General features: G+C 38.3%; 4 protein-coding genes across 4 annotated transcripts in view; 3 read left to right on the forward strand and 1 right to left on the reverse strand.

Moving 5' to 3' along the window:
- The first annotated feature begins 24,438 nt into the window (after positions 1-24,438).
- LOC132606520 (leucine-rich repeat extensin-like protein 3) lies at positions 24,439-28,999 on the forward strand. The gene has a single exon (XM_060320070.1). The coding sequence runs from the start codon at positions 26,397-26,399 to the stop codon at positions 28,767-28,769; it is 2,373 nt and encodes a 790-aa protein (XP_060176053.1). The 5' UTR covers positions 24,439-26,396; the 3' UTR covers positions 28,770-28,999.
- A 6,103-nt stretch (positions 29,000-35,102) lies between these two features.
- Positions 35,103-40,630, forward strand: LOC132608073 (uncharacterized). Its single transcript, XM_060322146.1, has 5 exons — positions 35,103-35,266; positions 38,067-38,124; positions 38,822-38,902; positions 39,005-39,177; positions 39,877-40,630. Exons 1-5 carry the CDS (start codon positions 35,103-35,105, stop codon positions 40,628-40,630), a joined length of 1,230 nt encoding a protein of 409 aa, XP_060178129.1.
- Positions 40,631-49,417: 8,787 nt separating this feature from the next.
- On the reverse strand, positions 49,418-51,924 carry LOC132608075 (uncharacterized). The gene is made up of 4 exons (XM_060322147.1): positions 51,742-51,924; positions 51,039-51,130; positions 50,498-50,903; positions 49,418-49,891 (listed from the first exon to the last, which is right to left on the reverse strand). The coding sequence occupies exons 1-4, from the start codon at positions 51,922-51,924 to the stop codon at positions 49,418-49,420; spliced, it is 1,155 nt and encodes a 384-aa protein (XP_060178130.1).
- Positions 51,925-61,824: 9,900 nt separating this feature from the next.
- The window catches only part of LOC132608076 (uncharacterized), a 14,323-nt gene continuing 4,058 nt past the window's right edge, over positions 61,825-72,089 (forward strand). The window contains exons 1-8 of the mRNA XM_060322148.1: positions 61,825-61,863; positions 64,241-64,390; positions 64,586-64,683; positions 65,201-65,291; positions 65,363-65,566; positions 65,661-65,917; positions 71,872-71,962; positions 72,067-72,089. The exon at positions 72,067-72,089 is cut by the window's right edge and continues 194 nt beyond it. Coding sequence (XP_060178131.1) covers positions 61,825-61,863; positions 64,241-64,390; positions 64,586-64,683; positions 65,201-65,291; positions 65,363-65,566; positions 65,661-65,917; positions 71,872-71,962; positions 72,067-72,089 — 953 coding nt within the window. The remainder of the gene's footprint in view (positions 61,864-64,240; positions 64,391-64,585; positions 64,684-65,200; positions 65,292-65,362; positions 65,567-65,660; positions 65,918-71,871; positions 71,963-72,066) is intronic.

Genomic DNA, 72,089 nt, shown 5'->3' on the forward strand with positions numbered 1-72,089 from the left:
AATCCTTTCTCATAGTAAAGGGGAAAATTTGACCCTTTTCCCAATTAGAAATCCAACATAAAATGGAAAGGAAGGAACAACACTGTCAATTTAAAAGAAAAAGCGGAAAGCCTGTTAGAAATTGAAGTTCAGGAATTTGGAATGGCTCGTTATTTAAATGTTGAAGTCACGAATAATAGAGGCTTACCTTAAGTGCATTTGTTAAAATCCCATTGCTCCGACAGACTGCTCTCCATTTTAAATTATCAAAAGAATTCTTGTTCCGCAGGGCAAGTTCTCCTAAAGCCCTAATTGATTCTGTGGTGTTTACCCTAAATTTGGATAATTAATTAAATTTATGAGTGAGGTATAGGATATGTGGTTGAACTTTAATCTATTTTTTATTGAGAGAAAATGGAATAGGATCAACTATGAATAATCTAAATAGTAATCGATGACCTACACTAAACGTATGTGCCAATATATTGAATATCGTTTGATTGAACAAATCTAAAGATGAACACAATAAATCCGGACCAAAATCAGATATTGAGAGGGAGAGATTTATATATTTTTGCTATTAAAATGTTCTAGAACTCAAGAAGCCAACCCTTGAAAGTAAAATAATACCTCCTATTTAAAGCTTTGCCTTATGGGCTTCTTACAACATAAGCCCTTTTGAATAAAGAAAAACCCTAAAAAGGATAAGGTTGGGTCGTACGGTCTGACACCCGTACGATTGGTAGTACAATGTAGAAGAACGGTATTGACGCGTGACAATTGTGTAACGGATCACCCGGACCAACGGCCACGATCAACCGAACCAACGGCCACGATCAGCTCGACTATGGAGAAACCGGACCAAACGATGTCCTTCGCTTTCTTCGGATCAAGCACTCCTCCGGTCCCAAAAGAAAGTCTTCATGCTCGTGCTTGTTTCTTTCTTCCCTCGGTCTCCGGTCTAGCATATATCCGATTTTTACCGTATACAGATAGTCCCCACACTTTCCGGACCGTAGTTTTATCGGAGTAACGGGAAGTGGATGAATCAAAAAGCTGGTGGCTCCATTTGTCCGTTGTTATCTTTTCATTTTGGCGGGAACAGTTGCATCACGTCCCTCTGTCATCGACCACGTGTCTCATCCCGGATGGTCAGCTCTAACAACCGCCGTAATGCACGTCGTTTCAAGTCATTTCTCATTAATTATGGGACACGTGGCATCCCCCGGTTGGCTAGGGTTTGAAACCGCCTCGATCCCATATCTATATAACGCCATTCTCCTCTTCATTTTTACATTTTACCTCTTTCATTTCACTTATTCTCTGCTTCATTTCTTCATCTCATCACTTCTAATCATCCTCCATATCAAGTTTGTTGCTGATTCAACCATTTATCCCCTCTGATTCATCGCTTATATTACGTGAAAGGAAATAACTCTGCCAACTTCTTCACTAGCTGTTCTTGTTTTAGAGTGTGTTGCTACTGCTTTTTCTCATTCTTTACCATTTCGAATTCTTTCTTGACTGTTCCCTTACTCCATTTTTTAACTTCTTTTTCGAATTCACCCAATCTTCTTTTCCATATTTTCAAATGTCTGCCAACACCGAAACCACCTCCCATGATGTTCCTTCGGTTTCTTCTGAAGGAACCGAGCCAACTTCTCAACCCAAGGGGAAGGTCACATTCGAACCGACTGCTTTGGACATTGTACCGTCCAAACCTAACTACAACAAATATTTCGAGGTCGAGAAACCTTCTCTGGTTTCCGATAGAGGATTTGATGTAAGGCGGTATCCCTCGTCCATTACTGAGGACAAACTCGATTTAGTCCGGACCGATTGCGGATGGGATAACCCTCCGGTTCAAGTTTTCACCCCCGGACCAGATGAGTCAGTCACCGACCATCGAGAGGGCTTCTTGTACGTCTATACTTATCCTTTCACCCTCAAGCTCGACCCCCCGATCGATCCGGTCATTTTAGATATGTGCCGGACCTACAACGTTACCCTGGCCCAGATTGGTCCGATTGTTTGGAGGACCGTGGCCTGCCTCCGGCTGTTGGCCAATAATACGAAAAAGGAACGCTGGCCCATTTCATACGGTTATACTCCCCGAGGTTGTTCCGGGGCGGTGTAATAAAACTCGCTAAGCGTAGCCGGAATCCGATTTTTTCAAAAATGGACGAAGACAGAGACCGGGGTTGGTTGGAGCGTTATGTCCGGGTGAGGATCGAGGACATTATTCTGGCCAGTTACATGCCCTTTCCGGAGCGGTGGAATAACAATCGTAAGTCTCAGTTTTTCTAATAATTGCTTTTGAATTTGTCAAACTCCAGTTCTTCCATATTCTCACTACTTGTCCTCTTATTTATACTAGCCGTGGTTTGGATACCTCCGGTTGTCCGGAACCTCAACGAATGGGTTACTGCTCTCCTCAGCCAACATACCCACGAAGCTCGGACATGGGGACACCTTTATCGTGGCCGATGGGTCGCTCAAAACCACAGTAATACTTTGCTTCTATTGGTATTCATAACATTTTTCTACCTCTCCTTTGTGTAACATCTTCGGCTTTCAGGTTTGCCCAAGGTCTCGGTGGACCCGAGACCGGAATCAATAGCTAAACTCGCTACGTTGGCACCCGAGTTCGACTCAGCGGGTACATCCCGTATCCTTGCTTCCGCCAACAAGAGAAAAAATCCCTCGGACAAAGGGCAGAAACCGAAGAAGAGGGCGAGGAGCGTCGTCAGGACTTTAAGAGATGAAACAGAGCCCGAGCTCTTCGTTCGGAGGATCAGTGTGGCCCCTTCCGTGGCTTCCATTCCGGAGAAGGGTATCATCATTTTATCACTTCCTTCAGCCGAAGAAGGACCTTCAGCTCCGACATTATACACAGGTGGGGAAGAAATTCATTACTCGACTCCTCTAAGGTCGATTGAATTCGTTGATATTTCAGGTGATGCTTCTTCCGAAGAAACCCCTCTGCAAAGGACAAGAAGATCCGGGAAGGCACCTGCTGCCGAAGCCGGTCAAAGGACTGAGCCGGTCTCCGAGATCGAATTCCCCACGGATGTTGGTCCGCTGCCCGACTATGAGACTGCCGCAACTTCGGAGATCCGTGCCTTTGCCGAAGTTGCTGAGGCCGCTCCGAGTTCTCCAACTCCGGCTTCAAGGTCGGATGAGTTTGATGACATGTTCTCGGACACTCCTCCTGCTACCAGCGAAGCTGCTGGTTTCGGACATCTCCCGATCCCTCGATCCACAAGGGCGGCTAGCCGGACCACCGAGATTGGAGCTAGGGATAGCCTGGTGCGTGTCTTCCCGACCCCAAGCGTGGAACCCAGGAGGACCAGATCGGCCATAATCACCATTCCCGAGGATTGTAGCTTTTTGTCTCGCCCGGTGGGAGTAGCAAGCTACCTGAGGCCGCTCGTCTCGGACTCGGATAAACGGAAGATGAATGGAGTCCCCTGGCAGTGTCTCATTAACGAGGGCATGCACGCGGGCAATGGAGTAAGTTTATCAGCCATCCTTTGCATAATTCATTGAGAATTTTAGCCTCTCGCTTATCCGAGTTTTAACTTCTTTGTAGAGTGTGGTGCTTGTTAACGAAGCCTTCGGTCATGCTCAGCAAGAGGTCAACGATCTCAAGGGCCAACTCGATGCCCAAGGTCGAGAAACAAAGAAGTTTCAGCACCTTTTACAGGTGAAGGAGGATGAGCTGAACCGAGCAGTTACTTTTTCCAACCTCCAACCCGAGCTCGATATGACGAAGGCCGAAAACCTTCGATTAAAGGATGAGCTGACCGAGATGGTCGAAAAGAACCGGCTTCTAGAAGCGGACAAAGTCGGCCTTAGCCAGGACAATGCTCGTTTTTCCTTAAGACTTGGTGAGCTCGAAACCACCATCTCTCAACTCCAGGAGGAGCTGGATTCGGTCAAGTCCGATGCTACGAGCATGGCCGAGAGGCATCGGCTGCTCGAATCTGAGAGTGCCAGGTACAAAGAGCGGATGAGGGTGTTTGAGGAGAAGGCAGAGCACAGGGCCCGGATATGTGATGAGCTTAAAACCGAGCTCGAGGAGACGGTTGATGCTAATGACCTTCTCAAGGCCGAGCTCGAGTCGGCCACTCAAATCCAAAAGGTCCTCGAAGAAGATCGGGACGTACTGGTGGCAAAGTTAGCCCAGGCCGAGGCTGATTTGGCAGAAGCCCTTAAGAGTGTGGAGGCTACCAAGGCTCATACTACTATTGCTGTGGAGTATGAAAAGTGGAAGTCTAAGAGGATCACCCTTGAGAAAGTCGGGCATGGCTTTGCGGATCTTCCGACCCTGATACTCGAAGCTAAAAGGGTCGAGGAAGAGGCTAAGGGAGCCCTCGGGGCTGACTCTAACGACTCCGAGCGAACAGTGTCCGAACACTCCGGATCCAGCCATACCGGATAGACCAGGGCCTGTACTTAGCCTTTTGTTTTTTGCCTTTGTAGGGGTTTCCGATGTAAAAACCTTTGTACAAATGGAACATGCATTTTTATTGATTTTCTTTATTCTTTTGTTTGAATGTTAGTTATGAATTTTGCCTGAATTGTCGGTCCGTTTTAAGGACAAGCAGACTCGGAGTCATTATTCCGCACTGTGCCTGAATTTTGGCTTTTTCTCTTCGTCCGGTACGTTTTGTCCGGGAATTTGATCCAGTTTTTGCCCGTGGGACTTATCTTATGCTTTGTGAATTCAGACGTCTCCGAATCACGATAGGAATTTTTAGGGCCGGTATTTTTCGGCTATTTTTTAGGGCCGGTGTTTTTCGGACACCTGGATCCCAGCCTTAGCAAAATATGATATAGCAGTCCCCACTCGAGGGAGTTTAAAGACTTTGACTCGGTTCATTGTGACCTTGTTGCCTTTGTCAAATTTTGGTCGTAGTGCCCGGAATAGGGTATATGAATGAAGTAATGCCAAAATACGGCGATAATCACCAGGGTAGGGTGTTTTAGCAAGAAGACATTCGAAATACCGTAATCTGAACTTTCGATAATTTTTGTATTGCAAGTATTTGTACATACATGATATGAGAATTTTGTTGCCTTCTGCTTTTGCCGCAGCAAGTACTAAATGGACACGATTCATTCTGATCGTTTGGTCTTTACATCAAAACCTAATGCAGAAGGTCCGGTCTTGGTTTTGCCGTATCAAATACTGAGTAGACACGAGTCATTCTGATCGTTTGGTCCTTACATCGAAACCTAATATAGAAGGTCCGGTTTTGATTTGTTGAGCTCCTCCGTTTTCCACTAACTGGGGTAAACCTCGATGTGGGTATAATAGTCCCCTAGTGCTTGTCCGAGCTGCAAGGTCGGACAAGCGCTATTAAGCCCCTACACGTAGGCCGTGACCCCGAGTTGCCAGGCGTTTGTCCTTGTCTTTGTCAAGTAACACGTTGTACTTGTTGCCTCATTAAAAACCTTATCGGAAAACCCATTTTTGGACAAAACCGTACTAAGGAAAAGAGTGCAACACGTGTTTTCAGGCCTAGATTCTAACTTTATCTGACACTCGATTTTCTACAAAAAAAGAAAAGGGTTAATAGTAAAACACGAGGTGTACATACCTTAGCAGTAGTATCTCTTCAAATGAGCCAAATTCCAGTTATTGCGCAACCGTTGTCCGTCCGTGGATTCCAGCTGATACGATCCTTTGCCCGTTACCTCGATTATCTTGTACGGTCCTTCCCAGTTCGGACTCAATTTTCCTTCGTTCGAATTCTTGGTGTTTAAGGTATCTTTCCGAAGCACCAAGTCCCCAACTTGGAAATATCAAAAATTGGCTCTCCGATTATAGTATCTTTCCATTCTCTGCTTCTGGGCTGCAATACGGACCAACGCGTTTTCGCGAAGTTCATCCGTGAGATCGAGTTTTATGGTCATGGCCTTCTCGTTTGACTCATCGGTGGTATACCTGAACCGGAGACTCGGTTCACCAACCTCTACGAGAATGAAGGCTTCGACCTCGTAGACCAACGAGAAAGGTGTTTCCCCCGTGCTTGATTTCGATGTGGTTCTGTAAGCCCATAATACCTCTGGTAGTATTTCCCTCCAGTGATGCTTCGACGCTTCAAGTCTTTTCCTCAAATTTTGAATTATTATTTTATTCGTGGATTCAGCCTGTCCGTTTGCACACGGGTGGTATGGAGTTGATGTGATTTTCTTGATCTTCAACCCTTCGAGAAAATCATTGACTTTGCCGCCCACGAACTGAGGTCCATTATCACAAGTTATCTCGGCCGGGATGCCGAAACGAAAAATAATGTGGTCCCATATGAAGTCAATGACTTCCTTCTCTCTAATTTTTTCGAAGGCCTGTGATTCAACCCATTTGGAGAAGTAGTCAGTCATAAACAGAATAAAACAGGCTTTACCTGGTGCCCATGGCAGTGGACCAACAATGTCTATTCCCCACTTCATGAAAGGCCAAGGTGACACCACCGAATGCAGCAAATCCTCGGGCTGATGAATCATCGGGGCATGTCTTTGACACCCATCGCATTTCCGGACAAAATTCTTCAAATCTTCCTCCATCCGGTTCCAGTAATAACCGGCTCTGATAATCTTTCAGACCAGGGCTTCAGCACCGGAGCGGTTGCCGCAAGTTCCCTCGTGCACCTCCCTCATCACATACTCTGTTTCTCCGGGACCCAAACACTTGACCAGGGGTCCGAAGAAAGACCGTCGATACAATTGGCCGTCTACCAAGCAAAAACGCGCAGCTTTTGTCCTTAGTGACCGTGATTCTTTTGGGTCACTCGGGAGCTTTCCATCTCCCAAGTAGTCGAAGTATTTATTGCGCCAATCCCAAGTTAAACCCATTGAGTTTATTTCGGCATGTCCGTTTTCTATTGCTGAATTCATCAAATGCACCGTAGTCCCGGGTTTGATTTCTTCCCCTTCGACCGAAGATCTCAAATTGGCCAACGCATCGGCTTCGCTGTTCTGCTCCCTCGGTACATGCTGCATGGTCCATTCTTTAAACTGGTGTAGTATCACTTGGATTTTTTCTAGATACCTTTGCATCCGTTCGTCCTTGACCTCGAAGACGCCATTCACCTAGTTAACGACCAAAAGAGAATCGCACTTCGCTTCGATTATTTCCGCCCCCATACTCCGGGATAATTCCAAACCTGCAATCATAACCTCATACTTGGCTTCATTGTTAGTCAATTTAACAGTTAAAATGGATTGTCGAACGGCATCCCCGGCCGGGGTTCTAAGGACGATTCCTAGCCTGGAATCTTTGAGGTTCGAGGCTTCGTCCGTGTGTAGCGACCAAATACCCGAAGCTTTCCCCAAGGTTAGCAGAAGTTCTTTCTCAACCTCGGGGACCATAGCCGGGGTGAAGTCCGCCACAAAATCGGCCAAGATCTGGGACTTGATGGCCGTCCGAGGTTTTTATTCGATATCATATCCGCTAATTTCTACGACTCATTTAGTTAGTCTACCCGATAATTCCGGTTTGTGCATGATGTTTTTTAGGGGGTAAGTAGTCACTACACATATCGGATGGCATTGAAAGTAGGGCTGAGTTTTCTAGAAGCACTTACCAATACCAATACCAATATTTCCAAGTGAGGATAACGGGTCTCCGCATCCCCCAAAGTTCTACTCACATAATAAATAGGGAATTGCGTACATGATTCTTCTTGGACCAAAACGCCACTTACCGCTACCTCGGAGACAGTAAGGTAGAGAAAAAGTTGCTCGTTCACTTTTGGTGTGTGCAACAGCGGTGGGCTGGACAAGTATCTTTTTAATTCTTATAAGGCTCTTTGACACTCCGGGGTTCAAACGAAGTCGTTCTTCTTCCTCAGTAAGAGGAAGAAGCGGTGACACTTGTTCGAGGACCTCGATATGAAACGACTCAGCGTCGCTATCCTTCCGGTGAGCCTCTGCACTCCTTTGACGTTATTCACCACCTCAATATCCTCGTTGGCTGTGATCTTGTCCGGGTTGATTTCAATCCCCCGGTTTGACACCATGAAACCCAAAATTTACCAGACCGGACACCGAAGGCACATTTTTCCGGGCTGAGCTTCATGTTATACTTGCGAAGTACATCGAAGGTTTCCTGCAAATGCTTTAAATGGTCCTCTGTTTCCAGGGACTTGACCACCATGTCGTCAATATAAACTTCTATTGTTTTCCCTATTTGTTCTTCGAACATCCCATTAACTAGGCGTTGGTAAGTTGCACCGGCCTTTTTTAATCCAAAAGGCATGACATTGTAACATTAAGTCCCATATCGGGTAATAAAGGATATTTTCTCTTGATCCTCCGGGTGCATCCGGATTTGGTTATACCCGGAGTAAGCATCGAGAAAACTTAACATCTCATGCCCGGCCGTCGCATCGATCATTCTATCGATGTGAGGTAACGGAAATGAATCCTTCGGGCATGCTTTGTTTAGATCCTTATAATCAACGCATATTCGAAATTTATTACCTTTTTTCGGCACCACTACTACGTTAGCTATCCAGTTTAGGTATTTTACCTCCCCGATAGAGCGTATTTTTAAAAGTTTCGTTACCTCGTCCTTTACGAATGCGTGTTTTGCCTCTGCCATGGGCCTTCTCTTCTGCTTAACCGGTGGAAACCTCCCGTCTAAGCTGAGCTTGTGAGTTGTTACTTCCGGTGGCACACCTGTCATATCTATATGGGACCATGCGAAGCAATCGGCATTAGCTCGAAGAAATTCAATTAACTTGTTCCTGAGCTCTGAGGTTAACCCCGTGCCCAGGTATACCTTTCTGTCCGGTAGATATTCGAACAAGATGATCTGCTCCAGCTCCTCTACTATTGACTTGGTTGCATCCGAGTCATCCGGCATGACGAATGATCTCGGTACACTGAAATCATCCTCTTCATACCCCGGATCCAACCCCGTGTGCTTTGATTGCTATTTGGTGTCCTTTTCCCCGGTTTAATCTTTTTCCTGAGATGTCGCTTCCTCGACCGCGAACATTTCCCTTGCAGCGGGTTGTTCACCTCGGATGGTTTTTATCCCCTCCGGGGTCGGGAATTTCAGCAGCTGATGTAATGTCAACAGCACGGCCCTCATGCTATGTATCCAAGGTCTACCCAGCAATGCATTATACTTCATATCTCCTTCGATTACATAGAACACCGTTTGCTAGATAGTGCCATCAATGTTTACCGGCAATGAGATCTCCCCCTTTGTGGTTTCGCTCGCCATGTTGAAACCACTGAGTCCCGGGCTACCGGCACGATCTAATCGAGTAGCCTTAGCTGTTCGATCACTCTCCACCAGATGATGTTGGCCGAGCTACCTGGGCCAATCAAAATACGTTTAATTTGAGTTTTTAAAATTAGAATAGAGATTACCAATGCATCATTATGCGGTTGAATGATGCGTTCTGCGTCCTCGTTACTGAAAGAGATGGAACCCTCGGGTATATAATCCCGGCTGCGCTTCTCACGCACAATAGAAACCTTGGTTTGTTTCATCACCGGCCCTCGGGAGGTGTCGGTACCCCCGATTATCATGTTGATTATATGCTGAGGCTCTACTGGCTCGGCCCTTTTATGAGTCTCCCTTTCCTTGTAGTGACCTTTGGCTCGTTCACTTAGCAATTCTCGGAGATGGCCATTCTTCAGTAACCGAGCTACCTCCTCTCTTAGCTGGAGACAATCCTCAGTTCTGTATCTATGGGTTCCATGATATTCACACATCACGTTCGGGTTCCATTGACCCGGGTCTAACCTTAGTGGTCTCGGCCATCTTACATCCGCGATATGGCCAATAGCCGAGACGAGGTCCGAAGTGTTGACGTTGAAGTTGTACTCCGATATCCTCGACAAGTCTTTGTTGCCGGGCGAGCTTCCAGCATTGCTCCTAAATGAGAGACCTCGACTGTTCGATGGGCGCTCGACCCCTCTATCACCCCGACCAGAGAAATGACTCAGGCCAACCCTTGATTTTTCCGACCTGAAGCTTGGTTTTTCCGAATGAGAATATGGCCGATACCTTTCCCTTGATGACCTGGCCTCCGGTTCGTAATTCTTCCTTGGTCTCTCCAAACTTTTGTTTATATTTATGGGCCCCGGGGAAGCTCGGGTTGGTCATCCTCCACCCGAATCTTTGACTCATATCGGTTATGGACATCCTCCCAGGTCACAGCCTCGTATTCCAGCAAGTTTTCCTTCAATTTGAACGAAGTCGTCGAGCTCCGAGGATTGAGCCCCTTTGTGAAAGCTTGTGCAGCCCATTCCTCCGGAACCGGAGGGAGCTCCATTCGTTCCCTTTGGAATCGGTTGACAAATTCACGCAGTAACTCATCGTCTCTTTGGGCTATACGAAAAATATCTGCCTTACGGGCCTGCACCTTTTTGGCACCGACGTGAGCTTTTATGAAAGAAGTGATCAAATGTTCGGGCAGATGGTCGTACCAAGTTAACGCTCCCTTTGACAGAGTTTCCCCGAACCTTTTTAGCAACACGGGCTCAATTTCATCCTCTTCCACATCATTGCCTTTTGTAGCGCAGGTGTATGAAGTCACGTGTTCCTGAGGGTCCGTTGTGCCGTCATATTTCTGGATATCTGGCATTTTGAATCTCTTCGGGATCAATTTCGGAGCCGTGCTCGGAGGAAAAGGTCTTTGAATGTACCTCTTCGAATTCGGTCCTTTCAGAATAGGCGGAGCACCCGGTATTTGATCCACCCAAGAGTTATATGTTTCCACCCTCTTTTCGGTCGAGTCTACCCGCTTCGCCAATGTTTCGAGCATTCTCAGTACCTCGGTGGATGAACCAGCTCCGAACCCATTGCTCTCAACCATCCGTGCCTCATCCCTTATGGGTTCAGCAACACTCTTCGCCTTCTCCGGGGTCGTTTTATCTCTTTTGTTTTGCAACTGGGCTATTGCGATTCCTTGTTCGGCAATCGCTGCTCTCTGTTCCAGCAACATTTCAAAAATTAAACGTAGGTCAATATTATCATCCGGGGTATCCGGTTCTTTCTGGCCCAGTGTCCGGGACAAAGTAATTGAATTGTGAGTATTTAAAGGATCGGTGGCCGGCTGGGCGGCAATCTCCTGGTTCACGGTGTTTTGCCGGTTGAGGCCCTCCCTCGAATTAACGGGGTTCGGGTCAGCGGGGTTTGCTGGTAATCCTCGTGGCCCGCTGTCTTCATTTTCGGCCACAATCTCGTTGTTGTTGACGTGACCAGATTGTCCACTGTTAACCATTTGGGCCGTTTTTACAGAGACGAACAAAAGATATTTTTGATTCTGACGGGTAAGATAGAGATCAAGATCAAAGACTACTATTATCCTAGCCCCACGGTAGGCGCCAAACTGTTTACCCCAAATTTGGATAATCAATTAAATTTATGAGTGAGGTATAGGATATGTGGTTGAACTTTAATCTATTTTTGATTGAGAGAAAATGGAATAGGATCAACTATGAATAATCTAAATAGTAATCGATGATCTACACTAAACGTATGTGCCAATATATTGAATATCATTTGATTAAACAAATCTAAAGATGAACACAATAAATCCGGACCAAAATCAGATATTGAGAGGGAGAGATTTATATATTTTTGCTATTACAAATGTTCTAGAACTCAAGAAGCCAACCCTTGAAAGTAAAATAAATGCCTTCTATTTATAACTTTGCCTTATAGGCCTCTTACAACATAAGTCCTTTTGAATAAAGAAAAACCTTAAAAAGGATAAGGTTGGGTTATACGGTCTGACACCCGTACGATTGGTAGTACAATGTGGCAGAACGGTATTGACGCGTGGCAATTGTGTAACGAATCACCCGGACCAACGGCCACGATCAGCTCGGCTATGGAGAAACCGGACCAAACGATGTCCTTCGCTTTCTTCGGATCAAGCACTCCTCCGGTCCCAAAAGAAAGTTTTCATGCTCGTGCTTGTTTCTTTCGTCCCTCGGTCTCCGGTCTAGCATATATCCGATTTTTACCGTATACATGTGGCTGCTTCAACCAGCAGCTTATCATGGGAGATTGATGTCTTTCTCCCCTTCTCACACTACTGTTCGACAACAGTCTGACCATGTGCTAACCAGTCAAAGGGAGCAAAATTTACTGCTTCACAACAATTAAATCCACTATCGAAATCCGCATGGTATGCTCCGGGGAGAATGAGAACAAACTCCTTTGGTTTTTGCACACAACGATAAACAAGTATACCCTCTGAAGCCAATATAGAAGGCGAGAATTGAGTGGCCTGCATCGGATATGAAGGTTAATTGATCAATTGGGAGGGAATAGACAAACTTTTCATCTTCGGCAAGTAAAATATAACAAATCAAGTATATTAGAGAAATCATGTCTCCAGATTGCATCATTAGGGATAGCAGTGAAGAGGTTGAAGAGTAATAGACGAAGACTATATTGAGTAATGGGTGAGAAGTTAGTTGGATAGAGACTGTATAACATAGTTGGCTAAGCTTTGGGAAGCCAAAAGTGCTTATTTTTTTCTTCAAAAAGTGCTTATGTTAGAAAATTGAGGTGTTTGGCCAAGCTTTAAAGCGGAAAATAAGCGCTTTTGAGTAGTAGTAGAGGTTTATATTTCAAAAGCTAAAGAAGTAGTTTTTCCCCAAAAGCACTTGGAACATTGGTCAAGCACAAAGTACTGCTCTAATATTGGCGAAAGTGCTTTCCAAATTAATCAGCCAAACACAAACTGTCACTCTAAGAGTACCTTTTCGAAAAGCAAATTTTTAAAATAAACAAATTTTGAAAGCTTGGCCAAATAGTTCAATGAAATTTATTCTTGAAAGCTGTGAAAGTTATTCCAAACTGGGGACTAACCAACCTTCTAAAATGCCAAACTAGTTACACCAAGTCATATACCTATCTAAAATACTATATCGTTCTTTTCTATTAGAGTAGTGGTTTTTGAACCCCATTTACCGAAGGCTACTCCCTCAACCTCAACAACCCCCCCCCCCCCCCCCCCCCCCAAAAAAAAAAAAAAAAAACTCCGCTAAAACCACCAAAAAAGAAAAAAATTAATAATAAAGCAAGACAAAGTCATCACACTTGCAATATAAATTACCAAAAGAACTATTATTCCATTACCGCACGAAATACTTCCTTTGTTTTTTTGTACAGCAAAACAAATAGTTCCTCATTCGTTTTAGGTGGTCCACACTTTTGATTAATTTATTTTCTTTTTTTTTGAAATAGAGAGGTCAATTTATAAGTAAAATTGAAATTTCTTAGTAAAATTGAAAAAGGAACCAGCTAAATATTCATCCCAATCTTTCCAGTAACAGGCAGTTCCTTGTCGAAATAATGAAAAATAACTTCAAGGATTTGAAACTGACAAGGTTGTGAAGCAAACAAGGATGTACTGACAACTGTGGCAGATGCTTCTTGATAGCTTCCTCAAACTTGCAACGATAACTCCCCGGAACCCCATAAAATATTTTCGGGGCACCAATTCTCTAATGGGCGATGGAAAAAGCAGAATATAAAGGAAATTAATCAATATAATAAAAAAGGTAATGCTAATATATGGACTTATGCTCATTACTCATTGGTACTTTCTCCTCCCAGGAGATACAACCCCAAGAATGACTATGCCCAACAAAACAACAACAATAACATGTCCAGCGAAATCCCACAAAGTGGGGTCTGGGGAGGGTAGAGTGTACGCAAACCTTACCCCAACCTGGGGAGGTAGAGAGACTGTTTCCAGTAGACCCTCGGCACAAGTACAAGTAACCCAAAACAGTATAAAATAATACTATAAAAGTCATGGAAAAATACTATAAAAGCATGATAAAACAGTATAAAAGGAGCAGTACCTACCACAACGTAATACGATAATCGAAGTACAAGAAACAACATAGCATAAAATCGAGGGACAAGCAAGTATAATAGTAATATTACGACTACTAGTATGATCGGATAAGTAGGACACCACACAAATACCCATTAACCTTCTACCCTAATCCGTGCCCTCCATAACCCTCTATCTAAAGTCATGCCCTCGGTAAGCTGGACCTGCACCATGTCCTGTCTAATCACCTCACCCCAATACTTCTTCGGCCAACCTTTACCTATCTTGAAACTGTCCATAGCCAACCTCTCACACCCCCGAACTAGGGCATCCGTGCATCTCCTTTGCACATGTCTGAACCATATCAACCTCGCTTCCCGCATCTTATCATCCATCGAGGCCACTCCCACCTTATCCCGGATATCTTTATTTCTTATCCTATCTCTCCTAATATGCCCACACACCCATCACAACATCCTCATTTCCACAACTTTCATCTTCTGAACATGAGAGTTCTTGACTGGCCAACACTCCAGCCCATACAACATAGTTGGTCAAACCACCACTCTGTAGAACTTGCCTTTAAGATTTGGTGGCACCTTTTTGTCACACAAGACTCTGGATGCGAGCTTCCATTTCATCCACGTCGCACCAATATGATGTGTGACATCATCATAAATCTCCCATTTCATTGGATAATAGACCCAAGATACATGAAGCTTCTTTTCTTTTGAATGACCTAGGTACTAAGCCTCACTTCCACGCCAGCCTCATATGTTATATTACTGAACTTGCACTCCAAGTATTCTGTTTGATCTAGCTCAACCTAAACCCTTTAGATACCAAGGTTTTTCGTCAAACCTCCAACTTAGCTTTATCTTCGCTGCGAGTCTCGTCGATTAAAACTATGTCATCCGCGAATAACATACACCATGGCACCTCACCTTGTATTTGCCATGTCAATCTATCCATCACCAAGGTAAATAAAAAGGGGCTTAGAGCTGATCCCTGGTGCAACCCCATCACCACTAGGAAGTGCTCTGAGTTTCCGCCTACTGTCCGTACCTTAGTCTTGGCTCTATCATACATGTCCTTGATCGCATTAGTGTATGCCACAGGTACGCCTCTAGCCTCCAAACATCTCCATAGAATCTCTCTTGGGACTTTGTCGTATGCCTTTTCTAGATCGATGAATACCATGTGGAGATCCCTCTTCCTCTCCCTATACTGCTCACCAGTCTCCTTACAAGATGGATAGCTTCTATAGCTGAGCGCCCCGACATGAATTCTGAATTGATTCTCCGAAATAGGCACGTCTCTCCGCACCCTCATCTCCACCACCTTCTCCCACACTTTCATAGTGCGACTTAACAGCTTGATACCCCTATAGTTGTTGCAACTCTGGATGTCACCCTTGTTCTTGTACAAAGGAACAATTGTACTCCACCTCCATTCTTCGGGCATTTTCATCGTCTTAAAAATGACATTAAACAACTCAGCTAGTCACTCCACACCTGCCCTGCCTATGCTCTTCCAAAATTCCACCGGGATCTCGTCAAGCCCGGTCGCTCTTGCCCTGCGTATCATGCGAACAGTACCCTTGACCTCCTCAACCATCATACGTCTACAATACCCAAAATCGCGACACCTCCCACTTGCACTAGTTTTCTTCTTTGTTCTATCACAAAACATTGCAGAACAAGAAAACATAAACAGATTCATGAAGGAGAAGAAGAACTGAAATTCAAACACAAACAAGTACATAAACTGGAATACCTGTTTGAAAATGTTTGCTCCGAAACTTTCAATTCCAAGTAAAAGTAGCTTCTGAAAGACCCCACAAAGATATGAGTAAGGTTTGCGTACACCCCACCCTTTCCAGACCCCACTTGTGAGATTACACTAGGTATGTTGTTGTTTGAAAAAATCCATTCACATGACTTCAAGATTATGATCACTGTAAGTCAATCCAAATTTTAAATGTTTTCTAACTTATGCAAACTCTTTATTCTCACAGTTTTCATTTATAAAATTTTGTTCAATAGGCGTTGTTTCAATCACCTGCCACTGTCCAACCAAATTGGCCATATGAATGTTACTCTTCAGTACTTACAAACATAGTAATCACATTATCCTAGGTAGCGACATTGTTAATGTTACTAAACTGATGGATTCAATAACAGATAATAAGTCGCAAAATGAAAAAAAAGAAAAATCTAAATTTTAGATAGCCAAGAGTATGAATAAACCTCGATGCACCAGGAACCCAATTCAAGATTCTCAACATGGGCATGTTTCTCAGCTGCAAGTGTATCTCATAGCAGCACAACCCCAAAAGCTCTAAATGTTGAATATACGGGGGAAAATATTTCAACACAATGGATATCTTCATCAACACTTTCTGTTTCATAGTTTGTTATGGTCAATTTTCTCAGCTTCACAGAGCTGATTTCCAAAACGACAAATACCACAAACTTTATCTAATTCCAAGCACTCCAAATTAGGGTAACCTAATAACACTTTCTCCACAACACCCTCTATCATAGCCAAATCCTCAATCAAAAGAGAAACTAGATTACTCCAATTAACACTACCAGAAGGGTTAAACAGACTTACCTATAGCCAAATTCCTCAACGACGTATTCTTCTACACAAACTGAGGAAACATACATGCGTAATCTGGATAATATTTTTTTGGTAAATGTAAGCGTAAATTCTTTAACATTAGCAATGTTAGTAGCAAAATGTATCCACAAATCAATATCTTCTGTCATATACTCCTCGTATTTGTAAGGAAAAACCCTAAGGAGTCGTTTGGTAGTTGGTTAGAGTTATGCAGGTACTAGTAATACATGTATTAGTTATTCCGTCTTTTGACCTGCATAAATTAATACATAAATTACCTCATATAACTTATACATGTATTAATTATGCGAATTTCTAAATTGAAAACTAAACACTGTATTAATTTCATACATGAACAACTTACCTCCTAACCACCTACCAAACGTACGTGGTATTATCTTACTCCTAACCGGCTACCAAACGACCCCTAAATTCTTGAATGTTGTTGCAAGACCTCAATAATGAAGCTCTCTATTAGTGGAAGCTACGAAAGCGAAAATTTTCTTTTTGTTAATTTTAGAATCATTTGGATAATTGGAGAAATGGAAATCAAGTAATAGTGGAACGGGGGACTTCCAAATTAATCTCCATTGTTTAGATAATAGTACAACTTGTTTATTGTTATGTAACATAGAGAGTATGTGAAGTAGAATTGGCTCTCATAGATAAGTGAGTTGGTCTCCATTTTGTTGAGCCATGATATTTCTCTATGTTTGCATGGAGTGTAAGTTTTAATTGACGAGTAATAAGGTACGCAGGCCAATTTCGGGTTTGGGCTCAACCTCCATATGCCCCAATTTTTTTTTTTTTTTTTGCACCGATTGGTCTTCAAAGGCGCTGGTCTTTACTTTTTGGCCCTCAAATTGCTGGTCTTTAATTTTATCTTTCCCTTAAAAAAAAGGGTTGAAAATACCTCGAGCCAAAAAAAAAATTATGCGAATTTCTAAATTGAAAACTAAACACTGTATTAATTTCATACATGAACAACTTACCTCCTAACCACCTACCAAACGTACGTGGTATTATCTTACTCCTAACCGGCTACCAAACGACCCCTAAATTCTTGAATGTTGTTGCAAGACCTCAATAATGAAGCTCTCTATTAGTGGAAGCTACGAAAGCGAAAATTTTCTTTTTGTTAATTTTAGAATCATTTGGATAATTGGAGAAATGGAAATCAAGTGATAGTGGAACGGACTTCCAAATTAATCTCCATTGTTTAGATAATAGTACAACTTGTTTATTGTTATGTAACATAGAGAGTATGTGAAGTAGAATTGGCTCTCATAGATAAGTGAGTTGGTCTCCATTTTGTTGAGCCATGATATTTCTCTATGTTTGCATGGAGTGTAAGTTTTAATTGACGAGTAATAAGGTACGCAGGCCAATTTCGGGTTTGGGCTCAACCTCCATATGCCCCAATTTTTTTTTTTTTTTTTTGCACCGATTGGTCTTCAAAGGCGCTGGTCTTTACTTTTTGGCCCTCAAATTGCTCGTCTTTAATTTTATCTTTCCCTTAAAAGAAAGGGTTGAAAATACCCCGAGCCAAAAAACAAATTCTTTTGCCTTAAAGCAAAGGTTTTTTTTTTTTTTACTCTGCTGGAATTCTACAAAAGTTAGGCCATAAGACCTAACTTTTGCTCGAATAGGCCAAATTTTGCAACAAAACTCTGCCTTCGAAAATTCATTTTTTTTAAACTGAGCCGGGGTTCGAACCCAGAACCTTGGGGTATTTTAGACGAAGAACAAAAATTAAAGACCAGCAATTTGAGGGGTAAAAATTAAAAACCACCCCTGAATAAGGACAATCGTGCAAATTGCCCTATTTTGTGCATCTCTTTAATTTTTTCCCTTCCTAATAAATATACTTTTTCTATCAATTTACGTGATATACTTTCTTTTTTTGTCTGTTAAAAAAAGAATGATACATTTCTATATTTAGAAATAATTTAACTTAAATTTTTTCCTTTTACCCTTAATGAAATCATTTATGGCCACACAAATATCTATATAGCTTATTTTAGACCATAAGCTTCAAAAGTCTTCTTTTTTAAAACGCCGTATCCAGTCAAACTATATCACATAAATTGTGACGGAGGGAGTAATGTTTTCACGAAGCATACGTTTATATTTTTACATCATAATATTTCATAATTTATGTCACTTTTTCTATTAAAAAATTATGTCCCGCTAGGTATAAAATCAATTGCTAAAGGAAAAAAATTAAAATTCAAACCCATTTGAAGGACAATCGTGCAATTGCTTTATGTGGGTTGACTTCAATGTTGGGCCCAAAATAGGGTACATATGTGCACTTACCCCTAACCCTCTGTTTGGATGGTTGTTTCCCGTGGTTCATTAATGTACAGTATGGTATGGTACAATATGGTGTTGTATTGTATTGTACTGTATTAATGAATACAATGTTTGGATAGACTGTATCGTTTGTTGTGGTTTAATAACATTTGTATTGTTTGGTTTGACTGTATGGTACTGTATAATAACTTGTAAGTTTACTAAAATACCCTTAACTCTTAATTAGAAATAATTTATATATATTAATAAAACTCAGGTAAAGAATAAAATAAGAACTTTAAAAAATAAGTAGGTAGTGGGTGGCGGAGGGGTGAGTGGTGTGAGGTGGGTGATTGTGAGATGAGAGTGGGGGTAGTGGGTAGTAGGGTGGGGGTGAGTGGTTGTGGGGGTGGGGTTGGGTGGTGGTGAGGGGTAGTGGGCACGGGTGGTGGTGAGGGGTAGTGTGGGATGAGGGTGGGGTTGGGCGGTGGTAAGGGGTAGTGGGTGGTGGTTGGGGTGGTGGGGGTGGGTGGCAGAGGAGTAGGGTAGTTGGGGTGGGGGTGGGTGGTAGGGTGAGGGTGGGGTTGGGGTGAGTGGCGGGGGGTGAGTGGTAGCGTGGGGCAGGGGTGGGGGTGGGGTGGATGGTGGAGGGTGGAAGGTATAATGGAGAAATGAAATACGTAACCACGGAAAAACCACCAAATCCGTGGTTTCAAAAATTGAGACTTTTCATGGTTATATAACCATGGAATGAACCGCGGGTTTACAACACCATACCACATAATTTTAAGAACAATGGAAACAAACATGGTTTCCTATAAAACCATACATTAATGAACCACGAGAAACCACCATCCAAACAGGGGGTAAGTTTACAAATGCTTTTTCTTGCGTGGATTGCCTTTCATTTAGGGTGGTCTTTACTTTTTGCCCTTTAAATTGGTGGTCTTTAAGTTTTGTCCCTCGCCTAACACCCCGATATTGTGAGTTCGAACCTCAGCTCAGTAAAAAAAAATAAAAAAATCGCAAGGCAGAATTTTGCAAATATTTCCATGCAAATTCTGTTTATTTGGGCCTTAAGGCAGAATTTGCATGGGTAGAAATTTTGTCTGTGCCATGTAAATTCTGCCTGAAGGGCAAAATTTAAAGACCACCATTTTGAGGGGTAAAAATTAAAGACCACTCCCAACGAAGGGTAATCCTGCAAATTGCCCTTACAAATGACCTTCATAAAAGGTGGTCATGATTTTTTGGAACAGTCTCCACTTCAAAAATTTTGCTAGGCAAAGCTTTTATTGACCATTAGGCATAAGCTGTGGATATAAATTAGTTTAACGAACCAACTAAATTGACCATAAGTCATGCCTTATAGATAAGAGTTGGAACTTATGCCCAATGGGCAACAGAGGGAGATTTTTGTTGCCCGTAAGGCATAACTTCTAGCTCTTGCCTATAAGGGAAGAGTTCAGTATATTCAAGACAATGAACTACTCAATTGACCACAAGTTTTCCCTTATAGGTAAAAGTTAAAACTTATGCCTGAAAGGCAACAAAAATTCTTCCCAACGAATTTTTTAAAGTTAAGGTCATTTATTAAAGATTTTGTTTAGGGGAATAAAAATTCAAAACCGAATATTTTTAGAGGCACCACGCGTTATTTCCCGGAGAAATGAGGCCCATTTATTCTTCCCTTTTATCTTCTCTCGTGTGCTCTAATTTTCTCAAATACTTGTGTGTGGATACTAAAAAACAAAAGTAAAATTACAGATACAGTCAAAGTTCATAACTTTATTAACATTTAAAGTGCAACTGAACTACTTAGGATAATCACAACTAAGTTGATAAGTATAAAAATTTCATTTTCATGGCCAATAGAGTTGGAAAGTGGCGGCAGATTGAAAAAAGACCTTTTGAATCAAATTTTGGATGATGAACTGCAACGGATAGAACAACATGTAAAATTTGGATTGATTTACATTGATCATGCTCTTTAAGTCAGGTGAGCACTTTTGATCTCTTAAATATTTAACAAAGTTGTGACTGTCAGATTTAACCGAAACAATGAATAAAAATAAGTAGAAATATCAGAAAAATTCCGTCAAATTCCAAAAACATCAACACCAAAAATTGTACCAGACAATAGATTAAACGGACAAGGGCCTAAAATACCCTCGAACTATTAGAATTGGTGCAAAAATACCCTCCATCCACCTTTGAGCCCCCAAATACCCTTGCCATCCACCTATGGGGTCTAATATACCCTTATTTTATAATAGCCCCATGTTGACACCCAATTTTGTCCATCCTTTCGTCAAATTTACATCGTTAAGCTTCTATTTTATTAGATTATTAATTATATTTTTTTTATCACAACTTGTAGTCAAATTTCTTGATGATCTCTATTACTATTATTACTTTTATTATTACTATTATTATTATTATTAATAATAATAATCTTGAACTTGGACGAATTTTTCGAATAGATTCGGATCCAAACTTCTGTCATTTTGTTCTTTGCATATTAGATGAAAAGAGGAAAGTTTCGATTTCGCAATTAAGGAGGATATTAAGCTATGATTTTTATGATTACTAGTAAGAAATTAAGGTGAATGAATTAAGGAAAGAAAGTGGAATTGAAAAGAGAAGAGAAGAGAAAATCAAACTAGAATAAATGAAAGAATATAAAAGGCACAAAGAAAGGGATTTTGTAGCCGTGGAATTTCGACGAGAATTGGGGAATGTTTGATTTTAAGGAAATTTAGAGATGACGGGGTCTTAGGAATTTTGAGTAAATAACAATAAGTTATGGATATTTGGTTTTGGGGGTAACCTGATGCCTTTGGGGATTTTTAGTTGGAAAGAGATTATGGGCTGGGTAGAAACTTTAGGAAATGGGTGAAAAAAAATTATTTGGTTTATTTGGGGAATATAGTAATTTCAAATAGATATCATAATGATAATAAAAGTAGAGGGACAAAATATTTTGGTAAATAGTTTTATCACTTGTAATAGTAAAGTAATCATAGAAATATAACAACAACTATAAGTGTGATGCTAATGCAAAAAATATGTTTAAATAAATATTTATAGAGAAGACAAATAGGATTAACACTGCAATCAAGCCAGAAGGAGAATAAATGCATGAGTGATTTTTTTTTCTAGTAAAACGAAAAGGTAGTAGTAGCAGTAGCAATGATGATGATGATGATGATGATAATAATAATAATAATAATAATAATAATAGTACTAATAATATTATTACTAATAATAGTACTAATAATAATAATAATAATAATAATAATAGAGATCATCAAGAAATTTAACTATATGTTGTGATAAAAAAAATATAATTAATATTAAAATAGAAGCTTAACGATGTAAATTGGACAAAAGGATGGACAAAATTGGGCATCAACATGAGACTGTTAGAAATAAGGGTATATTAGACCTCATAGGTGGATGTCAAGGGTATTTGAGAGCTCAAAGGTGAATGACAGGGGTATTTGGGGGCTCAAAGGTGGATGAAGGGTATTTTTGCACCAATTCTAATAGTTCGAGGGTATTTTAGGCCCTTTTCCGTAGATTAAAAAAATAACAGAATTGCACCTCAAAAATTTACACCAAACACCGAAATAGACCAAAAATTGCATAAATTGAAAAAACTACACCTAATGTGAGTTCCACTATTTAGTTAGTCAGAATTTATTTTGACAGTGACCAAAACTTCTCACTTTAAAACAAATTTAACGGATCAAACCGCTCGATATTAAATTTTACTTAAGGAATTATTTTAAAACTACCCAAATTTAAGTAACCATTTTTATAATTTCTCGGAGATTTAACTTGTAATAGATGCATATATTATTCTTCTAGCAGAAAAAACAGCAAAATGAGACTGTGATAGTTCCTTAGCAGGAAGCAACATATCTGTTAGAAGATGGAATTCAAGAGGCTAGCTATGTATGCTGCTTCAAATGTAAATCAGAAATTATCATCTGCAATGACTTCTCTTACTAACCAAAACAACGTTTGGCTGGATCTGGAGTGTGTATATTGGTAGACAAGTTAAGACTTTATTATGAAAGTTACAAATTACGACAAGGGCTTTATGGTCCCCTAACTTAATCTGGATAAGCCTTGAGGCCGGTGAAGATAACACAGAGATTTCAACCACAACTTGTTGGTCCCACACTATATATGGGCAGCAAACTTTGTTGGCGTTATTTGAACACTTTAATACGCTTTCTTTCAATTTATATGGCAAGACTTTGATAGACGGAATCATGGCGTTGAGGTGTGTAATTGTCCTATCAAATAGAAAAAGCGAACAACTGATAGTTAAGGTATAATTTTGCTAATTAATTGGTGATAGTTTAGATAAAAAACTCTCTAATTTTTTTTTTCAAATATAAAAAGTATCATTCATTTTGCTACGAACTAAAATGTTTGCCACATACACTACCATATTTAGTAGTTACTTCATTGATAAACCTGATTATTTGCTGCTGGGTCATGTTTAGCCTACTTATCAATAATAATTAAGTAGTCACTACCACATAAACATTCTCACAAATTTGCCACTTATTTTTAATCATTTGATGAAAGACTCTTTACACCAAATAGATGGAAATCCTTCTTCTTTTATGCAATTGATAAATGAAGAGTGCCATATTTGTGATGGAATTTTAGACTCAACAATGTAACATAGCCAACGAAAACTCAAAGTAAGTAGAAGATAGAGTAAATTAAAGAAGATGTTACGGTACCGGTTAGTCAATGAATTCCCAAAAATGAATAATGTGCAAATTTTGGAATTTTTCGCTTGGAAAGCATGAATAGGCTTTTCTCCCGAATTAATAAGGTCATTAATGGAAATCATTATGTGTGACAAAATTATACTATAAACATGATTCACTCACCCTGCCTGTTTGTTGACTAAGCTTTTTTGATATGCTCAATTCAACCAGCCTAAAAGTTGGGTTGATATATACCCAGATTGATCCGTGAGAGACTGTTAAAATATTTTTAAGAATATATTAATTTATTTGATATCTTATATATAGTCATAATAAAGATTTTTTTTTATTAGGTACTTAAAAAAGAAACAAAGATATACGTATAACTTAGTAAGAATCAAACGAATTGGGTTATGCCATGCTTTATAGCTCATTTCAGCACAACTCATTTTAACTCAAGTAACTTTTGGGCAGGTCATTACTTAACCTAATTTATCCCGCTCAAATTCAACCTAACCGACTCATTTAACACCCTTAAAAAGGGTCATTGGCACTTTTGTGCTGGTCTTTAATTTTTTTCCCCTCTTAACTTACGGGGCATATATTTATAGTTTTGGATCATTATAACCCACAAGTTATGTCCCACACGTGACTTTTGCAATAAAGAATTTATGCCCCACTAGACATAAATCTGATTGCTAAAGCGCAAAAAATTAAAGACCAGCCCATTTGAAGGGTAAGTCGTGCAATTTCTTCTTAGAAGTCATATCAAGATATATCCATTCCTTATCACATACACGAAGAAAAGCTATGCTTGAGCTACGGGTGTCACGGTTATTTGTAGTTTTCTAGTCTTTTTCTAGCTTAAAGACAACAACTTTAAGCAATATAATTAGTACAAAAAGGAGGAGGCACATCAGTACAAGATAGACCTTTTAATATTGTTAAGTGAACTACGTATTGAACACGTTACACTACAGTACTCTTACATTCCCTTATACTATATAAATTCATCACATTCTGTGAAACAACTCAAGTTATCTAATTAACTCTCCTTCTTTGTTTTCAATCTCCTTCTTCCTTCAGATATTATGGCTAAGATTGCAAGAGTATTTATAAGTAGATTACTAATTGCAACAGAAGTTGCTCCTTCAAAATTTTTAAATCAACATGTAGTGAAGAGCCCACTTCCTAAAGTGTTGGCAACCATCAATGAAGAAGAGGCTTATGCTTGAAGAGTTGTTTGGCCAAATCATTGAAAGAAAACAGCACATATCATGCCTCTCTTATAGTTATATAGTTTTGATATGCTAATTATAACTATGGTATGGGGGGTTATCATGCATGTGATATATTATGTATTGTCTCTTCTTCTTCTTTAGTTTTCTTTACTTTTCTGTTTCCTTTTTTTTTTTTTTGGCTCCTCCATTTTCCACTCTTTATTTTGGGTGCTTCTTTATTTTGCTGCATTTCTCATGGCCAACTTCAATCTTGCAATTTTTATTGCTTCTTTTTTATCAGGGGTGAATGAGTTACCTTTTTTTTTCCCCTGTTTGCCGTTAGGTCGAACGAATGTATCAGCAGTTGAAATTGAAGAACTTTTTCTTATTTGTTTTATGCCCATTATGAGTTTTTCTAATCCCAGCCTCCATCCTATTTTATTTGAAGGTGTTTGAATAGTTATGAAACATAAAAAACTTTAAGTGAGTGGTGGTGGGAGTTTCATATATCTTTTCATTTTATAAAAGACGAGCTTTTATATCAAACTAGTTCTAGTTTATAACAACTCATGTCATTAAGAGTAAAATACAGATACTAAGATATAATTTCTTAAAATAAAAAAATGTCATTCTTTTTAAAATGGACTAAAAAAAGTGTATCAAATAAAATAAATATAGAAAGTATAGTTATAGATACTCCTATTTTTTCATATTTATTGAGCTATCTGTTTCAAGGACTAAGTTTGATATCATAATGCAGCACCATATACATAATTAGGATTGTGCATAGAAGAGTATATATATACAAGTGTTAAAAGAAAATAGAAAGCTAACCAAAGAGTGTAACATTAGAGGTGGAGATAGAATTTTTAGTTTATGAGTTTTGGATAACGATTCTTTATGCCTCTTTATTTCTAGGGAGAGCTTGTGAAATTTTCATTAATGATCTTACTGAATATCTTGATGACTTTGCAAAGGTGTTGGAGACTTAAAAACAGGCTAATGTGAGTAATGAATCCACCCTAATTACTAAAATCTGTTGCCGAAATCTTAATGAACTGGTCTTTGTTAGTTGTTACCCTTACTAACATAAAGTACAGAGTCATTTTTCTAAAAAAAAATAATGATCTCAATAATTTAAATACCTGTACTACATAAAGATCCCTTTTTTTGGTCAATTATGTTAACACTATAAATCGAACTAGTCACTTAGGTCAAAAAGAGAACCAAAGAAAATCAAGATAATGCGTGGACTCTTTAGCGTAAATATGTTATTAGAAACCGTAAGATCATGCTAATGCATGGTCCAACGCTTATGTACTACTATAACTTAATAGGCTGTCAACATTTCTAAGTTCTGAAGAACAAAATGAGAAAATTAATATTACCATACACAAAAACTCCGGTTGTTTAAATATTAATGTCCATTGGTTTTAGACGGTAAATAATAGTAAAACCATATATAATGGGTGATTTACCCTATCAATAGGTTGAAAGATGGTCATCAACAATTCTTTCTCCTAAAAATTTGTCTGTCAATTCTTTGCACCCTCCAATATTTTGTACGGCAAATATAGAAAACATCAACAAACTCTCAACCTTGAACCATCCTTCTTTTACCTCCATATAACACCATCCATTTTCCTTGTCAACAAAATGCTATAAGCAGCCTTTGGTCTGTCTTTAGGGGGTCTTAACCAAAAAACAAAAAAATGGCTAATCCTCCAAACATAAAGGCCTTAGGTTGCTTTCTTCTTCTTCTTCTTCTCAATCTTGTATCATTTTCATCCTTTTCTTTTGCATTAACTGATGATGAAGCCGCTTTCATCGCTCGTCGCCAGCTCACCGCTGGTACGGGTGATCTTCCTAATCCAGTTGAATATGAGATGAACATTAACTTGACATTTGCAAACGCTAGGCTTAAGAGGGCCTACATTGCTCTACAAGCATGGAAGAAAGCTATTTACTCCGATCCTTCAAATTTCACTAGCAATTGGGAGGGTCCTAATGTATGTGCCTATAATGGTGTCTTCTGTGACAAAGCACTTGATGATCCAAAGATCTCTGTTGTTGCTGGGATTGATCTTAATCATGCAGACATCGCGGGACACCTCCCCGTGGAGCTTGGTTTCCTAGCTGATGTTAGTCTTGTTCACATTAATTCTAATCGGTTCTGTGGAATCATCCCCAAGAGCATTACGAATCTTAAACTTTTAGACGAGATTGATTTTAGCAACAATCGTTTCGTGGGGCCATTCCCTAAGGTTGTGATAGAGTTGCCAAACCTTAAGTACCTTGATCTGAGGTTCAATGATTTTGAAGGATCAGTTCCTTCTGAACTATTTGACAAGAATCTTGATGCCATCTTTATAAACAATAACCGATTCAGTTCCATCATCCCTCCAAATATTGGCAATTCCAATGCCTCGGTGGTGGTTTTGGCTAACAATAAGTTCCACGGTTGCATCCCTCATAGTATTGGCAAAATGGAAAACACATTAGATGAGCTTGTTTTCACGAACAACGATCTCTCTGGTTGTGTGACCGAAGAGGTCTCTAAGCTCAAGAGCCTAACGGTTTTTGATATTAGCGGAAATAAGTTCGTAGGATCCTTGCCTCAGGGTTTGAAATTCATGCAGAAAGTGGAAGTACTTGATATCTCATCCAACATGTTCAGAGGACAAGTTCCAAAGGCTATTTGCACCTTACCAAATTTGGCTAATTTGACTTTGTCTAAAAATTATTTTGAAGCCTTGGATGAAGGTTGTGCAGCACCACATCCAAAAGATCTAGTTGTAGATGATAAGGAAAATTGTCTAGGAGGAAGACCAGATCAGAGAAAAGAGAAAGATTGTCAATCTGTTTTGAGCAAAATTGTGGATTGTAGTAAAGATAAGTGTAGATCTACCGGTGAAGGACCAGCGCCAAAGAACCCAAAAACCCCTATGCCACCCAAGAAAACCCCTTCCACCCCAAAACCACCTAAGAATAGCCCACCCACACCTGTATCACAGCCACCACCAGTCTATTCTCCACCATCACCAGTACCAAGTCAGAAACCAAAGCCACCACCAATGCACTCTCCACCACCACCAGTGGCATCACCTCCCCCACCAGTACCAAGTCCAAAACCAAAGCCTCCTCCAGTTCACTCTCCACCACCACCAGTGGCATCACCTCCCCCACCAGTACCTAGTCCAAAACCAAAGCCTCCTCCAGTCCACTCTCCACCACCACCGGTTGCATCATCTCCGCCACCAGTGCCAAGTCCAAAACCAATTCCACCGCCAGTCCACTCTCCACCACCACCAGTGGCATCACCTCCCCCACCAGTCCCAAGTCCAAAACCAAATCCACCTCCAGTCCACTCTCCACCACCATCGGTGCAATCATCTCCGCCACCAGTGCCAAGTCCAAAACCAATGCCACCTCCAGTCCATTCCCCACCACCACCGATGTCATCACCTCCACCAAGTCCAAAACCAATGCCACCTCCAGTCCATTCCCCACCACCACCCGTGTCATCACCTCCACCAAGTCCAAAACCAATGCCACCTCCAGTCCATTCCCCACCACCACCCGTGTCATCACCTCCACTAAGTCCAAAACCAACTCCACCTCCAGTACATTCCCCACCACCACCGGTATCATCACCTCCACCTCCAGTGCCAAGTCCAAAACCAATGCCACCTCCAGTCCATTCCCCACCACCACCGGTGTCATCACCTCCACCAAGTCCAAAACCAATGCCACCTCCGGTCCATTCCCCACCACCACCTGTGTCATCACCTCCACCTCCAGTGCCAAGTCCAAAACCAATGCCACCTCCGGTCCATTCCCCGCCACCACCGGTATCATCACCTCCACCTCCAGTTCACTCCCCTCCACCGCCGGTTCATTCACCACCACCTCCAATCTTTTCTCCTCCTCCCGTCCACTCCCCACCTCCACCTAAACCTGTTCAATCACCACTTCCTGCTCCTTTGGTATCTCCCCCTCCACCTGTTTTCGAGGAAGTTGTCCTTCCTCCACACTTGGGCTCAATTTATGCGTCACCACCACCACCAATTTTCCCTGGTTATTAAGGGGGATACATCACTATTATTTCTCTTAATTATCTTAACAACATTGTTAGTTCAAAGAAGTATGTACACATCGACATTTAAACATGCACAATCAAGGAAAGTTTATTTTTATTAGTTCATCTTATTCTTTATCATTGCACTTCATTGTATTTGGATGATCATGGATGTTCTAATTGAACAAAGTACGTTCACTTTACTTCAATGTATATCTTACATTTTGAACATGCTTCTGTGCTTTTTCGTTCAACTACGCGCTTTTTCGAAAGAAATAAGCTTAAATTCAATCGTTATCAACGAAAAATCAGCTTAAGTTAAATGACCCTTTTCGTTTATTTAGAAAGTGAATTATAAGAACTGTGCACAATAAAAAGAGGTCTACATCTACTTGTGGCTTCAATTTTTCTATTAGAAAATGTTTGAATCATCATATTCTTAGTAAAATTGAAGTATATTTTAATTACAACCTTTTGATGTTTCTCAGAGGAGAACGATTATGTACAAGTTACAAAATTACCTTTAATGAAAGAATTAAATCATGTTATGAAACACACAGAAGTGCTCATATAATACATGCACACAATAACTATAAATCCAAGAAAAAATGGTTTGAAGTAGTTTGATGAAGGGAGCTTAGACTATCATAGGACTTCCATCTAACAGTTACTGACATTATTTACTTATCCTTCATCCTCCCACAAATACAATGATGACAACAACGGTAAACCCCAGCTACACCAATTTACTTTGAATACTAGGAACCACAAATTATTGAAGACCCTTTAGTAACATTTTTTACTTTGGAAATTCTAATACTGAAGCAGCATAGAAGCAACAGTTGTAAACATTCCAAGATGATGGACTATCCTCAGATAATTTAACTAAAGTTACCATTCAAGTTTTGAAATTAGAAAAGGTGACAACTTTGACCAGCGAAGGTCAAAACCCACTTAATATTTGATTAATGTTATAAACTATTTGCCAAGTTGTATTTTGGATGTATTATTAATGATTATACAACTAGAAGTGTAAATTGTATCACTTGACTTAAAATGATAAATACAACTTTCACTTGCAAGTTGCATCCTAGTTGTACCAAGCTATGTCCAAGTTGTATATGTTGTAGGTTTAGAGGCAAAACTCTTCTATAAATAAGGAGTTTTGTCTTCTCATTTGTAACATCATCAACAAGTGAAATACAATCTCTCCCTCCTCTCTACTAAGCTATTAGTTTGCTTCTCTAATTTATTTGCAATTATATAATTTCATAACACGTTATCAGCATGAGACTCTTCCATCTTGGGAAAATATTTTGAAAATATGACGAAAGTAAGAGCTGCATCAGGTATTGCATTTAGCATCTTTCGTTTCATTTTTATTGTTCCCTCCATTGTATATAATATCGTGAGGGACATAAGTTCTCTTTGCTGAAATATTTGAGATTCTAACTATGTGGCTCGAAGAAAGATGATTTCCACCTTACTTGTTAGTTTGTGACTAAATCTTTGGCATGTATTTTGCTATAAGTAAAATTGTTACTATGGAAAAGAGCTGATGAATCCATGGCATTAGTAGTGTATCATATATCATCCTTAATGGATTTTGGATGTTTGTTACCATTATTTCGTATATTGGATTCTTTTGGTCTCCGAATCTTAAATGGTTCGCTTGATCATTTATGCTTCAAATTTTGTTCCTGAAGAACAATATTTTTAAGAGGAATTATGATATTAATTTCATAATCCTTAATGGCTAAGAACGAAAGTTTACAAGAAATACATGATCACCAAAAGTGATAATATCTCTTAAATATCGTTATGATTAAATTCATCTATGTCTATAACCACCAGAAGTGGTAATATTTTCATAGGCTTGTAGTGGCTACAAGTGAAGATATGTTAGAGAAAGATTCTCTAAATTGTATGTATGTCTCGATTTGCTCCTGAAGTACTAATATCTTAAAAGATGTTCTAAGCTATCACGATTTGATATTTGATATGGCTAAACCAAGTCCAGATGATTATGTTTCATTCTTGAAGAATGAGATTTTTTTATAAATGTTATAAATATAGATCCATTCCCTGAAGTGAATGTGACAGTATATGTGGTAAGCTTATAAATGCGGATGTGCGTTTGGTTATGAAGTTATCACGAATCATCTCTAGAATAGGTAGAATAATTGAGAAGAAATATTCTGAATATTCTATGCTTGATTCCCGAAATAGTAAACTCAGAAACTCTACTCCTGAAGTAGTAGAACTTTGAATTCTACTCCCGAAGTAGTACAACTCTGAAATCTACTCCCGGAGTAGTAGAATTTTGAAATTTACTCGAATTAGTAAATATTCTGAAATTTTACTCCTGGAATAGTAAAACTTTTAAATTTACTCCTGAAGTAGTAAGACCCTGAAATTTACTCTCGAAGTAGTAAACCTTAAACTTTACTCCCGAAGTAGTGAAACTTTAAACTTCACTCCTGAAGCAGAAAGAACTGGTAAAATATCTGAAATATTCTAAAGCAATGTCTTCTTGTGCTTAAGAAAAATAACAAGCTATTGATTAACGTCATATCGTAAGCACATTTGAATAATCAGGTTTCAAGTGAATGAGAAATACCACAACATATCTCCTGTAGAGATAAAATAACAAAGAAAATACATGTGGTATAAAAGTCATCGCAACACGTGCCTGACGTACGTAGAACATCACGAATAATTTTATTAAATATCATCCTAAGGCAAAAAAAGAAATCAGAGTAGAATGTTTCTACTATAACCACATCGATACATTATGGTTAGTTGTTATTGATATCCTCGAAGGATATAACAATTAATGTATCTTTTCCTGAAGGATGCGATTACTATGTGGTTGCCGATTTGATGCAAAATATTTAGATGTTAATGGCTAATCTCCATGAAGGAGATATTTGAAATACTGAAGTTTAGAACTTAACGTTTACTTTTTGTACTTTATTAATTAAAATTGTCTTTAAATTTTCATTTAATTGTTGTTTTCTTTCATGACAACAGTGGTGTCTAACCAAATTTTCTTTCATGATACAAGTCGTATCTAAGCAATATTTGGTAATACAAATATATCTTCCAAGGGCTCCAGAAGAGCTAATTGTTTGTTTACATGAATCATGACATGGCCAGTAGTGTCCAAATAATATTTGATTATGATATAAATTAAAGTCTCCTGAAGAGGTTATAAATGATAGCACCATTCATCCTGGATCGTAATTGGTACAATCGGAACACAAATTGTAGTAAACCTGAAGTTTATTGACAGTGAAAATGATTATCATATTGAGACCACAAATGATTGGAAGATTAAATATCTCCAAACAACGAGTAAGAAATACGTATGTGAAACGTTACCTGAGCATGATAAGTTCATATATCGCAATAAATCAGAAGTTTATTGATATAAAACCTCATGCAATAGTAAATCAAACGTTTACTAAAATAAATAGCACTCGTCATGGTAAACTTGAAGTTCACGAGTACAAATAATTTTATCAGTTGACAAGACCATTTTGGTCGTCCTGATTTAAATCTGATGTGCTAATTGAGTATTCAAAATATATGAAGAACTAGAAGATTATTCAAGAATTTATTTGTGTTTCTTGTTCTCATGATAAGCTGATTACACCAGCTAATGTAGGGACTAAATCCCCTAAAATTCTGGAAAATATAAAAGGTGAATATGGGCCCCTTCACCTGCAATGTGATGTCTTAAATAGATGCATCTATGAGACGGTCACATGTGCGTTTATCGACAACCAGCAGTTTGACATTTACAAAGTTGTTTGCTCAAAATAATTGAGTTAAGAGCACAATTTTCAGATTATGTAATCAAGATAATTCAACTTGATAATGCTAGTTTATATGTAAGTTGATTTGGCATTGGATGCTTCCATAATATAGCTAAACCATTGCTTATGAGTATAGAGCTTCAGATGTTGGTATGAGATATGATATATTGCATACAATGACACTTGTATGCTTCAGACCAATAAATTATGATAAATTCTCCCCTTATAATTGGTTCAGGGTCAGGAACTAGATATTTCCATCTTATAGCTTTTGATGTGCGGTATATTGTTAATGGATATACCATGATGTAAATTGATGGATTTCCCAAAGAAAATTGGGATATATGTTAGTTTTTCTAACATGAAGGGGAGATATATAAGCAGCTAAGAAATATGTTGTGAATTATCATCGGTATGATCCTCATTCAAAAGATAATTCAAGTCAAATGTCAGAAGCATTTGCTGACCCAAAGTTAATCTCAAATTTCTCCTGCAAATGCTCCTATTGAATGTCCCTGAAGGACAAGTCTACAACATGCATGAAGCATGGCAGACGAATCGGTTCCAAATACAATAACCTTGAAAAGGGTGAGGAGCAAATGATTTGAAGGATCATAATAAGGAGGCAATGTGCTCTTGAAGAGCCTATGACATAACACTTCATGAAACCTTATTGTAGGTTATGAAATGTTGAGATTTCAGTAAGTTATGTCGAATTGCGAACCAATGCAAATAATATCTCGTCGACGATATATTTGATACAATATAGTGCGCAATATTGTAGAAGATTATGAGGATCTAAACTCTACGTCTGTTAAAGCATACTAACGTCGAAATGATTTTCAAGTGACATGATGCATCCTGATAAGTGTAAAGTTTATTGGACCTGCAGTTCAGACATCAGAAGATATCACGTCATTTAAACACTAAATAAAAGTTGTCACAACCTATATGGCTGACTTGACAAAATTTATATGAAAAATTTAGGATTCAAAATGCCTAAAGCATATACAAGTTTTTGAAAAATTTGTTTATCATCCTTAATATGAATTAAATGATTCAAGGTCAATATACTGGAATCACCTTAATGAATATTCATTGACGAAGGGTACAAGATGACTATGTATATACTTGTCTCTTTATAATAATCAGAATTTTTCATATTGTTGAGCAAGTTGATGATGACTTGACTATTATTGGAGCTCTTGAAGAGTTTCCAAAGGTAGTATACTATCTGTTAAAAGAAGTTGAAATGAGAAATTAGATTGGTCCTGAAATGCCATATATTTGTGCAATTGATGCATTTAAATATCTTGTTATAACTATGGACATGATATATGTTTTTTTCTCCTACATAGAGATATTGAAGTAAAGATCAATTGCATCTTGCAAATGAAAGCCCCAACATGAATGTGTTTATCCTAACACATATTGTCAAGCTTTTGAATATTCAGGTTATTCATATGATCGATGTAAAGGTTTGATCCAAACATGTTATTTATGCCCATGAGGGGTTACTGTCATACCATGTTCCACATGACAAGATAACAACCGTTTATAAAGCAAGTCAGGTATGGTCTTGATGTGGTTCCAACAATATTACATGACAACGATGCAACTCTATCAAGAGATGGTGCCATACGTGATCGACCAGTTCGTTCAAATGATGATTTGATAGATTTGATCATAAATGTATGACCAACCTCAACATACAACAAGTTGATATTCAAGATCGGAGTACATCATCATCAAGGATCAAGCGATGCTTTAATCAGGGGGAGTAAAATACATGTTGTACTTTTTTTTCCTTCCCAAAGTTTTGTCCCATTGGGTTTTCCTGGTAAGGTTTTTAATGAGACAACCGGAAATGCGTATTACTAGATATATGTACTGTTTTTCCTTTACTAGGATTTTTCCCACTGGGTTTTTCCTAGTAAGGTTTTAACGAGACACATTATCTATTAATAAACATCCAAGGGGGAGTGTTATAAACTATTTGTCAAGTTGCATTTTGGATGTATTATTAATGATTATACAACTACAAGTGTAAATTGTATCACTTGACTTAAAGTGATAAATACAACTTTCAGTTGCAAGTTGTATCTTAGTTGTACCAAGTTGTGTCCAAGTTGTAGAGCAACTTGTACAAGTTGTACATGTTGTAGGTTTAGAGGCAAAACTCTTCTGTAAATAAGGAGCTTTGTCTTCTCAATTGTAACATCATCAACAAGTGAAATACAATCTCTCCCTCCTCTCTACAAAGCTATTAGTTTGCTTCTCTCATATATTTGCAATTATATAATTTCATAACAATTAAGTTAATTGGGAGCTAAAATGTAATTTTTGAAACTTTAAAAAGTTTTTCCTCCTACTTTAAAATTTCAAACTTCAAATCCCTCTCTCCTCTTTATCTTTTTGTCTCATTCTTTCTTCTTTCTCTGCCATTTTCTTTCTTCTCCTCCTCCTTCTTCTCTTCAATCGGCGGTGGTGGTAGTGATGGTGGCAGCTGCGGAGGAGGCATGGGTGTTGGTGGTGGCGGCGGAGGAGGCGGTGTGGGTGGTGGTTGTGGCGGCGAAGGAGGCGATGTGGGTGTTGGTGGTGGCAGCGGAGGAAGCGGTGTGGGTGTTAGTGGTGACGATGGACTGTTTTTCTTCAATAGTAAGAATTTTGTGGAAAAACATTGGTTTTTTTTTTCAAGTCATTGACAAAAAATCTGCAGAAAAACCCAACAAATTTTAGAAGTTATTGTTACAATTACTGAATTTTGTTGCAACAACTTCAGAATTTGTTGCAACAACCACAATAGTTGCAACAACTACGAAATTTGTTTGCAACAACTCAGTATTTTCGAGTTGCTGCAACAACTTCGATAGCTGTTGCAACAATTTACTGAAGTTGTTGAATTTTTCTGCAAAAAGTGAAGAGTGAAAGTGAGGCAAAAAAGGTGGAGGAGGAGGTGTGCTGGTGTTGGCGGAAGAGGAGAGGGTGGCGAAAGGGGAGGTGCAGGTAGTGGTAGCGGAGGAGGAGGCCTAGTTGGTGGCGGAGGTGGAGGGTGGTGGCAGCGGTGAAGGAGGCGTAAGTGGAGGGAGGGGTGGTGGCAGTGGTGCGGAGGGGGAGGGAGGAGGGGCTTTGTGTAAATAATAAAATTTGAGGCCTTTTAAAATTAGTGTAATTAACACTAATCTCAAAAGAGTCACCCCACTCAATATAAAAAACTTGAGCCGCCCATTCTTAATTTTGAAACTTGAAAGTCACCCTTAATAAAATTTCCCGACTATCCTTTCATTTCATGTCAACCATCTTTATTTTTGCAAACATAAAGGACTATTAATGTCCAATGTTATATTTCAGGGATCAAAACAAATCTATCCTTATAGTTTGGGCCGTTTAAATCTTTTTCTCAGTTCAGTGAAAGGGAACACCGAAAATTATTGCAAGATAAAGAAAATGAGCAAAAGAAAACGGTTTACTTTTTCTTAAAAACCTTGATGAAAAAACTTTTGACTTTAAATTTTGTAAATGATAGTATTCGGATCAGATTGGGTACACCCTGATTAATTTCACAGGGTACTTGCCAGAGGCGAATCTAGGATTTCTGGAACACGGGTTCACCATTAAAAAAAGAAAGTGGGACTTGATTCCTAGACCTCTATTAAATAACTCAACCTTCAATCAAGTGCACCATTTAGCTTTTTTTGAAGCATGAGTTCCAGCAGATAGTATTATACTAATTTTAAAAATTATATATACATAAAATATCTAGTTTTATGGAGAGACTATGTGTCACGTGCCCTAATTTTAACACCTAAAGTCGCCCCTAGTACTTGCTACCTCCCATCAATAGGTACGGATAACTCTTACCAACAAAACTTGAACAGATAAGGAAAAAACACCTACTATTGTTTGTCTCAGCAAAAAATTTTATCTTAAATTTTATCTTTTCGTATTTTAAAATTATCTAAGATAATGCTCTAAGATTGATGAGGAAAACAATAAGTAGCCTAAAAAAAAAAAAGGATTGTCTGCAGACTAGTCATTTAGCAAGTTAACGTGTTTGAGTTTCGTAAAACAAAAACGGTTTTAACTATGTAATAGCTATTGTCGATCTAAAGAATTTTTCCATTAAATCACATTTATCTGTTGTAATAAATGTAACATTCTTAATTCTTAAAATTATAGATTTCACTTACCTTATAAGCTTAAATCGTTATATCACACAATTTTGTCATTTAAGAAACTATGAAAGCCCAACATATCAACAAACACCTTTTTTTTTTTTGCGCGGAATGCCCTTCTTTTGGGCTGGTCTTTATATTTTGCCCCTCATTTATGCCTTCTTTAATTTTTGCCCCTGCCGCCTGTTTAATGAAAGTTTTTTGATGAAATTACCCTTACCCCAGTAAAACCCTTTCTATTTCGTCATTTGCCCTTTTCTTTTCTTTTTTTGCTTCTTCGTTCCTCCTCTGTTTTGTGTCTGTCTTATCTGTTCTAAAATTTAGGTACGAATTTGGATCTTTTGCTCGTTTCAATATTTGTTTTTATGTTAAATTGTTGTTTGTTGAATTGATATCTTTGTCTTCGTCGTTTTTTATATTTAATTGATCCTTTTTTATTTAAAATTATAGTGTTTTGTTAAAGTGTCTGTATGATTTTTTTAACTTTAGTTTCGTTCCCCATGTATATATTTTGGTTTTTTGAATGTCGTATTATGAATGTCGTAATATGTTTTAGTTGATTTTGATATGCGTTTTGGTTTTCTCTTTGTTGAATCTTTGAAGTTTTGCCTGTGAACAACTGTTTTATGTTGTTGCTGTTGTTTTTGTTTAATAATCTGGTTTTTGTGAAGAATGTGTTTGTACGAGGCGGCATATGCCTGTTCCGGCAGAATTTTTGTTTTTTGAAACTGAATTTATGCCTATTCCGGCATAATTTCGTGATTTAAGTTAGTTTATATGTGTTTTGATTTTTTGGTGTTTTTTTTTTGTTAATAATGTTGGTTTTTGTGAAAGTTTATATGTTTTCCTGATTATAAACTTTAGTTTAAGATTTTTGGTGTTTTTTTTTGTTTAGTAACCTGTGTTTTCATGAAGACTGTGTTTGTCTGAGGCAACATATGCCGGGTCCGGCAGAGTTCTTGGTTTTTGAAACTGAAGTTATGACGGTTCCGGCATAAAGTTATGTCTGCTCCGGCATAACTTCATGAATTAAGTTAATTTATGTGTGTCTTGGTTTTTTGGTGTTGTCTTGTTAATAATTTTGGTATTTATGCAATCTTATGTGTTTTTGGTGTTGTTTTGTTAATAATGTTGGCTTTTTATGCAGTCTTATGTGTTTTGGTTCTTTCTTCTATTATACAGGTATTTGTGTACCAGTCTAGGGTCTGATTTTTTATTATGGTATATGTTAATTATTTTCATTCTCATTTTTGGTTTTATTCTTATGTAAATTCTTAGTTTCTGTTGACATTAATTTTTCTTTTATAGGAGGAACATCCCTTGGTTAAGTTTGAACACTGGGTTGAAGGAAGTGGCATGTGGAGTGGTGATTTTCATTTTCGGAGTTTGATTTTGTCCTTTTTGAGTGTCTCTCAATTGGACTTGTTGAAAAAGGGTGTGTTTGGACAGTTTATGGATTTGGTTGATGTCCACCTGAGTGATAGTATTTTTCATTGCTTGATCTTATCACAACTTTCATCTAGTAATGATAGTGCGTTAAAGTTAAGATATTTGATCGCATGTGTGTATTTGATTCCGAGTCTTTCTGTCTTATTACTGGTTTGGATTTTTGTGTTGGCGATTTTAGTGTTGTGTCTAGCAGACCAAATAGATTGTTGAGACTTTATTTTCCAAATTAGGATAGAATAAGGTTGTGTGATCTCAAGAGTTTCTTACAGATCAAGTCAAGTAATCGTACTGGTGGTTTTTGGGAAAGATCTAGTGATCCTGTTAGACTTGCTGAGGTCTATATAATGGAGAGGGTTTTGTTGGGTCGTAACGAGAAATGTGTTGTTAAAGGTCATCTAATGAAGATAATTGATGATGACAGTCTTCGAGTGTCTTATCCTTGGGGTTCTCTTAGTTTTAATTGGTTGGTACGGTCGATTCGTGGTTGTGTGAAGACTTTCAAGAGCATGCCATCTACACGTTATATGATTAGTGGTTTCCCTTACGCCTTAAATGTGTGGCTGTTGGAGGTTTTCCCTATCTTTCGAGGGTTTTCAAGTTTTCATGGTCTGAAGTCTCCTCGTATGTTGTCTTGGGGTCCTTCAAAGCAAGTTGATTATAAAGTTATTACTGATAATTTCTTCCATGCTGAAAAAGTATGTGTTTCCCTTTTGTTGATGCTTCTTTTTCTTGGTTCTTTTTCCCTCTTGTTATTTTTTGTGTTTTTGTCTAATTGATGTGTTTATATTGTGTTATAGAGATTCAAGAAATTTATTGTCCATGTTGTTGTCGTTGGTACGGAACAAGAGATGCTGGATTATCCAGTTGCACTTAAATTTCCTGATGATTCAGGCCCTTGTTCTTCCCGTGCAGTTTTGCCATCTCAAGTTACTTCTGAGATAGTTAATGTAAGTTGTACTTTGCCTTTTGTGTTTTTGGTTGTTTAACTGAATTCTGAGTTAGAGGCCTTGTGGTAGAGTATTTTAGTAAGAGACATTTTTGTAGTCTTTTCTGTTTTGGTTATGGAAATTAAAGTTTATGCCCCTTGAGGCATACTTTTTGGTTTTGCAAACGTAGAATCTGCCCCTTCCGGCATACATTTCTCCTTTCATATTTCAGTTCTGCCCCTACCGGCATACTGTTCTCATTTTGAGACAAATTTTAGTAGGTAACACATTTTGCAGTCTTCTCTGTTTTGGTTTTGGAAATGAAAGTTTATGCCCCTTGAGGCACATTTTTTGGTTTTGCAAACTTAAAATCTGCCCCTTCCGACATACATTTCTCCTTTCATATTTGAATTCTGCCCCTACCGGCAAACTGTTTTCATTTTCAGACTTCAGTTCTGCCGGGTCCGGCATACTTGTTCAACATTAATTTAATGACATCAAAAGTAATGTGTTGTTTTATTGATCTGTTATACAGGGTGTTTTGTCTAGTGTGAAGAAGTAACTTGATGATGAACGATCTACAATTGTCAATCAAGTAAAGGTATGGATTTTTATTTTCTTATTTTTGAGTTTGTTAATATGATATGTATACTTTGCATGCTGCATTCGTTGTTTTTGTTTATTCTCATTTTCTTTTCTTCTTTGTTTAAATTTTTTTTCGTTGTTTTGTAGTCTTTGGATAGCCGTTTCGAAGAATTGGATAAAAATTTTGTTGGTGCAATTAATGTTGTGGATAGCTTAGTTCGTGTACATGATGAAACAAAGTCATGTGTAGTAGCTTCTGAAAGTGCTAAAAGAACTTGTTTAGAAAGTAGACTTGACAGTTTGAAAAGTAAATTTGATTATGTGATGCATTGTGTTGAAAGTTTAGTTCGACTGCATAGCGAAAATAAATCTTGTAAAGCTTGTGCATCTGGTAAAAGACAACCTGATTTGGGTTATTCAGTGAATGATGAGGTGAAGTTAGATGCACATCTTGGAAAAGATTTGCAGGAATGTATGGACAATATGCTTTGTAAAGCAAGGTCTACAAAAAATGAGACGTCTCTCATGCTCGATATGCTCTGTAATGTTGTTGTTTCTTCATCAAGTCAACTGTCTGATAAAACTCAAACTCTTTCTCAGTTTAAAAAGGAATTTGTGAAAGAAAATGAAGACCGCGCAAAAAAAGAAGCACTTAAAGAAATTGCTGCAATTAATAGTGCTTTTCAATGCGGAGATTATGTGTTTTCTTCTAATGAAGCATCACAAAATGTAAATGAAGTAGCAACTGCTGTTGAAGATAGTAGAAAACGTCCGAGATGCGAAGATGGAAACAAAGAAGATGATGGTTATCCTAATTGGTATTTGCTTACACCAAGCAGTACTCCAGTTGAGAAACAGTTGAGTTCTGCTGTTGAAGATATATACTGTACTGCAGAAGAGTTGGGAAAGTGAATTGATTTTTTTATTGTTATTTACGGCAAGTGTTATGTTATTGTGTTTCCCCCTTTTTCGAATGATGTATATGTAAATTGGTCTTTCATTTCTGTACATATAATGAAGTTTCACTTTTTCAAATTGTGCTCTATTGTAGTCTGCCTTAACCGGCATACTTTTGCCATTTTTGTGAATAGATGTTCTTCCCCTTCCGGCATACTTCTAAGATGGAAGTAACTGTTTTTCCTAAAAATAAAAAAGATAATTAAGAAGTGACTCTTGTTCCAAAACATCTCGAATAAGTGCGACAGTTACTTCCAATTAATGTATTAATTGTTTTATTCTTTAAAAAAATAAAAATGGAAAGAAAAACTGAAAAATTCTTTGTATTTTCGTCAATAGTTGCGACAGTTACTCCAATTTAAATTTGAGTAACCGTTTTTGGTTTAAAAAAAAAACTGCAAAACTTGTTGTATCCTCATCCAATTGAAATCCAAAGAGCTTAATATGCAAAAGTCAAGCCAAATAATCTTGCCGCCTCCGGCATAAATTTGCCCGTTGGGAACAGAAGTTCTTCCCCTTCCGGCATACTTCTAAATTCGTAGTAACAGTTTTTTTTTCGCTAGAAATAAAAAAAGATAATGAAAAGTGACTCTTATTCCCAATATCTCTAATAGGTATTGATACATTTACTTCCAATTGAAAATGTATTAATTCTTTTTAAAAAAAAAAAAAAGAAAAAACTGAAAAACTCTTTGTATTTTTGTCAATAATTGCAACAGTTACTTCAATTCAAATTTCACTAACTGTTTTGGTTTTCTTTTTTTAGAAAAAACTGCAAAACTCCCTGTATCCTTATTCAATTGAAATCCAATCATTTCAACAGTTATTCCAATTTAAAATCGACAAATTTGAACTACTATATAAAGCCACACAGTTATGCCCACAACGATAAACTTTTATTCCTAACACACTTACATTATGCCGCTTTCGGCATAAGTTCTGTCACATGGTTAGCACGTGTGCAGTTTAAAAAAAACAATTGTTCAATATATATTTGCTCGCTCTTCCTGTAATTTACTTTTTATTTTCGTTTGTTCACTTTAAAGTTGAAGAAGGCAGTTGCTTTGTCAAGTTTCCTATATCATCTTTATCAGTTTTTTCATTGATTTCTCTTAGTGGGGTTTCAATTTCATCTGCAAGTTATTAGTTACTATTTTATTACTTGTTGATAAGTTATTTCCTTCAATTGTTTGTGTCTGTTTTTTATTTGAATAGGGTTTTCTAATTTTTTTTTTCTTTTATGTTTTTCGTAATGCATTGTGGTAATGTATTTTTGTTGGTAATGTTTTTTATGTTTTTTTTTTCCTTTTTTTTCCTGATTTAATTTTATGTTTTTTGAAACTGAATTTATGCCTATTCCGGCATAATTTCGTGATTTAAGTTAGTTTGTATGTGTTTTGATTTTTTAGTGTTTTGTTTTTGTTAATAATGTTGGTTTTTATGAAAGTTTATATGTTTTCCTAATTATAAAATGTAGTTTAAGATTTTTGGTGTTTTTTTTGTTTAGTAACCTGTGTTTTCATGAAAACTGTGTTTGTCTGAGGCAACATATGCCGGGTCCGGCAGAGTTCTTGGTTTTTGAAACTGAAGTTATGCCGGTTCCGGTTTATGCGTGTCTTGATTTTTTGGTGTTGTCTTGTTAATAATTTTGGTTTTTATGCAACTTATGTGTTTTTGGTGTTGTTTTGTTAATAATGTCAGCTTTTAAAGCAATCTTATGTGTTTTGGTTCTTCTTTTTATGCAATCTTATGTGTTTTGGTTCTTTCTTCTATTATGCAGGTATTTGTGTACCAGGTTTTTTTTCCTTTTTTTTCCTGATTGAATTTTATGTTTTGCTCATATCAGTGTGCTAAATCATGAGACGTCAATTTGGACAAGTTGCTGACTATTATATTTCTCCGGAAGAGTGGACAGACACACGCATCAGTGTTGTATGGAAAGGGGATGAAAAATTTGTTAAATTTGTTGAGAAATTTCTTATAAAAGAACAGTTGGTAATTTTGAAGAATCGTCCTTTTGGGAAATTTATGGAATTACATAATATAAGAATGTCGGGTATCTTAGTGAATTTTATGTTGTTGTCGGAAGTTCAGTGTTATGAAACAAATGAAATGCATTTTAATATACAAGATAAACTTGTGACATTTACAGACCAATCATTTAAGAGAGTCACTGGGTTATCAATTACTGAACCTCCTAGATATTTCTATGCTAAATATAACAAAACCAATGGCAGTCGTCTTTTGAGAAGATATTTTGGTGTTGAAGATGGTAAAAGGAATTTGGAAATGAGGGATTTGAAGAATGTGATGAGTGCTGAAAATGTAGATTTTGAAGATGACCTTGATGCGGTGATGCTAGCAGAGGTATACATTCTTGGTCGTGTTTTATTGGGCGGTAGAATTGATAAGAATGTATTATGGCAGCATATTGTATACATAGAGGACAGTGAATTGTTTGAGCAGTTTAATTGGGGGTCTTTGTGTTTTGCTGAACTCCTGAGGTGTTTCAAATCAATATATAAGCAAGGGATAAACAGACATACCATTGATTATGGTGTTGTTGGTTTTGTTTATGGCTTTAGCGTTTGGGTTTGATCTAGGTTCAATGAATAACGTAGACAATATGTTGAAATTATTGGTGATTGTCGTGAACCTCTGATGTTGTCGTATGTCAGTAATAAATCTCCACATTTCAATGATGTCAAGAAATTGCTTGTATCCGAAGAGTACACGAGAGGAAAGGTAATGGTGTTTATTGCCCTTTACTTTTCGTGTCAACTTTTAATGTGGTTTTTCTTTTTCTGTTTTGATGTCATTATTTATTTTATTGTTGTATGAATTTTATTTCAATAGCGAGGTAAAGGGGTGGTTGATGAATCTCCGGACAATTCAAGTGATGATGGAAGCGAATCTGAAGATGCCAATATTGCTGGCAAATCCACTGAAAGCTCTTCTTTAAAGCGTCGCATTGAGGTATTTCTCATCGTTCCTGTCTGTTTTTGCTCTAAAAGTTTTGTTCTTTTTTTTCTTGAGTTTAACACTTTGTTGTATTTGTTTATTTTCACAGTTCCTGGAAACTGTTTGTGGTGTTAAATTGGATAGGATTTTGAATAATCAACAGCAGGAGAAGGCCCGGATGGATCAGCTGATTTCTGCTCTGCAAAAAGCAGGGTTAAAATTTGAATCCCAAACTGCTTCTGATGCTGAAAATGTTCGTCGACATGTTGATTCTCCTCGTCATGTTGAAAAGGATAGGCGCAAGAGCACAAGATCTGTTCGTAAAAGTGCTGCTGCTAAAAGGAAAACTAAACAAGCCAGGTCTCATAAAAATGTTGAGCAATCTTCCGTTGGGCAACGAAGAAGATCGGTGCAGTCTCATGTTGGTGAAGATATTGCTGATATTGAACAGGCATTTTGGGATGCTGAAACTGCCACTGGAGACGAAGGGGGAAACTCGTTTGGTGTTGATTTGTCTAATGTTGAGGCTGAAAGTAATCAAGAAATTCAGATAGAAGATGCGCAAGCCGTTTCTAGTGAAAGAACCTTTGATGAGACATAGTTGGGAGGTAAAATCCGATTTTACGAGAGAAGAAAATTACACAAGACAGTACAAGATGTAGATGCTTCTCCTAATCCATGGCTTCCGGATGGTCCTCAATCTACAAATGTGGCAGCTGATCGGGACAATGCATTTGAACATGTTTTTGGAGAAGGCCAAGCAAATGTGACATGTCCTATGGAGACAGATGTTGAACAAGTTCAATCTCTAAATGCAACTGAAAACGTTGAGGCTGAATTGCCTTCGGTAATTTTACATTTATACTTTGTTGTTTTCTAAACCTAAGTTGCCTGGCACACTTTTCTGGCAGTTAACACCTTGTGTGCTCTTTTTTTGTTTTGCTTATGCAAATGATAGTTTTGCCCCTCCTGGCATAATCCTCCCTTTTTATTTCAAACTCATGTTCTGTCTACTCCAGCATACTACCTTTTTTGCAAAGTTACATTTCTGCCTACACCGGCATAATTTTACTTTTTGAAACTTAGCTCTGCCCCTTCCGGCATACTTTCACATTTTATTTTGAACTCATGTTCTGCCTCCTCCGGCATACTCATCTCTTTTAGAAAGTTATTTTCTGCCCACTCCGGCATAATTTTACTTTTTGAAACTTAAATCTTGCCCCTTCCGGCATACTTTTCCCTTTTTCAAGCATAAGGTTTGCCCCTTCCGGCATATTTTCAAAACTTGTTGATAAATTTTCCTTTTTGTGAACCTAACTTCTGCTTGTTTTGACATAATTTTCAATCTTTTACCACTTCCAGAATTTGTTAATTTTTTATATTAATATTTTTGCTTCGATCGATGGGTGTTGTGTTTCTTAATTTTTTACTTTATGTAGGTTGTTGTGGAGGAACAATTGGGCGGTGAACAGCTTCGTGACGCCTATCATGAAGAATCCAATGTATCTCCACCAAAAGGAGATATGCCTCAAAATCTAGAGCAAACTCAAGATGATGCTGCGGTGGTTGCTGATCATCTCGAACGAGATTTATCTCCTGCCAGAGCTGATAGGACAGAAGAAGGTGATACGTTGGTGTCGCCTCATGATGATGAATCCATTGTATCTCAAGCTGAAGGAAATGCCACCGAAAATGTTGAGGCTGAAATGCCTTCAGTAAATTTACATTTATACTTTGTTGTTTTCTAAACCTAAGTTGCCTGACACACTTTTCTGATAGTTGACACTTTGTGTGCTCTTTTTTGTTTTGCTTATACAAATGATAGGTTTGCCCCTCCTGGCATAATCCCCCCTTTTATTTCAAACTCATGTTCTGCCTACTCCGGCATACTACCTTTTTTGCAAAGTTACATTTCTGCCTACACCGGCATAATTTTACTTTTTGAAACTTAGCTCTTGTCCCTTCTGGCATACTTTCACATTTTATTTTGCAAACTCATGTTCTGCCTCCTCCGGCATACTCATCTCTTTTAGAAAGTTATTTTCTGCCCACTCCGGCATAACTTTACTTTTTGAAACTTAAATCTTGCCCCTTCCGGCATACTTTTCCCTTTTTCAAGCATAAGGTTTGCCCCTTCCGGCATATTTTTCAAAACTTGTTGATAAATTTTCCTTTTTGTGAACCTAACTTCTGCCTGTTTTGACATAATTTTCAATCTTTCACCACTTGCAGAATTTGTTAATTTTTTATTTTAATATTTTGCTTCGATGATGGATGTTGTGTTTCTTAATTTGTTACTTTATGCAGGTTGTTGTGGAGGAACAATTGGGCGGTGAATAGCTTCGTGACGCCAATCATGAAGAATCCAACGTATCTCCACCAAAAGGAGATATGCCTCAAAATCTTGAGCAAACAACAGTTGAAAATCTTGAGCCTATAAGATGTGAAACACCCGAAGCTCAAGTTTCTAAAGAGGGTGATGAACGCGCTATTGTTCCTCATATTGGTGTTATGCCCGACCCTATTAAAACGGTTGAGCCATTGAGGACCGAACCTGCCAATGCAGACGCGGTTCAAGTCACCACTCCAAGGGAGTCTGTTGTTGTTGATGGAAAGGGTGATAACTCTCAAGGAATGGAGGACAATTTTCGATATGTGTCCTTTGAAGATATTGCAAATGTCTCTTCTTCTGCTATCAAAGAGAGTACTGTTATTCAAACCCATCCTCTTGCTGAAGAAGAACCTATTGTTGAAGTGGCGGAAGTGTTATCTTCCTTGAAGACAAGGCGCCAGAGGAAAAGGAAAGCAGTGGGTGATACCCCGGCGCCCGGATGGATGTTATATTCTGCACGTAATGATCTTCCTTTTGGGTCACGGAAGGACGAAAGTGACTGGAATGAAGAGTACAGAAGGATGTTCCCATTCCATTACATCAAAAGCAAAGTTGCTGTGAACTTTTGGAAAAAATTTATCAATCCTCGAAATCTTCCACCAAGTAACTTTCGACCTACTGGGTAAGTTGTTAGTTATGTGAGTGCTTTCTTGCATTTTTCTTCCTTATTTTGGGTTTATGTTTTTTTCTTTTTCAGTCTTTTAAGTACAATCTCTGTATTTTTGCCCCTTCCGACATACTTTTCCCTTTTTCAAGCATAAGGTTTGCCCCTTCCGGCATATTGTTCAAAACTTGTTCATAAATTTCCCTTTCTGTGAACCAAACTTCTGCCTGTATTTTTGTAATTTTTGTTCCCTTTTCTTTAATCAGGGTTGAAGACGAGGTAATGTATCCTGGCAAGTTGAACCAACTCAGTGAAGTTTAACAGTTGGGTGATTTTAAGCCAAAATATAGGATGTTTTTTTTTGGAGTTGTACCATGATGTCTATGCGCTTAATGATGAGGTTCGTGATTGTCTTTTACTTTTTCTTTTCTTATTTTTCTATTAGTTATTGCTTCTTGCTTCCTTTTTTTTTTTTTTTTATCGCTGAATCGCTATTTTTTTCCCATAACATAACATATTGATGTGATGCTATATTATTTGAGGAAGAAAATGATGCATCATCCTCCAGCTGCCAATGTTGTTAAGTACACAACCGTAGATATGATGTTTGATCAGCTTGTGCCATTTGACATCAATAGATACTACGAAGACCCGGTTAATTACCACTGGTTTGCTGGCGGCAGTGATGATGCATTTTTGCTGAGTAATATTGTGTATGGGTGAAGAGGAAAATGTTGTATATCATGGGAGAATGTCGACAGGGTATTAATTCCTATTCGCCCAGGATATGATGATCCTAAAGCAATTTCTCACTATGTACTTGCTATTTTCATGATTGATGAGCGTAAATTGGTAGTTTATAACTCACTCAATCATAATGATGATCATTTGGTTCGCATTGTCGAGGCCTACTATGGTATGATCCCTAAGTTGTTGATGATCAATGATTTTCAATTATTCAGGCCATCATACAATAACTTCAGTAATCTGACATATACCTAGGTTGCCTGTCCAAAGCAAGGATCGTACGTTTCATTCTTATATTTTTTTAATCTTTTTCCGTTGTTTTTTGTTGATTTTTATTTTTTTTATTGTTTTTGCTTTTCTGTTGTTTTAAAACATCTCTCTTTTATGACTTTCAGAGATTATAATTGTGGTTGTTTTTTGATCAAGTTTGTTGATATGCTGATTAGCGGTCAAAATCCTGCTGATTAGGATGGTTCTGGTTTGATGGACTACATGAAAGAGTGGTCAATCAATTTGGTTTGTCATGGGAAAGATAAGCTGAAAAAGGGTTATGACACGCCACCAGATACAGCTGGAAGTGATTATCATGAGCATAACGATATGGAGTGTGAGTATGACATGAAAAAGAGAGCAAGATCTGTGAAGAAAGCAAAAAAAATAGTTTGTTTTAGTTGAGCAAGATCTATGAAGAAAGGAAAAATATAGTTTGTCTTAGTTATTTTTGCACTATGTAATTTTTTTTCGTGCGCCCTTGTATTTTTTGTAAATGTTATAAGATTGTACAGTTTGTTTGTGTTATAAATTTCAACTTTAAGCCCTTTTTTAATTTGATGGTGTTCATTTTTAATCTCAACTTCTCTGTTCATAAAAGCTGTTATTTTGTTGAAAATCCAAGTTATACCATTTCCATCACAACTCCATGGTTGTTATGTAATAGAAGTTTGTCGGGGTCGGCATAGTTTCTCATTATGTAAATAGAAGTTCTGCCCATTCCGGCAGAATTTAAGTTCAGAAAACTTGCCATAACCAGCAACAAAGACAAACCCTTTGAAGTTATTGACCAGCCAAAATGCATTTATTGGGAATTATTTGTGACGGAAAGCTGTTATTTTGTTGAAAACCAAATTTATGGTGGTTATTTAATTGGAGTTTGCCGGGGTCGGCATAGTTTTACATTTTATGAATAGAAGTTCCACCCTTTCCGGCAGAAATTAAGTTCAGAGAACTTGCTACAACCAGCAACAAAGACAAAACCCTTTAACTTTTTTGAACAGTTAGAATGCATTTTATTGGGATTAGTTGAGACGCCATAATTGTTGTTTTAGTATGAATGAATTTTTATTTTTAGTCTATGTTGTTGTTTTTTTTTCTTTTTTTTTTCCTCTCCAATATTTGTATGAATGAAATTTTGCTATGAATGAATGAAATATTTTACTTAGTGTTAATTGTATTGTGCTGAATGTTTTATCCAATTTTCCAGCATTTTAAAATATTTTATAAACAACAAAGCACATAAGTATGCCCCTAACGGCATACCTATTTATTTTGAAAGTGGAAGACCTGTCGGTTCCGGCATAAATGTAAAACATGAAAACAACAGAGAGAAACAATATTGTTATGTCCTAAGGCATACATCTATTAAACTTACCAGGATGTAGTCTTTGAGATACCAATTTTGTTTTCCCGGCAAAAACTGTTATACCTGCCACAGGAGGCATAAATTATAAAACTGAATAATTAAAGTTGATGATTTTTTTTCTTTTTCCTCAATGTTTTATGGTAGAGAATTGTAGATTTCATGTAGGGACATTTATCTCTTGCTATTATATAGTTTTTTATTATCAGCAATAAGAAGATAACAACTTAGTAAAATAAAATAATAAAAGAAAGAATGGACAGAAGAATAAATGTGTGATAAGATGCTTGAAGTCTCAGTCTTAGTAATACCAAAGTTTTGCCATTTCTTTCAGGTAGAGTGTGCATTGTGCATCAAGAATCATAAAATAAATTCATATAAACCATGTATAAGAGTGTGATGTTAGGATGACAATTTCCTCTTCCTGTATCTTCTTGAATATGGATTGAGAGCTGGACTGTGGTTACAAGTTGCCCTAGTGTGTCCAAAGAACTTGCATCTACCACATCTGTATGTGTACTTTGTCGATTCTCTTCTTGGGCGATATCTTTTTATTTGTTTTCTTCCAGGTCTTATTTTAACATCAGGCAGCGTTATTTTAATATCCATAATGTTTTGTGGAATAATCCATGAGTCTTGATTTCCAACTGATAGTATTTCACCTTTGTATGTCTCTTGGCAGGCTTGTTTCTTGAACCAGTCTGCACAGTATATAGATTTTGGCAAACTTCTTTTGTCTATAACTGCCATGGCATGTGTGCACGGTAACTCGTCAGTTTGGAACTCCAAGCACTCACAAGTCATATTCTTCAGGTCTACATTGTATTGATATCCTTCATTTTTCACAACAAATTTGACGGGAGTTATGTTTTCTACCTGTGGAAATTGACAATATAAATGAGTGATAGTTTTTGTGGCAATTTCCAGATTATGTGAGAGTTATGACCTTTCCGGCATACTTCCTGTACAGTGGAAATAAGAGTCTGCCCCTTCCGGCAGAACTAAGTATAAAATAGGGTCATAGTTGTTCCTTTGTCCAGCATAACTTTTGTGTTTAATTAATTTTAAACTATACATTGCTCATAAAATTAAGATTGAAGTGTGTGTTGGTAAAATATACTTACTTTCATTGTGAGCATAAAAACAGTGTCATAGTTATGCCCTTACCGGCATAATTCCATGCTAGTTAAAATAAGAGTCTGCCCCTTCCGGTAGAACGAAGTATAAAAATAGGGTCATAGTTCTTCCTTTATCCAGCATAACTTTTGTTTTTGGTTAAAATTAAACTACGCATTGCTCACCAAACTAATATTGAAGTGTGTGTTGGTAAAATGTACTTACTTTCATTGTGAAGCCTCTACTTATCTTTTCAAGCAGAATCTTTTCAGCCCAACATGTCAGGTCATGGGACGGTCCTGTTGCATCCAATTTTCTGTGGTAAAACCAATTTTGCAGCTTGTTCTAGATGTAATCAATACATGCCATTATTGGCAACTCCCTTGCTTTCCTCAATACAGAATTCATTGTCTCGACATTATTTATTGTGAGCATGTTGTAACGCCTGTTGGTGTGGAATGAACGTGCCCATCTTTCCGGTGGTTCTTTTTCTAGGTATTCTGCAGCTTTTGGGTCGATTTGTTGTATCTGTGACATATAGGTACGAAACTCTGCTTGTTTGTAGGTAGTTACTGCATTGTAGAACAATGATAGGATCGCTCCGGATGGGAAATATTTCTGCAAGTTCTTCTCCATGTGGTAGATGCATATTCCATGCTGGGTATATGGATATAGTTCTTTGATTGTAGTTGCAATTGATGCGTGGCGATCGGAAAGAATTGATAGGTCTTTGCGCGTGCCAAACACCTTTTTCACGTGTCTGAAGAACCACCTGTAGGATTCATTATTCAGAGTTTGCAATACCAAATGCGAGAGGAAATATGTTGTTGTTTCCATCTTTTGCTACTTCTATCATTAGCACATCGCGGTATTTGGATTTCAAGAAGGTTGCATCCATCATCATTACTGGTCTGCAGTGTTTCCAACCCTCAATTGATGCTCCATAAGCGAAAAAAACATACTTAAACTTATTGTCAGCGGTCCATTTGATGTTAGCAACTGTTCCAGGATTTCTTAATTTCATTATGTGAAGATATTGCGGTAGAAGTGTGTAGTTATTTTTTGGGCTTCCTCTTATGACATTATAAGCGTGTTGGAGGGAACACCATGCTTTGTGGTAACCAATGTGCAAGCCATATTTGCTTCTCATTTCTTCAATGACAAATTTAGGTGTTATCTCTTGTAGTGTATGGCGTACTAGGTCTGTAATGTATTCCGCTATGACTTTTGAAGTTGCATTCCTCATGTTAGAGGTGATGAAATTTATTGAACAACTATGTCTCTTTTCAAAGTTAACTACTTTGAAAAGTTCTGAACCTTGAACTGTGGAAACGCCAAATGCAGGTTGGGTCAACACATCTGATGTAATACCGTTGCGTGCATGACTTTTCTATCTTGTACTATTGATGACGAGTAATTGCAATGTTATTCATGCACTTTTTCACGGTATCTTTGTCTTTGAATAAAATGCCAACTTCTATTTGATCAATCGATGCACTAGGTGTCAAAATTTGTGTATCATTTTGTATCCTCTTCCTCTTTAGTGTCTTTCTTTTGTTGCATGGCTGTGTTTGTGTCTCTTCAACTGTCATGCTCGGAGTAAGTGATACAACATTCATTGAAGTTGGATTCTGAGAAAGGTCATTGTTTACAACTTGCTCAATGTTTGGCGGTTGCCATTGTAGCTGCTGAGGTGTCTGGTTAGGAGTTACTATCTTGCTCTGCTCATGTGGAATCCCAAGGTTATGTCCAATAGGGTTGTGTTGTTCGTCATCCAATCCAACTTCAGACATGTCTTCTTCATAAGCAATGCAGAGTTGTTTGTCCTTCTGTTATTAGGATAGAGTCATTATGATGTTCTTGTAATGGGTTGTTCTCCGCATCAGCTGAATTGAACTCTAATATGAAACGGGAATTTCTGAAGTTGTCATTGTTGTTGAGCAGGTACAAGCAAGTGTGAAGATCAACGTCGTTTGTTACACGCATCCCTTTGGATGTTTTCTCACTGGTGTCAAACCATATGTTGGCCTCTTTTTGCTGAGTATCTTGTGTATGCCCCGCAAATATCTGTTGAGTGAATTGTTGAAAATTTACACCATCATTGACAAGTATTAGCTTGGTTTCATGATTAACATAAATGTAGCCGGCGTCCCATTTGCCGTTGAAGGCTACGTAGATGCATCTTGGTGTCATTTTTTTGTTAAACTTCCTGCATAAAGAGAGATTCACTTGAGAAAAAACCAAAATGAAATGTATTTAAGTTGTTAGTTTTTAAAATTTAAGTTCTGCCTTTCCCAGCGGACTTTGTATGTAAAGTCACGAAGTATGCCTAAAACGGCATACTCTACCATTTTGTAAACAGAAGTTCTGCCGCTACCAGCATTCTTAAAAAACGGAGCAACTGTTTCTGCAACAGTTATTCCAATGAAATTGCAACAGTTATTTTCATGAAACTGAAAAACCTCCTCTGTCTTTATCCAATTTAAATCAAATCCATGCAACAGTTATTCCAATTTAAAATGGACTAATTTATACTTCTATATAAACCAACACAACTTTTGGAAGAAGGAAAAAAAAACACTTAATTTCTGAAAAGCAGATATAATCACATACAAAATGAACCAAAATCAACATATTGTACATGTTAATGGTGGCCACGGGCAAGCACATGAACAAGCCCATCTTCATAACCAAATCCATCCTAATATTGCAAATATGCAAATTACTCATGAAATTGCTGATATCAAAAGAGACATAGATTTTCTGAGGGCTCTTTACGGTGCTCTAAGTAGAGAAAATGATGATCTGCGAAGAGAATTATGATTTGTAAGGCAGAGGTTATTCCAGCACACTGGTCAAATTGACGATGGGGCAATTTGGAATGGGTACACATGAAATTAGAACTGATGATGGTAGTTTGGTACTTATGAAGTTAGGATTTTATGTTTTGTGATATATATATATATATATATATAAATATATATATATATTTAAATGTATGTTAATGAAGTGTAAGTTTCTTTAGGTTTGTAGAATTTTAGTTTAATGGCTTCTAAACAGAAGTATTGCCTTCTCCGGCATACTTGTTCAGAAGTTTGTTCAGAACTTTGCCTGTAACGGCATACTCTACTACTTTGTAAATTGTACTTTTGCCTCCTCCGGCATAAGTACTTTTTGTTTTGCTTAACATAATGCAGTAACTGTTTTTGGTTAAAAAAAAAAAATGAAAACCTCCTCTACCTTCATCCAATTTAAATCAAATGTATACAACCGTTATTCCAATTAGAGGATTAACGGAACTGGACTAATTTATACTTCTATATAAACCAGAACTTTTGCCTTCTCCGGCATACTTGTTATGAAATTGGTTCAGAACATTGCCGGTAACGGCATACTCTACTCTTTGTAAATTGAACTTTTGCCTCCTCCGGCATACTTGTTTTAAATTTGTACACAGTTTGCCTTAATTCAAGTTTAAATCGATAAGCATTGCCTGATTTAAATTGAATTTACTATAATTACAATTTCAAGTAAATAAGCATTGTATACTAATTTAATTAAGGTATACAGTAATTAAAATCAGAACAAAGCAATAAATCCAATCAATTCTATTTTGCTGATTAATTTTATCATGCGCAATGTTCAATCTGAGATGTATGTCATCTGTTTCTTAATAATCAGGTCGTAGAAGATGATTTTTTTCAAATAGTAACAATCTAAACTCAATAAAATCGTTAAATTGAGTTGAATTAAGACTTGTACCTTTTACTGATGTTGTAGCAGCAAAATCAATTGAGAAATCTGCCTTAAAACAACGATTTGAATAATGTGAAAAATTGGGAACGAAGTTGGGCTGGGTTAACGATATCAAAGAAGGGAATGATTTGAGAATAACGATATTTGTTTTTATATGTAACGGTTAGGGGTAATAATGTATTTTTACTACGTTGCTTTTGCTCGGAAGGGCAATAATTAAAGACCACCATTTTGAGGGGCAAAATCTAAAGACCAGCCCAAAAGAGGGGCATTCGCGCCAATTGCCCAACAAACACTACCGAATTTAGAAATTTTTGCATGGAGTGGCCTTTAAACGCACTGGTCTTCAATTTTTACCCCTCATATTCATTTTCTTTTATTTTTTACTCATTCTACTCATTTAATGGAAATATTTAGACCTGCTTTCCTCTGCATAAGTTCTATAATATTTATCTTCAGAAACTAAACTTAAAACTTTTGCTTCGTCGACATAAGTTCTGTGAGAATTAAGTTCGTTCGGCGTGCATAAGTCCTGTTTTTGTGGATTTTGAAAGTTATGTCGTGTCCCGCATAACTTGTTTAGTATAATCTAAACTATGCCGAGCGAAAAGTGCTGAAGGCCAAAATTTAAAGACCACCCGAAATAGGGGCATTTGTGCGAATGACCCAGCATACAACACTCCAAAGCTTCTCTTCACATCTAGCAGAGGAAAAAACAGATGGAAGTTGGAGAAATATCTCAATGATAAAATGTCGGACAAAACGACAAAATCTTTGAATCATGAGTTAGTTGAAACAGCAGAACAAACACCAATTTTAGATGCTGAAGCAGCACAACTACCTCTGCCGAGACACGGAAGTGGCTGTGTCAGCAGAGGATATCTAGTGTATTGGGCAAAATACAAAGGTTACAGCTGTACCAATACGGTTGGAACACGTGGCATGGAGGATAAGTCACGAGGTGAGTTAGCACTATTACCACCGGTGGCAGAACCATGATACCGGAGTAAGCGCAAGGTCTGGTGTAACGTTACAATAGCTCCGGACCAAGAACGCAACTATCTGCCATTACGTGCCAGCTCAAGCGTTACGGTTACAGTGTTATTACGTTTAATGGTCCTCTTCATTACTCATTATTGCCATATATTTAAAGCTTATTATGAGCAAGGGCGGAATACAAGGAATATGTGCCCCTAGCTCTTAGTATAAATAGAGACGGCCATTTTCATTGTAGAACACATGAGATACAAGCTAATATACTCAGTTCTTAAACTTATTCTTTGCAAAATCTTTATTCTTATTGTCTTCTTTGTTAAGCTCCAGTGCCACGGTCTGACTAGAACGAAGGAGCCTTGGTTTAGAATTGACACCTACAGCCCACGTTTTTCCTTACTTCTTACTTTATTTACTTTATTTATATTATTTCAATACGAATATCATTGTCTTACTGGTTACTTAGATCCACGTGTCCCTGACCACGTCTATAAATTCAACTAAACATCAATATGATTTTCAGAGGAGCTAAGATCGCCGGAACCAGCTTCATAGCATCAAGAAAGATGAAGATTTCGATAACTCAATAAAAGAGAACTCGGGAACTTCCAAATGATGATACAATTACTTTCTCCGATGAAGACGCAATAGGTGTCACCTTACCCCATAATGATGCTCTTGTCATCACCGTACTCATCGGAAGTTGCCTAGTCAAGCGGGTCATGGTAGATCCGGGGAGTTCAGCTAATATCCTTTGTTGGAATGTGGTGGAAGAAATGGTACTTCTTGAGAAAATGACACCGGCTGCCAAGAGGCTTTCGGGGTTCAATATGGCTAGCGAGACTACCAAGGGCGAGATTGACTTGCCCGTGGAAGCTGGCGGGATCACAAAGTTGACAAAGTTTTATGTGATTAGTGGCGACATGTAGTACAACACTATTTTTGGGAGGCCCTGGCTCCACGATATGAAAGTTGTCCCTTCGATGCTTCATTTGTTGCTCAAATTCCTACTCTGGATGGGATCAGGTAGATTCGGAGGGAGCAGTCGGCAAGGGATATGTTCGTTGTGGAGGAGCCTGCAGCAGTGGAAAGCCCAAGAAAACCTACCTTATAGCAATTACAGATCCCGAGTCCCGCATCGGATGCAGATCAACAAGCGCCAACAGATAGCAAAAATGATGTGAGGCTCGAGGAGGTTAAAGATGATTATGGGGTCCCAAGATGTTTCCAGCCCCCGGACGATTCAGACGCTACCAAATCAACAGCCAAGGAGATGGAACATATAGCATTACATCCGGAACTTCCGAAACGAAAGGTATACCTAGGCACGGGGTTAACCCCGGAGCTCAGGGAGACAATACTTGCTTACTTAAGAGATAACAATAATTATTTTTCTTGGTCCCATAAGGATATGAATAGTATTCCATCGGACGTAGCAACTCACAAGCTCAGACTAGACCTCAGCTTTCCACTAGTGAAAGTCTACAACAAGTTTGTGAAAGAATAGATAGCTTAAATACTGGGTCCATATAAGAAGTCAAATACTCGGACTGGCTCGTAAATGTGGTTAAGGGTAATAAATTTAGGATGTGTATATACTTTAAAGAGTTGAATAAAGTATGCCCAAAGGATTCATTTCTGTTGCCGAGTATTGATCAAATGATCGACGCCACGGCCGGTCATAGAGGTAATAAGTTTTCTCGACGCTTACTCCGGGTATAACCAGATAAAGATGCACCCGGAGGATCAAGAGAAAGCTTCCTTCATAACTAATTTTGGTACATACTGTTATAACGTAATGCCTTTCGGGTTAAAGAATGCTGGAGCCACCTATCAGAGGCTCATGAATAAATTGTTCGAGCAACAAATAGGTAAAACCATGGAAGTCTATATAGACGATATGTTAGTTAAAAGTCTCTGTGTCGGGGATCATATTAGCCATCTGCAGGAAACATTTGCTATCTTGAGGTAATACAATATGAAGCTGAACCCTGAGAAGTGTGCCTTCAGAGTCGGGTTTGGTAAATTCTTGGGCTTTTCAGTCTCTCGAAGGGGAGCTGAGATAAACCCAGAGAAGATAAAGGCCATCGAAGATATTCCGGACACGCTGTAAGACATAAAGGCGGTACAATGGCTGACTGGTCGAATTGCTGCCCTCAGTAGGTTCATATCGAGGTCTTCGGAAAAGTGCCACAAATTCTTTTCACTGCTAAAAAAGAAGAATGATTTTAAATTGACACCGGAGTGTCAACAAGCCTTCGGGACCTCAAAGCGTATTTGTCCTCACCTCTGCTGATGTCTAAACCAAAGGATGGAGAACTTTTGTTAGTCTACCTGGCAGTCTCGGAGGTAGCGGTAAGCGTTGTACTTATACGGGAGGATCAAGGTACGCAATTTCCTATTTACTACAGGAGTCGAGTCATGTCAGGGATCGAAACCTCTCTTAGAAAGGTTGGCATTCGCCTTGGTAATTGCCTCGCGTAAGCTTCAGCCTTATTTCCAATGCCACCCAATTGCCATGGTGACCACCTTCCCTTTAAGGAACATGCTCCACAAGCCTGAACTTTCAGTGCGATTGGAAAAGTGGGTTGTCGAGTTGAGCGAATTCAATATTGAGTATAGGCCTCGCACTGCAATAAGTTCCAAGTCTTGGCGGATTTCAGTCCGGGTGTGGCCCTCCAGGCTCAGAAGGAAGCCTCTCTAGCTCAGGGGGCTGCGTCCGGAGTTTGGACACCCTACACGGATGGGGCATCCAACGTGAAAGGCACGGGGCTAGGAGTTGTACTCCGTACCCTCACAGGAGATGTTTGAGGCAAGCAATTAATAGCGTGCCTCTAACTAACAATGAAGCGGAATATGAAGCTTTGATTGCAGGTCTCGAGCTAGCCCGTGACTCGGAGCGGAAGTCAATGAGGCAAAATGCGACTCTCTTCTGGTGGTAAATCAAGTGCACGGAGAGTTCGAAGCCAAAGAAGAGCGTATGCTGAAGTACCTAGAAAAGGTTTTAAGGTTGCTGGCTCGGTTTCAAGAATGGACAGTGGTGCACATTCCCAGAGAGGAGAATGTGAAAGTTGATGCATTAGCCAATTTAGGCTCATCCACGGATTCAACGGGCCCAAACTCAGAATTCATGGTCCAGCTACTTTACTCGGCTTTGGATCAATCAGGATATGACGAAGTCAATTCCACAAGCCTCGTTTGATATAGGCGGGATGAGTTCCTGGACTACCTCAATCATGGAAAGCTACTGGAGGACTCAAAGACTTCTCAGGCCTTGAGAACTAAGGCAGCCCGGTATTGTGTCGTTGGTGGCCTACTTCATCGCAGATGCTTTTTCGGCTCGATGGCGAGATGCATTGGACCTGAGGAGTAGGATTACATCATGCGGGAGGTTCACGAAGGCATCTGTGGTAATCGTTCTGGTGCGGAGTCGCTCGCAAAGAAGTTACTCCGGGTTGGGTACTACTGGCCTTGAATAGAGGAGGATGCCAAGGCGTTCGTCTGGAAGTGTGACAAGTGCCAACGGTACGCACAAATGTTGCATCAACCAAGTGAAGAGCTACATCCGGTTATCTCACCGTGGCCATTTATGAAATTGGGTATGGATATAGTAGGGCCATTACCGGCGGGACCTGGTCAGGTACGGTTTGTGTTGATGGTAATAGATTATTTCTCTAAATGGGTCGAGGAAGCAACACATAAAAAGGTCCGAGAGAAGGAAGTGATCGATTTTATTTTGAGTCATATAATTTATCGGTTCGGGATCCTAAAGGAAATCATTTGTGACAATGGTCCGCAGTTCGTTGAAGCCGAGATCACAAACTTCCTCAAAGAATTGAACATCAAAAGGGTCACATCTTCTCCTAATCATCCCAGCGGTAACAGTCAGGCGGAGTCAACAAACAAGATGGTTATCCAAAATTTGAAGAAGAAGTTAGAAGATGCCAAGGGGGCATGGCCATTAAAGTTACCGGAGGTGCTACGAGCTTACAGGACCACGGCAAAATCCAGTACGGGTGAAACATCTTTCTTCCTTGTATACGGGGAAGAGGCATTGATGCCGGTGGAAGTTGGGACCCTTAGTCCACGGTATGACTAGGCACAAAAGCAGACCAATGCTGACGCAATGTTGGCGCAGTTGGATTTATTGGAGGAACACAGAGACCTCGTGTACGTTCGGATGGTTGCTCAGAAACAACGAATGGAACGATATTACAATCGTCGCACCAACTTCCGACATTTCAAACTCGGGGACTTGGTGCTATGGAAGGTGACACAAAGTACTCGAGACGCAAATGCTGGAAAGCTAGATCCAAACTGGGAAGGTCCAGACAAGGTGATTGGCAATACCGGTAAAGTTTCGTATAAATTGGAGGAAGAAGGCAACATGCAAGTCCCTAGTAATGGGAATGTTAGTTTCCTCAAGAGATATTCTGCTTAGCGTGAAAACTATGGCCGGTGGTGCTGCACTCTTTTTCCCTTCGACCAATTTTTGTCCCAATTGTGTTTTTCCGGCAAGGTTTTTAATGAGCCTGTACTGCTCGGTCGTCAACAGGTTTTCCCGGAGGCATTATACAATGTTTGGAACTTCAGTTTTTGCTTCCAAACATTAGGGAGATTGAGGTGATTGTGGCTACGACTTAGGTAATTCAAATAACACCACCGGGGACTGCCCGGATGAAGTATTCACGTGTATTCGAACTAACCACACTAGATGGTAGCCGAGGTTTTATTAAGCTCAAGAAAAAGCTAGGGAAATAAATATGAAATTCTTCCTATTTTGAAATATCTTTGCCATGCTAAGCAAGTATTTTCTTTGCCATGTTAAGCAAATATTTTAGCCACGTTAAGCAAATTTCTTTGCCATGTTAAGCAAAGTACGGTAAACTGACGCAATTAAACGTCATACCAAAAAACTTTGTGCCAAGGCGCAAATGAGATGTCCTTTTCTAGGCACCGAGACATAAGGGCCCTCTTTTATAACAATTAAAACTTCTTACAAAGAAGATTAAGTTCGGAAAAGCTTAAGAACTATTCCGCAAATCAGTACCAAGTACGATTCGGATTAATATTACTCCGGTGAGATAATCAAAGTTGTCACAGTCCGAACCTTTGAGGGGTCTAAAATCGAAGGAGCAGGTAGGTGCACCCGAAGGCTCATGGGTAGAAATCAGTAGATGAACCCGGACTTTGGGGCTCTAGTAATTACGAATATACACTTCCTGTCTTTGAATTATTAAAAGAAAATGCGGGAAGTGCAACAGAAATTTTACTCTTCAAAACATTGGAGCAGCTATCATAGAATCTTTTCCAAAAGCCCGGAGGTAGGAGATTGTAAGCATAATTGTTCAAAAAGCAGAACAAGGACATGCAAGCCCTAGAATAAATAAAACACGGGCACGCAGGGCTATCAAAACTACAGGGAATCAAAAGTTAAGGGGAAGACTGACCACTCTCAGCAAGAGCGGGGGCTCCCGAGTCTCCACTATCAAAGCTGCTATCCTCAGACGATCGCAAGTTCGCCATGGCAGACTCAGCGGCCACAAAATCCACATCGGTATATAGCAAGGCCTTCTCCAGGTCCAGTTTCTTGTCCAAAGCCTCATGGAGGGCATCCGACAGGACTTCAGAATAGCAAGGTCACGCATCAGACTGACCTTATGCTCCTAGGCAACCCGGCGCCGCTGTAGACTTTCCTACTTTGCTCGGAGTTGGGCCTAGGAAGCTTCTGTGCATCTGAGCTGACCCCGAGCAGTCTCCAGTTCGCTCTACAGGAGGCGGACTTGCTCTTGAAGGCTAGGACCTTTGGTCTGCAAGGACTTTTTGTCTTCGTCCAGTTGGTGCTTGGTTTCGTCGTAACTCAGCCAAAGGGAGTGCTTCAAGGATTCAGATTCACGACATCTTATTCGGAGCATTTCAACTTCTCGAGGCAATCGGTGATTCTCAGCAGTTACAGAGTTCGGCACTTGCAGTTTCCCCACCTCAGCTATGATGGAGGTGGTGGAGGTGTGACATGCAAGGATCTGGTTGGCAAGCTGGTACAGTTGGGTTTTTAAGTTCGGACTAGCCAGCCCTGTTTGAGTGGAAGCCTCACCGGTTTTGTTTGTGCTGAAGTGCAATGGTAAGGGGTTGGGGCTTGCATGTTCTGAAAGGTTCACTGGGCCTCCATGCTCAGAGAGAGCCTCCGGCCCTGCCATTCCTGGGGACGGAGGATTCTCCTCTTCGCCCTCAATATCGATCACGCCCTGATTGTCTTGCACCTCTCTACAAGCCTCAATAGAGAGGTGTTGGGATCACACACGGGAGCCTATTCCGTCAGGCGAGGCCCTGGAAATTTTAAGGGACTCCGAGTTCTGTGCTTCCGGCTGTCGGAGTGGCGAACATAATTTTAAAAAATAAGTACAAATTAAATAGCACTGTCCAAATAAAATATCAGTGAAATGTTTACGCACTTTGCTAGTAAGAATTAAGAAGGGAAACTTAAGTAAATGTATCGTCGGTCAAACTTAATTACTGGCACTAGTCTAAATATACAAAAGCTATACACTGATATCTATGTTATATGTATAGTATATGTCTATTTAAGAACAAAATATACCAAACTGCCGGTTATTTTGTAAAATAGATAGGTATTAGGCTGTAATTTCTAATTAAGAAATTACAAAAATGAACAAATACCAAACATTTAACCACCAGAAATGTAAGAGCAATACGCCATCGTACTCGCAACACTCCAAAAGTTCTCTTTTCTTCACATCTAAGGTAATTAAAAAAAAAGGGTTAGAACTTTGAGAAATCTGTCAACCGAAAATGTCAGACAAAACGACAAGATGTTCGAATGATGAGATAGTGAAAACACCAATTATATTAGCTGCAGAGTCAGCACAGGCACCTAGTGATGGGGCGGTGGTGGGTGGGGATTTTCTTATATTACGGAATTTCAAATGGCAGCTACTGTTGCTGCTGATGAGATATCTCGCAATGTACTACTTCTCTTTCTTCTTATTTCTCTCCCAAATTTTTCTTTTTTCTTTGCATAAACTTAGCTCATTATATTTGATCCCGCCTATTTGTATCTTTTTATAACACTTTGTTTGGACGGTTGTTATGTATTGTTTCATAATGTATCGTGTTATAGTGTACTGTATTGTTTTGATGAATACAACGGCTAGATAGATTGTATCATTTTTCCTCGTTTCATATAGAGCAACTATAAAAAGGTAGGAATAAAGGATAAAATTGGATTGTTAGATACTAATAAGTAAAGACAAAATGAGAAAAAAAGGTAACGACGCGATCACACAAAATGGAACTTTTCGTTGATACATGAATTTAACGATACGATACAATAAAATTTAAGTAACAATCAAACCAAACATTGTATTTAAACTAACAGCACAATATAGTACAATAGGTAACAACCATCCAAACAGAGTGTAATAGAATATAAGAAAATGCAGCGCGAGAAAATGTAATTAGTTCAGTTTGTATATTTTGCCTTTTAAAGACAAATTTTTAGTATTGGGTGAAATCAAGCTAGAAGAGAATGGATGTAAAGGATTCATATTTTTTTGATAACTGTGGTGTCCGAGCCAGCTTACGCGCACTTTGACTAATTCCACGGGATACCTGCCACCTCCCACCTGCAATAGGTACCGGGTAACTTTGTCCACCAAAGCTAGGACAGCTAGGAAGAAATAACCTAGTGTTTTTCGTTTCTACTGGGATTTGAACCTGAGACGTTATGGTTCTCAACCCACTTCACTAACCACTAGGGCACACCCTTGGGTGCATGTAAAGCATTCATATAGCTGACATCAACTAGTTTGTGATTGAGGCGTAGTTGACTGATTGCTGATGGCAGGTTGATAATGCCCACTCGTGTGAACGAACTATGGATTACAGTATTCTTAATTTTTTAGGAAAACAAGAATTTAACAGATCTACTATCTGATTTAGGGACTTATTTGGCTCTCCATTTGAAATTGGCCTGGTTAATACTCCATTTCTGTGGAATTAGTCCGAACTATTCTGGCCTTTCACTAATTGCATTGACAATTCTTTTTGATCGTTTCATTGGTCTCATTTTGAGTTCAACGAGGTGGATAATTTTCTTTATGTTGAGTTTTTAGTTTATTTATAATTTTGTATATCCACTGAGGAAGAAACATTTTGCTTTTTTGCTAAAACTTTTGGGTAACGCATGCGATCTTCTTTTGCAACACAGAGTACTCTTCCTTGCCTGTTTCTTGATAAAGCTCTTCCTTGCCTGTTTCTTGATAAAGCTCTTCCTTGCTTGTTAACAAAAGCCATCAGCATGATATTGTCTTTTAAAGAAATGAAAGGGGCTTCAATAGAGTAGATTGGATATGACGATTCATGCAGCTGACCCTAACTAATTTGGAATTGACACATAGTCGATTAATTGATTGATACGTTATGCAACTTGTGGATGTATGGCATTGGTCTTTCCTTAATGGTGCATACTTATCATCTTTTGATGTTGCACATATAGGTGTTTCCTAACCACACACTGCACTGGCCAAATCTTATTTTTCTCTATCATTTACATATTTAAAATGCTACTATGACATCCTTCAGCTACGTCTGTCAGTACTGTTACTGTTGATATTAGGAATAGTTTGGTAAGCCATGTAGAAACTTGAGGAGAATTGTTATAATTAGTTTTTGGCGGGCCTTTGGTAACTTATTAGGTTATGCTAGCCCGTTCATCATCCACAATGGCATAGCTTGCGCCCCAGTTGCTGATGTCTTCTTTTAGGCAAGATGCATATTGTTTCAAATCTCCATTGGCAATGTAACAGTAGTATTCATCCAGGGTGAGTTGGTTTTCCACGAAGGCAAAGATCTCTTTAAACTGATTAGATCTATACTAAGGGTTATTGTTATATCATCAAAACCACAGTCTGAATGCTTCGTAAATAAATATGCTAGATGCCTAATATTCAGATTTTGTTTGGCTGTCACATGTCGGCCAGTTCTGTCGTTTGGAAGAGTCTCATCTAAATACTGGTGCTTGATCACAGTACTGCAGCTTAAATTCACTTTTACAGTCCTATGACTAGATTGCATATTGGAAATGCCATTCAAATTGAGTTATTTTTCCTTTCCTCACCTTCTGTTTTCTGGAGGAAACTAGAGTTTGTAAATACAGCTTATAGCAATAAAATGAATTGACACCTTCTGACCGAAGTAAAGGTCTCCAAATTCATCCCCCATCAACATTTGCCTGTTATTATCCTGCTTGATCTTGATTATTTACTCCACAAGCTTAGTTTACGTGTTATTTCGACATTATGGAAGGGAAATAGTGTTAAACTAATGACCTTAAATTCCCAGGTGTCTCTATTGGTAGATTCTGAATCCTCATACCAGGATGGTTCTGAAGTATCTACTGGTGAAGTGGAAAGTGGAGAGGAGAGTGACAAGAAACGCAAGGCTGCTCTAGAAAAATTAGAGAAAGCTAGTGAAGATTCATTCCTTGGCCAGGCAAGTTATATTAAACAGATGTTAGATGTTAGCTCAATTGACACACATTGAGAAGTATTTCTTTTGCAGGTTTTTTTTAAGCATGTGAGGCCCTCCCATCTCCATTTTCTTCTATTTATATTTTAATTGTAGAGGAAATTTTGCTGTATTTGCTTGGTATGGTCATGGTTTTGACCATGCTAGCTTAATGTGTAGGGTTTGAGTGTTATTGACCATTTAGTCGAGAATTTTGCTTCAGGAGCTTGGCAAGCATTAGGAAATGCAATCAAAGGAGGTTCTGATTTAGTCCGCAAGTATGTCTACTGATGTCTGAAGTGTGAAATAATTGTCATTCTTCAGTCCGCACTTTAGAAAGCTTTACATGGCTAGGGTGGAGCATATTTTCTAAAAAAAAGTACTTGTTTTAAGCACTTATTCGATACATCATGGTCTATTTGAGAAGCAATGTTATAGCAATTTGATTTTATGCTTGGGGATTAACTCTATTAGAGATAAATGTTTCAATGTGCTATTGGATAACCTTAGAGTGGTGTAAAATCATAAATTGTGACACATGACTTTATGATTTGCCCCATGCATATATATACAAATATTTAGAGATATATTTATACACACAGATACTGTCACATATTTATGGACTAAGAAAAGCAGTCACAAATTCCAATCCAGGATGGCTGAAAATGAAGAACCAGTAAGCACGAGAACTGGTCACCCTGAAGCTGTGCTCAGCGTTTAGTCATTACCTGGGTGTTTTGTCATGTGGCACAGCCGAAATTGCTAAGCTAATAATATTTTGATTTGTATTTTCAGGCTTGAGAATTCAGCTGTAAATATTGCGGAATCAATTCAGCATGGTGGTTTACCTGCCACTACTGGTTCCATTGCACCATCCATACTGGAGGTCGGATCAAGATATGATTTTCTTTTTTCCCTGTCTTCAGCTGCGTAATTTATATTGGAACCTTTCTGCAGACTGGAAAAAGTTTTACTGCTAAAGGAATGGAAGCGCTTGAGCTGCTGGGCAGAGAAACTATGGAGCTTCTGATATTAGAAACTGGTATGGATGTTGACAAGAACTCCAAAGAAGCTGAAGCGAAAATAGATGAAGATCAGTTATTTGAGCAAGTTACATTTGATCGATGCTTCTATATTTATGGTGGTCCAGAGCAGTTGGAGGTCTCTTCCTTCTCATACAAGTGGTTTTCTTTATGTTTGAGGTCCCTTTGTTTTTCCTCGAAAGCCTTTGTCTTATCATATGATTTGCTCACAGGAGCTGGAGGCATTGTCCAACCATTACACAATGCTGTTCAACCGGAAAAAAGCAAAACTTCCATCTGATCAAAGGTCTACTTACGATGGAAAGCTTAAAGAGGTTCATCAGATTTTTTACTTGAGTTCTGAAGTTGATGGAAATGATATAGAGTCAGAAAAAAGGGAGAAAGTTGAGACTGGAACCTGGGACAGTACAGATGAGGTGAAGAATTTGCATGATTCCAGTGTGATCAAGGCTGCAGAATTGGCAGCAGGGTAACGTAGATCTGATATTGTTATATCCCATATTTTCATACATTGGGACGTTTTAAAATAAACGCGACAAGTTAGAGACAAGACTATCTTAAGATACGAAGTAGAAATTTTAACTTCCGGTTTCGTTTCGAATCACAAGTTGTCTACAATTTTCGTTTGGCATGGAAGTGTTAATGGAAAATTGGGATTAAACTAATCACACTTGGATTAATAAGTGGGATTGGGAAGACAAAACCAAAAAAAAAAAAAAAAAAAAACAGCCCACTTTTAGGCCATGTTTGGCCGTGCATTACAATGCTTTGGTCAAGGAATCTTGACCCAAAATTAGTGTGATCCACATGTCCAAATCAAGGAGGGGAACATATCGACACAAAAATCTGCTCACTCCACATTTTCACAAAGTCATTTCAACATTCAAAGTTAGAGAAAGTAGAGTGTAGAGAGAGGAGCTCTCGGCTAAGAGCTAGCCGAGAGTGAGGTTCAAGAATTTCTTCAAAAAATTCAGTTTTCTCCACCAATTTAACTCCTCATCTAGTGTATAAGAATGTGTAGTAGTTGTTGAAAAGAAACAAGGAAGTGTAGCACCTCAATAGAGTTGAATTTTCGGCCAAGGTGAAGAACAAGATTGAAAGGTAAGAATGCTTATTGTTCTTGTGTTGTATGATGATTTGAATGTATAGTTCATGCATGTTGTTGTTGGATTGTTGTTGTAGTTGAAGTAGAGAGTGAGCCGTGAGTGAGGTGAATTCATGATTGATTTCATTTTGTATGTATTGTTGATGAATTGAATATGTATCAACATAGGTAAATGAACAAAGATTGTAGAAGTTTGGTTGTGATGTTGCATGTTGGATATTGGACTGTTTTTCTTGAAATGAAAATGAGCCGTGTGTTGAAGGTTCTAATGAAGTCATGCTTTATCTTCTTGAACATGTATTGGAAATGGATTGAATGTGTTGTAGTTGGATAAACGGATAAAAATCATGAAATTTTGGGAAGGGTGTTGTAGCCGTGAAAAAGGTACTGTTTTAGGGGAGATTTAGGGACTGTTTTGTGTCACATTTGGATTGTTATTGTTATGGACATTATGGTGTATTGTATGCATGTTGAATATGTGAATTGAGGTGTTAAAGAAGTGAATTATGATGGAGTGTATAGGCAGTCCAAAACCGTGGACAGTTTTGATGTTAGAAGTGAATTTGTGTGTGTTGAATGTTGATTCTTGTTGCAAACGTTTAGTGAAAGTAAAGTGCATTGATTCAAGTTGCAATTGAGATGAATTGTGGGCTGTTGTAAGAATGGAAATGATGCTAAAACAGTTCCAAAAATCATGAAATTAATGTCATTAAACATGTTGTTGTCGTTGTGAGGTTTTAGTGTCGACAATGTAGCTATTTGCGTACGAATTTGGTGATATATTTATCGTGTGACTGCTGGTCGTATTTTACTGAAATTATATGAAATGAAGACATGAAATAAGGTGTAAGAATCATATGTGGTTTGCTTGGTATGTTCGTAATCGTTTGCAAGAATTCCGGGCACCTTTATGTTGTTGGTTAGGGACTGTTTTGGGCGTGTGGATTGGTTAGGGACTGTTTTGGGCGTGTTGTTGTTAGGAACTGTTTTGGACATGTTGTCTTCTTTAAATTGGAAAGACTAATGATAGTTAAGAATATATATTGCATTTACGTTGTTTGGGTTGTTGTAAAGTTGTTACACGAAAACGTTAAGGCTACGGATTATTAGGAGTAACTTGAGAATGTAGTAGCCGTATGTGAATCGTTATGGAATGTTGTGAATGTGGGATATTTGGAATGTTATGTGGGCTGTCCGGATTGGTATTGAACATATGATTATTGATGTTGGATTGGTTGTATGTAGTTGGTTTGAATGCGAACGAAACGTCGTTTAAACGTTAGAAAGGGATTGTGAGCGTCAAAATACGTATTAAATTCCTTTGTAGACTAATTGTAGCTCTTGATATCTTGATATAGGATAAGTGTTATTGGGCAGCAAGTACAAGTATAATACGACTAAACGCTAAAGGTATGTAAAGCCTATTCTTTCTTTCTTTTGGCATGTCCTAGACGTAAGTATGAAACGATATGAACCTTGGGGTAAATTCTACTCTCTAGTTCCATGCATGACTTATGATTCTATATTTCCTTAATGTTATTGTCACGAGTCTACTACATGATTGACTAATGAATGATGTATAGAAGTTCTTACTCTTAAAAGAATGGCATGAACAGAAGCATACTTGACTTTCAGAAACTACACCATGTCAATTTGATACATGTACATGAAAGCTGAAACGTTCCTTGCTATAACTTATAATGAGAGTTGAAAAGAATTGAATATGATTATTATCCCAATACTTTAGAGCCGGTTAGTTGCTTATCCATTGAGTCTCAAAAGATGAATTGCATATATGTGGTTGCTTATTACTCTGCTCGTGCTTACCGCTATATCCTTCACTGAGTCCCGGGCCAGGACACGTTTTCGTGCACATGTTTACTATATTATTCACCGAGTCCCTCACTAGAGGGCCGGGACACGTTATATATATATATATATATAAGTATGATGATGACATGATGACATGATGATATGATGATATGGAGATGGTGGCCAGGAGGGCATATATTCCTTATTACCGAGTCCCTTACTAAAGGACCGGGACACGTATATGTTTATGTTTATGATGCTATGATTATGATTACCGAGTCCCTTACTAAAGGGCCGGGACACGTTATACATGTTATATACGGAATGATTATGCAACATTGATTACAAAACACTATGTTAATATTGATATGAGAACGATACAGACGAAATATGTTCAAAGGCAAGTTTTTATGAAATTCTGTTGGTTGCATTGAGTCCTGTACATCTTATCTCAGTATGAGTCTATCACTATGTTTCATGCTTTATATGCTCAGTACATATTCCGTACTGACCCCCCTTTCTTCGGGGGGCCGCGTTCATGCCCGCAGGTACAGACGCTCGTTTCGGAGATCCGCCAGCTTAGGACACTTATTCAGCTATTTTTGACTGCTCCTTTGTTCCGGAGCCTAGCTTGTGGTATAACTCCCTTATGTTGAATTCATATGTGTTTATTTGGGTGCGGCGGGGCCCTGTCCCGCCATATGATACGGTCATTACTCTTAGAGGTCTGTGGACATCTGTGTGGGTCTGTATATAGTCGTTGTTGCGTTGTATGAACATGACTTATGTTTGGGGCGTACCCATTCATGATGGCAGCCTTGTCGGCTTGCATATGTGTGTATGTTTGGAATGTTGCGTGTAGTGGCAGCCTTGTCAGCTTGCGTATATATATATATATGTGTTGTTGTTGAAAAGTTTTAACTCCTCAGAAGACATGTGCATATGACATACAGAATTGTGACAGCTTTAGAATAACGTCCTGTCTTTTCTAAACAAATGAGTTCATGATATGCTAGCTGTAAATGACTATAGTTAACAAGTGACATGAGTGTCCAATTCGGGCACTAGTCACGGCCTACGGGGTTGGGTCGTGACAGATATGCTCTATTTCCTTTGCTTTCTACTTTCTTTGTTTGTCGTGGGGTAGCAGTGCTTTTAAGGGGCCACAAAGAGTCCCGTTGATTGCTCACATCTTGTGAAGTATATTTTATTTATGTGAGGAGCAAGCGCTAAGACGGTGTTGCACATACAAAAAGGGGAACCCCCAATAAAAAAGTGGCCGAAATTCCCTATTGCAGCAACAAAACCAGTCACAGTTTATAGAACAGGTCAGAGGTGCAGTGTACTAATGAATTCTAGCATGCTTTATTCATTATATACATTCCAAAGACTTAAAACTTCTATTAAAATATGTAAAGGTTTAGTTTTGCCCTCAAATTATCACTGGCTTCCTTATTTCCAAATCACCGAACAGACAGCAACTAGAACTGCTTTCCCTATTTGCCTCACTTTCCTGCACCAGCAGCCCATCCAGCTTCAAAGCAAGCCCTTACTGTCCTTGACATCACCTGTTTCATTCCAAAGAAGCTCAGCTCCAGAATCTATAATTGCCCGACTACTCCCAGGTTTGCCCAAACTTTGGATCAGTGCACCTCTTTTTAAGAGCGTAGCTATCTTGTGACTGCACCTTCTTCTCAAAAAAAATCTTGTGACTGTACCTCTTATTAATGTGTTGGCCAATTGTTCGAGGCCATTAATGTGTTGATCGACTATTCCTGTGGCCTATGTTGCTTAGATCCTTCAAAATCCTACCGCAACCGTGTTGATCTGACACGATATGGGTTTGGTGTGAGATCCACACTGGATTTGGTCTCCTCTAACCGCTTAAACTTTTAGACGAGATGGTCACACACTTTTTTTTTTCATTTAAAAAAAAAAGTGTGATCATCTCATCCAAAAGTTTAAGCGGTTAGAGGAGCACATTTTTATTTACTTAATGATATCTTCAACACGCCCCCTCACATGCGGGGCTGATTTTGTTTCATGGGTCAAGCACGTGGATTTTTTTATTTTATTTTTTTAAATATTGGGTGGCAGTGAAACTCGAACGCAGAACCTCTTGCTTTGATACCATATTGAAGTGTGTGCCCATCTCATTTATAAGCTTAAGCTGTTAACACTTTTATTTACTTAATGATGTCTTTAACATGGTCAACCTTACTTTAGTGCTTTGGCTATACCTATGGCCAAGAAGTATAAGTTGATTGAGCATTTGGTTTGATTTTGGGTTTATGTTATATAATACATGTGTATACATTTATTCACATAAAGTACTGAAAACAGTTGCTATTACACAAGGTAACTTATGAATAAAGTATTAAGTGTTTACAAAGAATTTATTTTGATGAAGGAGCGTTTACAAAGAATTTAATGATACTAGTTTTAATTTAGTAACTTCAATTAAATGTTGAAATACATACTAATATATGTCATTCTATACATTTATTTTTTGTAACTTAACACGTACTCATACTCCATCCATATACCGGAATCCTAAGATTTAGGTGGTGACAAATCCAACTTCTAGATCTGCACCCGTGCCGGGTGCCCACACCCGTCTCTGAGCAACGTGTCAGGTGACCTTACCTGTATCCGGGCAACATAGCTTGGGGCCCTTCACGCAAGTGATTATGATGATATTTTGACAAAATTGACGAAAGAATAGAATGGCGATTTCAGTTCACTTGGAATTTTTGTGGTCTGACAAGGTTGGTACTAAATTTAGCATGAAAGCTAAATTCCATTTGGAAATTACTTCTTCTACCAGACATCAGAAAAAAAAAAAAAAAGATAACTTAACCAGAATAAGAATGTAGACATTAAGCACTTCTCAATTTTTTCTTAAGTTCTTAGGAAGATCTGAACTTAGAGTTGTACCCTTACATTCCATATGGAACCTGTAATTTTGGCTTGCTCTTCAAGTATTAAAGGGCATATTGTACACTTTTCGATTAACTAGGAGCTCATATTAATGAAAATTATTTGAACATTATTAACTTCATCAAAGAAAAAAAATTAACTTCATCAAAAAATTATTTGAACATTATTAATGTAATGAAAGTCTTTTAATTAAGTGGAGAGATATATAAGTCACAGATCTTTGAAAAATATGTTTGACTTGCATTCATATAACGATTATTTATGGGTAATCTTTTTAATTTATTCTTCTTGTATACGGGGATTCCCAAACATTGATAAAATTATTTGCCTTATTTAAGAGGGGAAAAAAACAAGTTTGGTTATACCTGTCAGACATCTATGCTAGTGAACTTTTGTCGTTCTGATGAAGTGAATGAAAGGAGAGTAATCTGATTGAGATATTAGAGAGCTTGTCGATTCGAATACTGAGTTTTTGCATAATAATGGATGGCTGGTTACCTGAAAAGCTTGCAGTTGTTTCTGATAACTTGGTAGTGGTGTTGATGTCTTGTTTAATTTCATTGCAGATTTGCAAATGCTTTGGCTGGACTAGCTCCCAATGACATGATTCAAAGGACAACTGGGAGACTGGATACCCTTCATTCAGAGGGTGTTCATGTATGTATACATTCCGTCTGTCTGCAAGTGTCTTATGAATAGTTGAAACGGTCTCTTCTTTTAAGCATGGATCTACTTGTAATTGATTGTCCTTACTAAAACAGAGGCTTTCAGAACTGTGTTGTTT

Source organism: Lycium barbarum, chromosome 8, assembly GCF_019175385.1.
Source record: "Lycium barbarum isolate Lr01 chromosome 8, ASM1917538v2, whole genome shotgun sequence".
NCBI lineage: Eukaryota > Viridiplantae > Streptophyta > Magnoliopsida > Solanales > Solanaceae > Lycium > Lycium barbarum.

What these genes read in the sequence shown, in the direction of transcription:
- LOC132606520 (XM_060320070.1), top strand. Translation starts at nt 26,397, where the DNA reads ATGGCTAATCCTCCAAACATAAAGGCCTTAGGTTGCTTTCTTCTTCTT.
- LOC132608073 (XM_060322146.1), top strand. Translation starts at nt 35,103, where the DNA reads ATGGGTGTTGGTGGTGGCGGCGGAGGAGGCGGTGTGGGTGGTGGTTGT. An exon ending in ATTTCTTCCATGCTGAAAAA is followed by an intron (nt 38,903 to 39,004) that starts GTATGTGTTTCC and finishes ATTGTGTTATAG; the next exon opens with AGATTCAAGAAATTTATTGT. An exon ending in AGTTGTACTTTGCCTTTTGT is followed by an intron (nt 39,178 to 39,876) that starts GTTTTTGGTTGT and finishes GTCTTTGGATAG; the next exon opens with CCGTTTCGAAGAATTGGATA.
- LOC132608075 (XM_060322147.1), bottom strand. Translation starts at nt 51,924, where the DNA reads ATGTCTGAAGTTGGATTGGATGACGAACAACACAACCCTATTGGACAT. An exon ending in ATCCAACTTCAATGAATGTT is followed by an intron (nt 51,131 to 51,741) that starts GTATCACTTACT and finishes ATCCTGGAACAG; the next exon opens with TTGCTAACATCAAATGGACC. An exon ending in CAAGGGAGTTGCCAATAATG is followed by an intron (nt 49,892 to 50,497) that starts GCATGTATTGAT and finishes CAATTTCCACAG; the next exon opens with GTAGAAAACATAACTCCCGT.